General features: G+C 37.5%; 6 protein-coding genes across 6 annotated transcripts; 5 read left to right on the top strand and 1 right to left on the bottom strand.

Annotated features, from left to right (window-relative positions):
• The first annotated feature begins 6,265 nt into the window (after positions 1-6,265).
• Positions 6,266-7,180, top strand: LOC131197816 (olfactory receptor 14A16-like). Its single transcript, XM_058182328.1, has one exon. It carries the CDS (start codon positions 6,266-6,268, stop codon positions 7,178-7,180), a length of 915 nt encoding a protein of 304 aa, XP_058038311.1.
• Positions 7,181-24,460: 17,280 nt separating this feature from the next.
• Positions 24,461-25,375, top strand: LOC131198402 (olfactory receptor 14A16-like). The gene has a single exon (XM_058182999.1). The coding sequence runs from the start codon at positions 24,461-24,463 to the stop codon at positions 25,373-25,375; it is 915 nt and encodes a 304-aa protein (XP_058038982.1).
• A 9,801-nt stretch (positions 25,376-35,176) lies between these two features.
• LOC131198152 (olfactory receptor 14A2-like) lies at positions 35,177-36,094 on the top strand. Its single transcript, XM_058182656.1, has one exon. It carries the CDS (start codon positions 35,177-35,179, stop codon positions 36,092-36,094), a length of 918 nt encoding a protein of 305 aa, XP_058038639.1.
• Positions 36,095-39,514: 3,420 nt separating this feature from the next.
• On the top strand, positions 39,515-40,432 carry LOC131198151 (olfactory receptor 14A2-like). Its single transcript, XM_058182655.1, has one exon. The coding sequence runs from the start codon at positions 39,515-39,517 to the stop codon at positions 40,430-40,432; it is 918 nt and encodes a 305-aa protein (XP_058038638.1).
• A 3,876-nt stretch (positions 40,433-44,308) lies between these two features.
• Positions 44,309-45,229, top strand: LOC131198150 (olfactory receptor 14A2-like). The gene has a single exon (XM_058182654.1). The coding sequence runs from the start codon at positions 44,309-44,311 to the stop codon at positions 45,227-45,229; it is 921 nt and encodes a 306-aa protein (XP_058038637.1).
• An 8,288-nt stretch (positions 45,230-53,517) lies between these two features.
• Positions 53,518-54,990, bottom strand: LOC131198404 (olfactory receptor 14I1-like). The gene has a single exon (XM_058183000.1). The coding sequence runs from the start codon at positions 54,707-54,709 to the stop codon at positions 54,026-54,028; it is 684 nt and encodes a 227-aa protein (XP_058038983.1). The 5' UTR covers positions 54,710-54,990; the 3' UTR covers positions 53,518-54,025.
• Positions 54,991-72,089: the final 17,099 nt, after the last annotated feature.

Below are 72,089 nucleotides of genomic sequence, written 5' to 3'. Positions count from 1 at the left end.
TCATACAGTCATAAATAGAAAAAGATTGGTGATGAAAACAATGAGAAGATTAATAGTAGTGTAGATTTAACATAACATAATAACAGAGTTGGAAGGGACCTTGGAGGTCTTCTAGTCCAACCCCCTGCCGAAGCAGGAAACCCTACATCATTTCAGACAAATGGTTATCCAACATTTTCTTAAAAATTTCCAGTGTTGGAGCATTCACAACTTCTGCAGGCAAGTTGTTCCACTTATTGATTGTTCTAACTGTCAGGAAATTTCTCCTTAGTTCTAAGTTGCTTCTCTCCTTGATTAGTTTCCACCCATTGCTTCTTGTTCTACCCTCAGGTGCTTTGGAGAATAGTTTGACTCCCTCTTCTTTGTGGCAACCCCTGATATATTGGAACACTGCTATCATGTCTCCCCTAGTCCTTCTTTTCATTAAACTAGACATACCAAGTTCCTGCAACTGTTCTTCATATGTTTTAGCCTCCATATGTTTGAGACTCTTTCTAGAGTCTCAACATCTTTTTTACATCGTAGCGACCAAAACTGAATGCAATATTCCAAGTGTGGCCTTTTAGTAAATAGTTTGACAGTGTTGAGGGAATTCTTTGTTTAGCAGAGTGATGGCCTTCGGGAAAAAACTGTTCTTGTATCTAGTTGTTCTGGTGTGCAATGCTCTATAGCATCGTTTTGATGGTAGGAGTTGAAACAGTTTATGTCCAGGATGTGAGGGATCTGTAAATATTTTCACGGCCCTCTTCTTGATTCATGCAGTATACAGGTCCTCAATGGAAGGCAGATTGGTAGCAATTGTTTTTTCTGTAGTTCTAATGATCCTCTGAAGTCTGTGTCTTTCTTTTGGGTTTCAGAGAAGAGTGTGGGTTAACTTTTAAATCATTACCAGCCAGCAAATATTTGAAGTTCTTATTTCTATTGCCAATGTGAAGGACGGAACATTTGTTAGTGGAGATTTGGAGTTGCCAATTGTTTGACCTGATTATAAACCTCCACTGCCTTGTGGCTATATCTACTACTGGAAAAGACTTCAGGAGTCAACCTTGAGGCAAAATCCAGAGCCAGAGTCCCGGAAGCAGTTCGTAACTGTGTACAATCACATAGCTGGAACTAATCGTATTGGCTTTGTCATTCCATTGGACTATTTCAGCAACATGGAGAGGGGGGATCTGCTGCTTGGGTAACAGTCTATCCTTCATATTAATCTACCCAGGCTTTGTGCTCTGGAGAGGACACTCCAGCTTTGCATACAGCATTGAAACAACACGGGAAGTGGCAGCTATCAGTTATAAGTCTTTGCTTGATTGGTGTAGAGTGTGATTCCAGGGGCCACTTTCGTCGGTGGGAGAGGTCATTGTACCTTATTGGGCAGCTACCCCCTGCCTTAATCTGGGCAGCTCCCAGCCAGTAAGGTGCTGCCCTACCACAGTCTGTTAACCTGTTAACAGGGTGCGTGGGGTTTAGGGTCAAAGCTGACAAGCAGATCAATAACTTTGCACCATATAACAAACATAAGAAAAGTTTAGCCCTAAAGTTGGGCACCTGGAATGTTCGGACAATGACCCCCGGCCTTTCTGACGATTTACAAGAGATAGATGACGCACGTAAGACAGCTGCCATTGACATGGAGTTGAGCAGACTGCACATGGACATCATTGCCCTTCAAGAGACAAGGCTGTTAGACTCAGGATCTGTTAAGGAGAGAAACTTCTTGTTCTTATTTCTTATAAAGTCCAGCTGAAATGCTTACGGGATTTCCTCTTCGCTGCCAATGCTGCGGTCACTGCTCACTCTGCTGAAGAACTTCAACAACTTATGGACAGTTTAACAAGGCCTGCCAAGACTTTGGACTAACAATCAGCCTGAAAAAAGTCATGGGTCAGGATGTGGATTCACCTCCCCATATTAAAAATCTCTGCACAAGAACTGGAGGTCGTCCATTACTTGTGTACCTTGGCTCAACTGATACTCTCTCTTTAGATACTGAGTTGAATAAACATATTGGTAAAGCGGCCATCACATTTTCCATACTTACAAAGAGAGTATGGCTTAATAAGAAGCTGACGGAACATATAAAGATCCAGATCTATAGAGCCTGCATCCTGAGCACACTCTTGTATTGCAGTGAGTCTTGTACCCTTTATGCATGGCAGGAGAGAAAGTTGAACACCTTTCATATGCACTGTCTCCGACGTATTTTTGGCATCGCCTGGCAGGACAAAGTTCCAAATAGCACAGTCTTGGAACGTGCTGGGATTTCTAGCATGTATACGCTACTGAAACAGTGATGTCTACACTGGTTTGGGCATGTTGTGAAAATGGCTGACGGTCAGATTCCGAAAGATTTCCTCTATGGAGAATTAGTGCAGGGAAAGTGCCTCAGACGAAGACCACAGCTACGATATAAGGATATCTACAAGAGGGACCTAAAAGCCCTGGGAATGGACATTAACAACTGGAAAACCTTGACCTCCGATCGTTCAGCTTGGAGGCTAAAGACGCAGCATGGCCTTCTCCAATTCAAAGAGACATTTGTTCAGCAGGCTGAGGCAAAGAGGCAGTCCCAGAACCAGCAAAATCTGGGGGCTGGGCAAGGGACAGAATGTATCTGCCCTCAGTGTGGAAGGGATTGCCACTCTCAAATTGACTTTTTAGCCACACTAGATGCTGTTTCCAGAGCATGATAAAAAGGTAAAGGTTTTCCTCGCACATATATGCTAGTCGTTGCCGACTCTAGGGGGCAGTGCTCATCTCCATTTCAAAGCCAAAGAGCCAGCGCTGTCCGAAGACGTCTCCGTGGTCATGTGGCCGGCATGACTCAACACCAAGGGTGCATGAAACACTGTTACTTTCCCACCAAAGATGGTCCCTATTTTTTCTACTTGCATTTTTACGTGCTTTCGAAACTGCTAGGTTGGCAGAAGCTGGGACAAGTAACAGGAACTCACCCCATTACACGGCAGCACTAGGGATTCGAACCGCTGAGCTGCCAACCTTTCCATCGACAAGCTCAACGTCCTAGCCCCTGAGCCACCGTGTCCCTAGTATCCAGAGCACGATACCATAGTCTTTTGAGACTGAAGGATGCCAATAGAATAGCTTTGTTTTCTCCTAGGGCTCATGAATATTTACCAGGTTCCCTGGTCTGCAATATATTTCATTAATTTTAACAAAATATTGTGCTTATCAGAAGGAAGGATATCCTAAAAATAATTTCAAGAATCATCAATGTTTAATATGTATTAGACCTCATAAGGAATGAATGAAGGTGAGTATACTTGTTCCAGGGTAATATTACAGGGTCCAATCTGGGTCAGTCACCAGGACCACAGGTTTAGTCTTTCGAGCTTTCAAACTCTTGCTGGAGCCCATCCTCAGGAGCCCAAAAACTCAGAAGACTAAACCTGTGGTCCTGATGACTGACCCAAATTGGATCCTGCCTTTTTTAAAGAAATGTTTAGAAAATAAAAACAATGGGCAATGGGGGATACCCTGGAGAATCCCATGTGTTGAGACTATTAGCTGCTAATTGCTAATTATGTTAAACATCCAGATACTTGTTATAATATTTAGTTAATTCTGTTTGTATGGTCTAGAAGGAAGCAAAATAATTGCAAATGTACAAGTCCAATATATAAATATAAACTCAAAGTTACTCACCGATATATGTAGTTCATAGCTGAACAATTTGTGCATTATTTCTGCATTACCGGATAATAATTCTGTGAAGAAAAATAGTAAGTGATGGATATACAGATGTGCAAAAAGGCCATTTCCTGCTTTCTAAAGAGAATTGGCACTTCTTTACATATCCATGCATCTACATTACATTCACTTCAATACTTCTGACTCTGGGAAAAGGATTGGGGAAAAAATTATAACCCAGTATTTTGCTATAATAGAGAAACTCTTTAGGGTTGGGAGGAGAACAAAGATTTATCATAAAAGGTAGGTTTAAAGTATTATGAAAAAAATAATAATAGAAATCTGCTGCAGTAGAGGGGGTATATCTATAACCTTCCTAAATAATGAAGCAAGGTAATGCTTAATATAATGGTATGTCTTCCATATGCATATATTGGATATTTTAAAAAGAAGTATTTTGCAATTTGCACAAATTTAAAAACTTTGGTTGAATTGAATACTAATTGATGAATTAGCATCTATAAGATCATTTCTAGATCAATTTTCACTTTATGGAATAATGTTCATTTTCCCTTCTAGTTAAAAATTTGATTCATGTTGTTCAAATTCATTGCTATGGTACAATGTGTTCATTCTATACTAAAGGAAAAACAATGGAAAAAACAAATCCCTCACTGTTCTTTGTTATGTTTTTGGTGGGAATATTCAAATATGATTTGTTTTAAAATTTAGCTAATCAGTAAAATGTACCACCAATCTCACAGTTATCAGTCAGTGGAATGATCCATTTAGACACACTATTATGGTTGCATATTATTAATTATGCTAAAATAGTATAAGTAATAAACTGTGAGGAAAATAGGAGTGATAAATAAGAATATTTTTTAAAAGCATGTATAAATTAAAAAGCATGAAGGCTAGTGTTAAAGGGTTTCCCTATGAATTGTAAAGGAAGAAAAGAAGATAGTGGGTCTTCTACTACTACTTAGTCAGAGCTCTTTTGCTGGGTTTCCTTAATGCATCCCTTGGCTTTCTCAAACCATGGTTCTCTTGAAGCTGAAGACCAAGACCAGCTTGAAAGGTTTATTTGATTGATTCTGAAACCAGCTGATCAATTGAAGCCAGTGTGCTCTTCCAGACTATGACACCCAACTCAGCTTGTTTGCTTCAAGGAGTCAGGAAAACTATACATTCAAAGTCCAGGAAAGCAACAGAGTGGAGATTTGGGTTCAGTTTATGTAAAGTTCAACCATTTCCTAAGGCTGGCCCACAAATTCAACTCATTGGAGAGGTATAGGTGGTCTTTGTCAGTATCAAGGTCACACTGGTGTGGCTCTTTCAGTCTGAGGCAAAAAATCTGGATTCAGAGGCTCAATGAGATTTCTCTCAGAGAGAACAAAAAAATGAAGAAGAAGCTCAGGGCTGGCTACCCCTGAGTTCAGGTAAGAAGAAAGGAGGAAAGCAAAGCAGGGCAAAACATAGGAAGTCTCATGGGAAAGCATATGAGCCCCTTAAGAGGCTATGTTCCTTGTTTTGACTAACAAATCTTAGTTTGAAATTATTGGATCCCTTTTAATATTGATATTAATTTTCTTTCCTGTAGCTATTAGAATTATAGTACAAAAGGTAAAGGCAATCTATTTTTCTTCAGAATGGAATCTTTTCTGGAACTAGAAATGCCTAGCAGATTTCTTCTAAACCATAACGTTTTACTTCTGGATGAAAAAAAGAATTAATTCTTCCATTTTTAAAAAAATAACTTGACCATAAAATTAAGCAAACTTTGAGCCAAATTGGGATGCAATGTAAATAATGTGATAATGTAATGAGTGTCTTAAGTAAAGTTCTAATATTTCTTATATAAATGCTCAACCAATATTTGTTTGTTTTAAGCATTATAATCTTATTTTTCAAAATCTATTAGAACATGTGACAAAAAATTCTCCATCTCTTTGTGCTTGTGTCTGTGTTAAACACACTCAGATATTAGGCATTCTCTGCTCCCAAGCACCACATCTATGTCTTCATGGATTTATGTTGTGGTTCTATACCCTGTCTTTATATATTATATTTATTTAATTATTGCTATCCCTCCTTTAATATTTATAAGTAACTCAAAATTGAAAACATACCTAATACTCCTTTCTCCTACTCTTCTTATTTCCATAGCAACACTTAACTTGCGTTCCATTTTTTTTACCAACAACTAAGACTTATAAAAATGTAAAGAAAATGACCAATATAAAGTCATCCAGGTTTCCTCCATAGCTAAAAATGGTCTTGGCAGACACTTTCAGATTCTAAAAAACATTTTAACCATAACAACAATATAAAGAATTGGGATGGAAAAAGTTAAGAAAAAGAAAAGTGTTTTTTTGGTTGATAATTTCATCAATGTTTAATTGAAATATATGGAGAGTGCCCTGACAGGACATTGGCATTCTTTTAACATGATATGGTTTGTTTAATTGTTGTCACTTTACTTTTAAAGTTTTCTTTTCTGTTCCCAGTACATATGAAGCTGTAAATTCATTGTTTTAATTTAATGGTTTTTTTCATGTCTGATTCCTTACTTATGTGACTTTCATCTCAGTCCTAATTTAAGAGAATGAAGAGAATGGAGAATCAGACAATTGTGTCTTCCTTTTTGCTCCTGGAATTCTCCAAAGATCATCATCTGCAGCTTCTACATTTCTTCTTATTCTTTATATTATACCTGGCAACTACAACAACAAATCTTTTCATCATCTTTGTAGTAATTGTTGACCATCAACTACACACACCAATGTACTTCTTTCTAGTGAATTTGGCTGTTCAGGATATGGGTATCGTTTCTGTCATTGTTCCCAAATCCATGATAAATTCTCTCATGGACACCAGACACATCTCTTACTTTGGTTGCATTGCACAAGTCTTGATCTTTGTCTGTTTTGAAGCTTCTGATTTATCCCTCCTGACAGTCATGGCCTATGATCGGTATGTTGCCATTTGCCATCCACTGCACTATGAAATGATAATGAATTGGAAAGCCTGCACCAAAATTGTGATTCTGGTGTGGGTGACAAGTCTTCTCTATGCAATGTTGCATACCAGTGGTACTTTTTCCACTCCATTCTGTTCTAATGTTGTCAAACAGTTTTTTTGTGAGATTCCGCAATTGCTAAAGTTATCATGTTCTGGATTTAGTCTAATTGAAGCTGTAGTTATATTTGTGAGTATCTCTGCAACATTAGGTTGTTTTATTTTTATTTTTGTCTCGTATACTCTGATCTTCAAGGCAGTGTTGAAAATCCCTTCTGTGAAAGGAAGACAGAAGACTTTTTCCACTTGTCTTCCCCATCTTATAGTCTTTTCCATTTTTTTGGTACCTGCATGCTTAGCCTATCTGAGACCATCTTCTAACACTGCAACTTATTTAGATTTTGCATTAACCGCCCTATATTCTTTACTTCCACCACTCTTCAATCCTATCATCTACAGCATAAGAAATAAGAAAATCAAGTCTGTGCTGTCTAAATTGTGGAGAGTCTGACATTTTATTTTGAATATTTTTTTTCTAATATTGTTTTTCTTTACATCATATGTTCTGTGTTTTCCCCCCTCATTTTTTGAGACTAAGATAGAAGTAGAGTTTGCCATTCTTGACTAATGATGGTAATTGAGAAGATATAAGCCTACAATCCCGCAACTCTAATTACTGCCTTGTTTTTCAGGATGCTGTGTGTTGCTTTAGCAGCATCCTGAATTCCACATGTTGAAAACTACACTCCCAGGCTTTAGCATCAGGATCAGATATAATGATAAGCTTATACCCTAAAAATCTTTCTATTATTCTCTTCCAATTTGAAACCCTAGTTTCTGTTCAATACAGATGGTCTTTCATTAGAGAATTAAAAAAACAAAGTAGAGATTATCTTTATTGAAATCACCATCCATTTTTTTCCCCAATGCATTCATTGCAAAATATGGTCCTGGAGCTGATTTTGTACATCACACTAAGCCACTGTTCCATCAGTTATTGAGTAAGCTACAATTTACTTACATCCTAGACAATAATAAGGCATAAATCATGATTTAAATACTATATATTAACTAGCTTCACACAATGTATAAGTCAAAGCCAAGGAAACAATATGATTTAGCAAATTGTTTCAATAAGCCTTCTCTTTGTAAATAAGCCTTTCTCTTTGTAAAGAAATCCTAGGCACTATTATTCAATGTTTAAAAGAAATTGTTTTAACTAATGTTATACTAATGTAATGTTTCAAAAATTCACATTGTTTCAGAGGGAAAAATCTTTTCCAAGGAGAAAAAAGTCATAAAAAAGGGCCTCTGGTGGCTCAACAGGCTAATGCAGCCTGTTATTAACAGCAACTGCTTGCAATATTGCAGATTCAAGCCCCACCAGGCCCAAGGTTGACTCAGCCTTCCATCCTTTATAAGGTAGGTAAAATGAGGACCCAGATTGTTGGGGGGCAATAAGCTGACTTTGTATATAGTATACAAAATGGATGAAGACTATTGCCTGACATAGTGTAAGCCGCCCTGAGTCTTTGGAGAAGGGCGGGATATAAATGCAAATAAAATAAAATAAAATAAAATAAATAAATATTATTGCCATATTTATTGAGAAATACTTAGTTGGCATGTTGCATTCTGAACATGCTTTATGCCAATTTGTGATCGAGAGGCTTTGATAGGAAATGAAATCTGGATATTGTGGAGTATGTAAAAGAATGATATATTTTTTTTACAGTGGGTTATTACAGATAGTCCTTGATTTATAACAGTTCATTTAGTAATAGTTACAGGTTACAACGGCACTGAAAAAGTGACTTATGACTATTTTTCACACTTATGTCCATTGCAGCACCTCCATGGTGATCAAAATTCAGGCACTTGACAAATGACTCATATTTATGATAGTTGCAATGTCATCTGATTACCTTTGTGACCGTCTGAGAAGCAAAGTCAATGGGAAAACCAGATTCACTTGAGAAGTGTGTTGTTAACTTAACAACTGCAGTGATTCACTTAATAACTGTGGAAGGAAAGGTCATAAAATGAGGCACAATTCGCTTAATAACTATTTCACTTAGCAGCAGAGATTTTGGGCTCAGTTGTGATCATAAATTGAGGGCTACTTGGATTCTATTTTTTAGATGAACACTATTTCCAAAATTTGGAAATCTCTATATCTCCTAATAAAATAACCTTAGCATCAAGGAGGCTTCAGTGCTATGTAGTTTATTTGTAAACAAATGCCATGTTCCTTGTTTATAGTTAGTTTTATTTTAAGGGTTTTTTAATAGCCTTCTTTGGCTTTTAAAGGAAATTATGGCTTATATTCCAAAAATTATGGAATTTTTTTTGCCTACATCATGAATAATAATAAATGTCTCCCCTTTAATTTTTTTGTTTTTGTTTTGTTTTGTTTTTCAAAAGAAAAGTAGAACAAATAATATTGTTCATCATAAGCAGAAATCAACTGTACTGCATCCTAAGATGGTGGAGAAAATTTGTCTGCAATATAAAAGCTCTTTTGATTGCAGTTCCAAATTTATGGAAAACACAGATTCTCTTTTTTTTTATTGAAAAAGTTTTACAACAATTAAATTTTTCCCCTCCCCTTCCCCCTCCCGCCTCCCCCTCCTTCCCCCCTCCCTTCAACCCCCTCCCCCCGACTTCCCGGAGCAAACACAAGGTATAGTTCAATAAACAAACAGTCATACATTAAATTTTTAAAATCTAACACAATTATAATCCTTCTCTCTCACATAACCTGACTTCTTCCATTAAAATCAAAAACAACGTCCTTCATTCAAAGGCAATGCAGCTGCGCGGGTAATAGTGGGAGCAACTCATTGCTCCCATGTAACACCACTCCTGCGCAGTCTGCACTGGCTTCCTGTGGTCTTCCGGGTGCGCTTTAAGATTTTGGTCACCACCTTTAAAGCGCTCCATGGCTTAGGACCCGGGTACTTACGAGACCGTCTGCTGTTACCGTTCGCCTCCCACCGACCCGTACGCTCTCATAGAGAGGGCCTTCTCAGGGTGCCGTCCGCCAAACAATGTCGGCTGGCGGCTCCCAGGGGCAGGGCCTTCTCTGTGGGAGCTCCCACGCTCTGGAATGAGCTTCCCCCTGGTTTACGTCAAGTACCTGATCTTCGGACCTTTCGCCGTGAGCTGAAAACGCACTTATTTATTCAAGCGGGACTGGCCTAGAATTTTATTGGGTTAAAATTTTATTGGGTTATTTATATTTTAATATTTTAATTCATTTTAAATCTGGCCATTTTATAATATGCTTGTTTTAATTTCTTTTAATATTGATATTGTGATTTTTTACTTGGCTGTACACCGCCCTGAGTCCTTCGGGAGAAGGGCGGTATAAAAATTGAATAAAATAAATAAATAAATAAATAAATCTGAAATTTCTTAATCTGATATCTATTTTGAATATAATCAATCCAATTCTTCCATTCATTTAGATATTTTTCTTGAGTACTGTCTTTCAAGAAGGCTGAGATTTTAGCCATCTCAGCCAAATTGGAAACTTTTAATATCCATTCTTCTATTGTGGATAATTCTTTTTTCTTCCAATAGTGTCCAATCAACAGTCTTGCTGCTGTTATTAAGTTCAAAATCAATTTAGTCTCAATCACTGTACAATCTGTTGTTATTCCCAAAAGGAAAAATTGTGGTAGGAACTTTATCTTCTTCTTCAGAACATTCTGCATAATCCACCAAATTCTTATCCAGAAAGACTTAATTTTCTTACAAGTCCACCATACATGAAAATATGTAGCATCATCACAATTACATCTCCAATATTTCGCTTGCATATCTGGATACATACATAATAATTTCTTAGGATCTAAATGCCATCTATAAAACATCTTATAAAAATTTTCCCTTAAATTCTGCGCTTGCGTAAATTTAACATTTCTAACCCAATTTTTTCCTATGTTTCCAACATTATTGGTTCCTGAATATTCTGTGTCCATTTTGTCATACAATCCTTTATTAAATCTCTTTCAGAATCTATTTCTATCAACACATTATACAATCTCTTTATATGCCCCTGGGTTTGATTTCTAATTTGTTTAACCAAATTTTCTTCATTTTGAATAACACCAATTTTCTGATCTTCTTTCCATCTAGCCTTTAGCTGTCCATATTGAAAACAAGTATAATTCCTCCCTTCTTCTTTGGAAAACACAGATTCTCATGCTAGAAAGAGTTCAAGTGAAACTTAGAAATTTGTTGAGCATTCATTGATATGTTATTTCTCCTATACAATCTTGTCCCACAAAAAATATTATACAAATTTGTATCAAGAAATTTAGAGGTATGTACTTTGCACCATGATCTACATCTAGAAACATGGAACTCCTTTGCCCTGTTTAGAAACATTTTCAGTGAACAAAAAAGAAGGTGGCCATTGTATGTATTTTTCTTATTGCAAGTTCTTGTCCACATTATTTAAAATGAGAGGCAATACTAAATTCATTCAAACACACTCAAAACCGTAGAAATGGTGGTAGACTTTAGGAGAAACCCTTCCATACTTCCACCTCTCACAATACTAGACAACACAGTATCAACAGTAGAAACCTTCAAATTTCTAGATTCTATCATATCGCAAGATCTAAAATGGACAGCCAACATCAAAAACATCATTAAAAAAGGATAGCAAAGAATGTTCTTTCTGCGCCAACTCAGTAAGCTCAAACTGCCCAAGGAGCTGCTGATTCAGTTCTACAGAGGAATTATTGAGTCTGTCATTTGCACCTCTATAACTGTCTGGTTCGGTTCTGCAACCCAACAAGAAAAACACACACTTCAGAGGATAATTAGAACTGCAGAAAAAATAATTGCTACCAACCTGCCTTCCATTGAGGACCTGTATACTGCACAAATCAAGAAGAGGGCCGTGAAAATATTTACAGACCCCTCACATCCTGGACATAAACTGTTTCAACTCCTACCCTCAAAACGACGCTATAGAGCACTGCACACCAGAACAACTAGACACAAGAACAGTTTTTTCCCGAAGGCCATCGCTCTGCTAAACAAATAATTCCATCAACACTGTCAAACTATTTACTGAATCTGCACTACTATTAATCTTCTCATAGTTCCCATCACCAATCTCTTTCCGTTTATGACTGTATGACTATAACTTGTTGCTGGCAATCTTTATGATTTATATTGATATATTGACCATCAATTGTGTTGTAAATGTTGTACCTTGATGAACGTATCTTTTCTTTTATGTACACTGAGAGCATATGCACCAAGACAAATTTCTTGTGTGTCCAATCACACTTGGCCAATAAAAATTCTATTCTATTCTATTCTATTCTAAATAAATTTCCCTTGTTTTTACAAAGAAAAAAATCATAAAAATACCTGTTTTGATGAAACTCAAGAACTATATGCTAATGAAATGCCAAGATTTCATGTAGGAATTCCATCATGGAAAACAATGGCAGCTCCAAAGCAGGGATTGATTGACATCTTTGATGTTCAAGAACAAGACACAGAAACCAGAAGAAGAGGGGAGTGCAGTTTGAGCCAGTAGCCCATCTATTAATCAAGCACAATAAGATTGTGCCACCTAAAGGGTTATACTGTCAGACAAAGCAGATGAAACACTAATTCCTTTCACATGACAACACATGGAATGACCATAGACACATGCACAAGCATACTTCTGCACATACACACATATACAGAAATACACAGAGGAACAATATATGTGGCTATAAACTGGTAGGAAAAAAATGATTAAATCTCTTTTCAAAATCCCCAATAGGGGATGATGTCTATTGGATGCAGATGTTCTTCTATATTAAATGAGATGCAGAAATGGACATCAAATGCCATAAACATGGATGTCATCAAAGAACATTTCCAGAAGAATGAAATTGAGAATGAAATCTTTCCAGATGTCGTGAACAGACAACTTTTGAATATATTTTATAATGGTTCAGATAATCCTTGCTTTCATAAGTATTTTACAATGGTACAGGCAGTCCTCACTTAACAACTGCCTCACTTGAGCAACAGTTACAAGGTTGGGGGAAAATGGCTTTGCAACCAATCTTTGTATTTACAATTGTTGCAGCATCAAAGAGTCATATGATTACCATTCGTTTGCTAAACAAATGGCTTCCAACAAGCAGCATTAATGGTGGACAAGGAAATGGAATTGCAAGCAATGATCATATGATATATCATTTAATAGTGATTCAATTAATGACAGAAATGAAAATGAGGTTATAATTCAGCATGGTCATGTGATGCCTCAAGGACTGCAGTCTTTATTAAGAGAGTTGCCAATCCCAATTGTGGTCAATAGCAAAGACCACCTGTATATGCAATGTGAAAATGAATTTATAATCAAGTATTCAGTGGGACTTGGTTTTTTTTCAACCTGAAGCATGAATTATTGGTAGATTTAACTTTGTCTTATCTTAGAGCTCATTAATATTTGCCAGATTCCCTGGTCTGCAGTATATGACTTCATTATTTTAATAAAATTTGTGTTTATCAGATGGAAAGATATCCTAATTAATTTCAAGAATCTTCAATATTAGTCCTCATAAACAATTTTTTAGCAAAATAATAATACTAGTGGGCAATAGGGGATACCCTGGAGAATCCTACCAGTTGAGACTATAGCTGCTAATTGCTAATTATGATAAACATCCAAACACTTGTTATAACATTTTGTTAATTTTGTTTGCATGGCCTAGAGGGAAACAAACTGACTGCAACTATAAAATCAACTTATTATTGAGTTTGCAAAATATGACCTCAAAATTACTCACTGGTACATCTTTTTCATAGCTGAACAATTTGTGTAGAATTTCTGCATTACCAGGTAATTATTCTGTGAAGAAAAATAGTAAGTGATGAGTTATGGATTGTACTGCAAATTTTGTCCTGCTTTCTAAGGAAAAATTGGCACTTTTTTTACATTGATTCTGTTTAGACCCACTTCTATATTTTTGACATTGGGGAAAGGGTTTGAAAAAATGAAATTAAACCTTAGTGCTTTACTATAATAGAAAAATTTAGGGTTGCAAAGACAACAAAAATTTGTTTTCAGAAATTTACACACTGAAAGATAGTTTAAAAATATTGTGAACAAAATAATGTGAATCTATAGAAGTACAGGGAGTGGTCTATAACCTTCCTAAATAATGAAAGAAGCTCATACTTCACATAATGGTATATTTTCTGTAAGTAGATACTGTATATTAAAAAAGAGGGGTATTTTATAATTTACACAAATTTAAATATGAAGGGTTTATGAAAGGCAAACATTGTGAAAGGCAAACATTTTGTTATTCATCATGTATGCATTTTGGAATGTGGGTAGCGCTCTTATCTTGGATGGCAAACCTCATTTAAGCAGCGTTCCCAGCATATACAAGAATACAGGATGAAACAAAGTTATAGCCCTGAAACACTGTTGCATTTGCTTTCTAGCATGAACACGTATTCTCACGAAAAGCCAATGATGTAATTACTAACCAATTATTATGCCTTGGAGACCAATTAACCAATAATGAAGTAACACGTATGTTAGGTGAGACATGAGAAACTGAGAAACTATATAAACTTTGTCTGATGCTCAATAAAGTATTGTTGATTCTAATGCTGTTGATTCTGGACATTGTTTGTTGTAAAGTCTTCTCAATCATCTTCAGCCTCCTGGCCCATGCAACATTAATACTGTTTAAACTTAATACTAATTGCCAAATTAGCCTCTATAAGATCATTTCTAGATCCATCTGCACTTTATGGAATAACATTTGTTTTCCATTCCAGTTTAAAATTTGATTCATGTTGTTCAAATTCATTGCTATCTGTTCATTCTATACTGGAGTAAAAACAATGGAAAAAAACCAAAATTCTTCTTTGTTATTCTTTATTATTTGATGGGAACATTCAAATATGATTTGCTTTAAAATTTAGCTAATAATAAATTACCTCCAATCCTACATTTTTCAGTCAAAGGAATGATCCATTTAAACACGCCATTATGGTTGCACATTACTGAATTATAATAAAATAGTATAAGTAATCTGTGAGAAAAATAGGAGTAATAATTAAGAATATTTTTAAAGGCATGCACGTACACCAAATTAGAAAGCTTGAAGGCTAGTGTTAGAGGGTTTCCCTATGAATTGGAAAAGAAGAAAGGAAGATAATGGGTCTTCTACTACTACTTAGTTAAAGCTCTTTTGCTGGGTTTCCTTAATGCGTTCCTTGGCTTTCTCAAACCATGGTTCTCTTGAAGCTGAAGACCAAGACCAGTCTGAAAGGTTTGATTGATTTTGAATCCAGTGGGTCAGTTGAAGCCAGTGTGCTCTTCCAGGCTATAACACCCAACTCAACTTGTTTGCTTCAAGGAGTCAGGAAAACTGTACATACAAAGTCCAGGAAAGCAACACAGTGAAGGTTTGGGCTCAGTTTATATAAAACCCACCTATCTCCTTAGGCTGGCCCACAAGTCCAACTCATTGGAGGAGCATAGGTGGCCTTTGTTAGTATCAGAATTTTTTATCATGGGGAAAAAAATCAAATAGAATACCCTGTAGATTTCCTGTGAGAACAACTGTTGAGAAAAATTAAATGGTATCAGAGTTAGGGCTGAATTAGATTTTGGAACTGATATTTGGATTCAATGCCTAGCACAAAGTGTTTTCTCCAGGTTACAAAGCTTTATTGGAAATGAACATCCTATACACATATTTGAAGAAAAAACAAACAAGAAGAAAACCTTCTGCACACAAAATCTAATCGTACTTTCTATAATTTTGTAAACAACAAACTTAAAGACTCGAGATCCATCCCACCCCTAAAAGGATCTAACAGTAAAGAATGCAATGATCAAGCAGTTAAAGCCAACCTCTTTAACACATTTTTCAGCTCAGTCTTTGTTAACAGCAATGGCTCATGCCCAACATTTCCTAGTCATACCAATAATGACTACAACGATCTAACACAAATAGATTTCACAGAAGATAATGTTGAAAAGGCACTACATAGACTGAAAGCATCTCTATCTATTGGACCTGATGGACTATGTGCATACTTCTTAAAAAGGCTTTCTACTGTTATAGCAGAACCCCTAAGCATAATCTTTGAAAAATCTTTCAGGGCCAGCTCTCTTCCCAATCTATGGTCATTAGCCACGGTCATCCCTATCTTCAAAAAGGGAGACCCCAGCCTACTTGAAAATTACAGACCAATCTCTTTATGCTACATGACCTGCAAAGTAATTGTAATGTATTTTGAATTATTGGAGGGAATTTTGGGCAGGGAAAAAGCACGCTTCTGATTTGTTGGTGCCTCAGCCCAAATGCTATATAAAGAGGACTGTTCTGCTATTTGTTTGCTGGGTTCTCGCAATAAACTTAAGAGCTGTTGTCACCAATGACTGTCTCCTGCCTCCTCATTGCCCGATTTAACATTGGCGACGAAAGTGGGATTGGGTTGGCAGTGGTACCGGAAAATAGCTGATTTGGAAATTAGCTTAGAACCCAGCTAGTTATAGGGCGGCCATGTAGAGACAGAGCAAAATAACTACATGCCGCTAGTGCCATTTGACCCAGTAAAAGAGAAGTGGGGGTCATACATGGCTCGTTTTGAGTGTTTCCTCAAGGCCAACGTGTTGCAAGGGGTATCGGATAATTATAAGCGAGTGTACTTCTTGAGCCATTGTGGACCAGAAGTATTTGACACCGCCAAATCATTATCAGAGCCGACACCCATCCAGGTGGTGCCCTGGCCAGTGCTACAGAAGTCCCTCAGAGAACATTATGCCCCGGTGCCATCAAAGTTGGTGCAGAGATATGAACTCCGACAGAGAGTCCAACGCGAAGGTGAATCGATCAGCGTCTACATAGCTGCACTAAGAAAAGCAGCTACTCACTGCAAATATAAGGACCTCGAGGACTCTCTTTTAGAACAGCTCATTTGCGGAGTAAGGGACATTCGGTTGCAGAGGCGGCTCCTCGCTAAAACTAACCTGACACTCAATATTGCCCTGGATGAAGCCAGAACACATGAACTTTCCACTAGAGCTGCTGAAACACTACAGAGACCAACGTTGTCAGGTACACCCACTAAAGCAATACTAGTCCATAGTGAGGAAATCCAGTCCGAGTGTGACGGTGAAAGCGAGGAAGAAGTTTTCCAAACAGGGAAACCAGAAAAAAGTGACAATGATGAGTGTGTGAGTTGCGGATGTCATCACCAGAGACAAAATTGTCGGTTCAAAGAAGCCATATGCTGTAGATGTTAAAGAAAAGGGCATCTAGCACATGTGTGCAGAGCTTCCCAGCCCTGCCACCAAAAGTCCAGAGCAGAGTTTAAACCAACTTATCAGCAGAACCCAACATCTGTGAAACAGTCAATCATTGGTCCAACCAAAAAGGGCATGAAGTCCAACCACACCATAGTAGGAGTTGGCCAAGCCTCAACGAAACCAGAAAAAAAGATATTTACAAGAGCCTGCATAGAAGAGGTGCCGTGTAAAATGGAAGATGATACCAGATCATCGATCACTATCATGTCCACGATCACTAAAGACCTTCCAAGCATCGTGAAACGCCAATTGCAACCCCAGAGGCTGAGAGTCCAGGATTATCAGGGAAACCGAATCCCTGTCAGAGGCATCACCACAGTTTGAGTTACGTATGGACAATACAAGAAGTCGCTACTAATCACCATCGTAGATGGACACTTGCCTAGCTTACTAGGTCTCAATTGGTTCCGGGCCCTTGGAATGGGCATCACCGGAGTCTACAATGTTGGAGGCGACATAAGAGGGGAGCTGCTCCAGGAATTTGAAGACATTTTTCGGGACAGCCTGGGCAAGTATGTGGGGACCCCCATTTCATTCAATTTAGATCCAAAAATAGCTCTGATTTGGCTCAAGGCCAGGAAGGTCCCTTTTGCCCTGAAACCTAAAACTGATAAAAAGCTAGACAAGCTAGTGCAACAGGGTATCCTAATTCCGGTCGACCACACAAAGTGGGAGACACCTATAGTCACACCAGTCAAACCAGACGGATCTGTCCGTATCTGTGCCAATTATAAGGCAACACTGAATAAGGCATTGCAGAAAAGTTCATACCCTATCCCCATAGTCCAACATTTGCTTCATTCGCTGGGACCAGGACAAATTTTTGCAAAATTGGATTTGGCCCAGGCATACCAGCAGCTGCCTGTAGATAACACCACAGCTGAGGCACAGACAATAGTAACATACAGGGGTGTGTTTAAGTGCACCAGACTCCAATTTGGGGTCAGCATAGCCCCTGGTTTGTTCCAAAATCTCACGGAACGGTTATTACAGGATCTACCAGGGGTAGTGCCCTATTTTGATGACATGTTGGTGTCAGCTAGTGACCTGGAGGAACTACAGGAGAAACTGTGAAAAGTACTGATTATTTTCAGAGCTGCTGGACTTAAAGTCAAGCTCAACAAATACCAAATCGGCATGCCCTCAATCGAATTTTTAGGATACCGGATAGATAAGGCTGGTATCCATCCAACAGAGAGCAAGGTACAGGCAATTCGGAAGGCACCCCCTCCAACAAACAAAGTGGAGCTACAAGCCTTTATAGGGCTATTGAACTTTTATGCGGTCTTTTTAAAGGATAAGGCAACTGTGGCCGAACCACTGCATAGATTATTTGCCAAAAACACTCCCTGGGTTTGGGGTAAGGCTGAATCTGCAGCTTTTGAAGCTGTCAAGAAATTGCTATCTAACGACAGCCTATTAATCCAGTATAATGGAACATTGCCTTTGGTTCTAGTGTGTGCTGCATCGCCCTATGGGGTGGGAGCCGTTCTCAGCCACAAACTACCTAATGGGACTGAAGCCCCCATTGTTTATTTCTACGCACTTTATCCGGAGCTGAGAGAAACTATAGCCAATTAGATGGAGAAGCCCTGGCTATAGTCTCGGGAGTAAAAAAATTCCATGAATATTTGTTTGGGAGACATTTTGACATTGTTACTGACCATCGGCCACTCTTGGGTTTGTTGGCGGGGGACCGCCCAACACCGGTTGTCCTGTCCCCCAGATTGACTCGCTGGACCATATTTCTGTCAGCATATTCATACCATTTGACCCACCGGCCAGGCAAGGACTTGGGACACACGGATGCTTTAAGCTGGTGCCCATTACCGGACATGATTCAAGACCCGACTCCAGGAACCCCAATCCTGTTAATTGACTCTTTGGACATTGGCCCTTTCACTTCCACCGAAGTTGCCAGGGCATCAGTTAAAGACATTATTATTTGCACTGTAATCGGTTGGCTGCAGAAGGGGTGGCCCATTGAAATGGGTGAAGAATTTAAACAGTTTGAAACCAAGCGTTTTGAATTGTCTGTGCAAGGGGGATGTTTATTGTGGGGGATAGAGTTGTTATTCCTTTAAGTTTGCAGGAAAATGTATTGGGACTATTGCATGTGGGACATCCGGGTATTGTGCGTATGAAAAGTCTGGCAAGGAGTTATGTGTGATGGCCCCAGATGGACAAGGACATTAGTGACTGGGTAGGCAGATGCCAACCTTGCCAGGACTCTAGACCGCTACTCCCAACAACCCTGGTGAGGGAATGGGAGAAGCCCCAAGGACCGTGGTCCAGAATTCACATAGATTTTGCTGGCCCTTTTCACGGGCAAAAATTCTTAATAGTGGTAGATGCATATTCCAAATGGTTGGAAATAATATTGATGAAAACCACGACTGCTCAGGCAGTCATCAGTGTTGCGGCAACTATTTGTAATGCATGGTCTGCCTGACACATTAGTCTTGGATAATGGCCCACAGTTTACTGCCACTCAATTTGAAGAGTACTTGGCCGAAATGGGCATCCATCATGCTCTCTCAGTGCCTTTCCACCCAGCTAGTAATGGCCTTGCAGAACATTTTGTCAGAAGTGCCAAGAAGGCACTGTCCAGGATTAGCCCAGGAGACTGGCAAGCCAAGATTGACACATTCCTGGCCGTCCAGCATGGGACACCTTGTACGGCCACCGGCTGCAGCCCAGCTGAGTTGTTAATGGAAAGGAGACTTCAATGCCCACTAGATAGGTTAAATCCCACTTACTCCCCTGATGGGTATCTGACACTAGGGGATAAGATGAGGGTTTTTAAAATAGGGGCTCCAGTCTTCATCAGAAATTACAGTGACAGCCCCCTGTGGGTGCAGGAACAATATTAGAGGTAACAGGTCCCAAATCATATGTTATTGATATAGGTGATGGGAGGGTCTGGAAAAGGCACATCAACCAAATACAAAAAAGGTTAGAAGCCAAAACATAAATACAAGAACCAGGCCCTGACTACCCACTGTTCACATCAACAGCTGACTCAAGCCCGAAGTGGCCGGAGGACTTATCTGGGAGTTGTGAAGTCCAGCGATGCTCCACTGTCCAACCAGAAGTCAGCCGGGAAGAAACCGCCCTTAATCCTGGCCCGGAAGGCCAATTGGAGAACTGGGAGGAACAGAGAGTCCCTCTGACCAGCTCCCCACCAGGGAATGAATTGCGCAGGTCAGCCAGACACAGGGAACGCCCTGGCTACCTGCTTGATTATGTTTGTAAATAATATGTAAATACTGAACTAAGTGTGTTCTGGGAGGGGAGGAGTGTAATGTATTTTGAATTATTGGAGGGAATTTTGGGTGGGAAAAAGCACGTTTCTGATTGGCTGGTGCCTCAGCCCAAATGCTATATAAAGAGGACTGTTTTGCTATTTCTTTGCTGGGTTCTCGCAATAAACTTAAGAGCTGTTGTCCTCAACGACTGTCTCCTCCCTCCTCATTGCCCGGACTTAACAGTAATGGAATCAATCATCAACCAATCCATTACCCTCCACCTAGAAACAAACAACCTACTCTCTAATAAACAATTTGGTTTCAGAAAAAAATTATCCTGTAATCTCTAACTTCTTCACTGCAAAAACATATGGATTACCAATCTTGATCAGGACAAAGCAACAGATGCAATTTACATAGACTTCTGTAAAGTCTTTGATTCAGTGATACATGACAACTACTTCCAAAACTAAAATCCAAAGCATCTCCTGATCCCTCCATAATTGGATAACTGTGTTCCTGTCAAACAGGCAAGAAGTGGTCAAAATAGGCAGCACCCTGTCAAATCCTGCACCTGTTAATAGCGGTATCCCCCAAGGCAGTGTTCTAGGACCAACACTCTTCATATTATATATAAATAATCTTTGTGATCATATTATAAGTAATTGTGTTCTCTTCGCCAATGATGTTAAACTATTTCACACTACCAACAATGCTGCTACCCTTCAAAAAGACCTTGACTTTGTGTTGGAATGGTAAAAAAATTGGCAATTCCAAATCTCAGCCAACAAATGCTCTGTCTTACACATTGGAAAAAAGAACCAGAACACAAAATACAAGCTAGGTGGACATGACCTTGTAGATTACCCTCACTCTGTCAAGGACCTTGGAATACTCATATCAAATGATCTAAGTGCCAAAACCCACTGTAACAACATCGCCAAAAAGGCATGAAGAGTTGTAAAACCTAATCTTGCGTAGCTTCTTCTTCGGGAAGATTGCACTACTAACCAGAGCATACAAAACATTTGCTAGACCAATTCTTGATTACAGCTCATCTGTCTGGAACCCACATTGCATATGGGACATTAATACAATTGAGCGCGTCCAGAAATATTTCACGAGAAGGGTCCTCCACTCCTCTGCTCGCAAGAAAATACCTTATCCCACCAGGCTTGAAATTCTGGGTTTAGCAAATTTAGAACTACGCCGCCTTCAGTATGATCTGAGCATAGTTCATAAAATCATCTGTAACAATGTCATTCCTGTCAATGCCTACTTCAGCATCAACCACAACAATACACAAGCATACAATAGATTCAAACATAAAGTGAACTGCTCCAATCTCAATTGCAGAAAATATGACTTCAGTAACAGAGTTGTTAATGCCTGAAATGCACTACCAGACTCTGTGGTCTCATCTCAAAATCCCCAAAACTTTTAACCTAAGACTGTCTACTGTTGACCTCATCCCATTCCTAAGAGGTCTGTAAGGGATGTACATAAGAGCACCAGCGGGCCTACTGTCCCTGTCCTAATGTTCCCTTTTGTCATATTCTTTTTATGTATTCAATTCATACTTATACTTATATATTTTATTTAATATGTATTTGATAAAAAATAAAAAATAAATATTTGTTCCTCACTCAACAGTCTTCGCAGCTCAAATTTGAGCAAGCCTCTACTGATAGATTTGGCATTCCAAACTTTGTTGGATTTTGTGGCATTTGGTCCTTGCCAGGTTTCCTGTGCTATTGTGCTATATAATTTCAGAAGGAGAGAGAAACAGGAAGACAGGGAGGGAGAAGAAGGAAGGAAGGAAGGAAGGAAGGAAGGAAGGAAGGGAGGAAGGAAGGAAGGAAGGAAGGAAGGAAGGAAGGAGGGAGGGAGGGAGGGAAATGTGATGCTAGAAAGCAATTTCTAGGATCACCAATATTTAATATATTAAACTTCATAAGCATTTTTAGAAAATGAAAATGGTAGACAATGGGGAAAACCCCAGAGAATGTGAAGGGGAGGTGTAGCATAAAGTAAACTTACATGTCTGATAGCTAGATATTAGCACAAAAGTGCAATATCCCTGCATGACTCAAAATGGTGTGGGCCCAAATCTACTTTATGGTGCAACCCCACTTTGAATAATATGTAACATCCTAGCATTCAGTGATAACAGAAATACTAACATTCAAGATTTGGGGTATTTAATTAAGTAAAATAATAAGCACAATTCTTGCCAAAGAACATGGTTGCATGACTCAAAATGTTGTGGGGCCAATGCCTACTTTATGGTACAACCCCATTTTGAATACTATGTAGTATCCTAGCATTCAGTGATAACAGAAATACTAGCTTCCAAATTGGGGGTATTCAATTAAATGAAAGAATTCATTTAACCAGAATTCTTGCCAAAATAATTTATTTACATTATTCATAACTAAGTAATGGAACTCATAGCTATCACAAACTTAGACAGCTTTAATTTGGAGCATGCAATTGTTTCAAAGCTGGATGTAAAATAGAATCCCAAGTGATGAGATCTATTAGGAGAGTCTTCTCACATAATCAGTTTGAACATGGAAAACAATTGCCACTAATTGCTAATTACAAAAATATAGAAGCTCATTATAACTTTTTGCATGTTTTTGTTGTACAGTCTAGAGGGAAACAAAATTATTGCTAGCAAGAAAGCCAATTTATTATTAATTAAATTTGCAAAATATAAACTCAAATTTATTCATACATCTTTTTCAAAACTGAACAAGAATTCAATTCCATCCGTGCATTATAAAACAATAATTCTGTGAAGAAAAATAGTAAGTGATCAGCATACTGATTATTTCAAAAAAATGGTCTTTTCCTGGTTTCCAGGGCAAATTGGCACTTATTTACCTGTGCATTATTTGACTTTATATTACAATCACTTTTATACTTTTAGCATTTGAGTAGAAGATTTGATAAAATAAAATTGTAATCTAGTACTTTGCTCTAACTCAAAAATGTTTAGGGTCAGTAGAACAAATGATTGGGAATATAGCATATATAATTTTTTTTTAAAAAAAACAATAATCTGTAATTTCCATAAGAAAAAATAAAGAGACCTAGGAAATAACTTGTTTAATTTACTGAAAGAAAGGCATGAAGATTGGAGAGCTGTATGTTCAGTTCTGTAGAAGATTGGACTGGAGTTTAGAGAATCAGTGGAACAGAGATTGCGGAACAAGAGGCACAAGGGGCTCAAAGAGAGATAAAAGTACAGAGTTCAAAGGGTGGCAACAGAATAACAAAATAATAGAATAAATAGAATAATAGAAATAATAGAATTGGAAGGGACCTTGGAGGTCTTCTATTCCAACACCGTGAAACACCATTGCAGAGAAATGGTTGTCCAATCTGTTCTTAAAAGCCTCCAGTAATGGAGTACCCACAACTTCTGAAAGCAAGCAGAACTGAGGGCAGTTTAAACAAGTTACTCAGCTAATGTTGAGGCAGAAAGAGAAGCATATTAATTCTTTCTACTAAAAACAAAATTGTAAAAATGGAAGGTTCTTGCTATAGCAAAGAGAGAGAGAGAGAAATGTACTATTTTACAGCTTTCACATATACATGCAAACAAAGTGTATGTGAGGGGGTCATTGGCCCATATACTACTTTACTTGGAAGAGTGTGCATAAATATAATGAGGGAGTTGGTGGAGGAACATCTTTTCATTCCTTTATAAACAGAATTCTGAAATTTGTGGACCATTATTAGGAAGTTTCCCAACAATAGAAAGAGAAAGCAGGGCAGGGCAGGGCAGGGCAGGGCAGGGAAGGCAAGGCAAGGCAAGGCAAGGCAAATAGTGGCTTCCTATCAATAACAGATTTGTTTTTAGTGTTATTTTTCTTTCACAAAGCTACTACAATTGCTGTACACAAGTTTCACCAAAGGGGCTATTGAAGGAAAACCATTTTTCTTCAGAATGGGATCTCTACTGGAACCAGAAATACCTGTTAGACTTCTTATAAGGCATAAGGGTTTTGATTCTCAATGAAAAAGAGTACTAATCTTCCCAAACAATTTTCTGAGATTCTTGGCATGATCGCTGTTCAAATATAGATTCACTATTTTTATCTAATGGGACTGCACCCTTCAGATACCTTTCAGATGTGCCATTCACCGTGGTCATAACATTAACATGGAAAATCAAACCACTGTGTCTTACTTCTTGCTCCTGGAATTCTCAAAAAATCATCACCTTCAGCTTCTACGTGTCTTCTTATTCTTCATATTATACCTGGTAACTGCAACAGCAAATATTTTCATCATCTCTGCAGTAGCTTTGGACCATCGATTGCACAGCCCTATGTACTTCTTCTTAGTGAATTTGGCAGTGCAGGACCTGGGCATTGTTACAGTCATTATCCCCAAATCCATAATAAATTCTCTTATGGATACCAGACACATCTCTTACTTTGGTTGCTATGCCCAAATCTTGATCTTTACCTGCTTTGAAGCTTCTGATTTATCCCTATTGACAGTCATGGCATATGACCGGTATGTTGCCATTTGCCATCCCCTGCACTATGAGATGGTGATGAATTGGAAAGCCTGCATCAAAATAGTGATTCTGGTATGGGTCACAAGTCTTCTCTATGCAATGTTGCATACCAGTGGCACCTTTTCCACCTCTTTCTGTTCTAATGTTGTCAACCAATTTTTCTGTGAAATTCCACAATTACTAATATTATCATGCTCTGGATTCAATCTAATTGAAGTTGGAGTAATAGTTGCAAGTGCAATTGCATCATTAGGATGTTTTATTTTGATCACTGTATCTTATGCCATGATCTTTAAGGCAGTGTTGAGAATCCCTTCTTTGAAAGGAAGACAGAAGACTTTTTCCACTTGTCTTCCCCACCTTATAGTCCTTTCCATATTTTTGGTACCTGTATGTTTGGCATATCTGAGACCTCCCTCTAACACCCCAACTTACTTAGATTTCATTCTAACTGCCCTATATTCTTTACTTCCACCCCTGTTCAATCCTATCATCTATAGTATAAGAAATAACAATATAAAATCTGCCTTATCTAAGTTATGGAATTCCTGATATTTTCTTTTAATAATATTTTCTGTCCTATTTTTCCTTGCATTGCATTTTTTTTGTCTTTTACCTTTGTTTTTCTGAAAAAAGGAAAAAAAATTGAAAATGAGACACAACTGAGGAAGAAGTAGTGCCCTGCTACTGAACCAGAGTAGCATACAAAGTGAGAGGAAATCATAACATACAAACTGATATCTCTAGTTTTAGCTTTGTGTTTGCAAGATGCTATGAATTGGTTTAGCAGCATCCTAAGAACAACAAATTGAAAATCACTATTGGAGGCTTTAATATCAAAATCAGATATAGCAGCGATATGATAGATGCAAAATTTTCCTAGTTAAATTTCATTTGGATAATTATGCTTCAACTCTTATTTTTGCTAAATAAACTCAATCTTTCTATAGAGGAAAAAAAAGATACTACCTTTCGGCAAGTGACTTAAAAATCTTGTGCAAATTTTTGTGCAAAAAAGAATTATTTTCCCCATGCATTCTCAGGGTTATTAAGAGCAGAAAAAGGAATTAATTGGGAGATAACTTATTTGTGTTAATTTTTTGTATCACACTAAGCCACTGTTCACTTAACTAGCAATTGAATAAGCCACAATTTTCAGAGATCTCAGATCATGCTAGGACATAAAACAAATTATTCAAACAGTATTTTAAGTACAGTAGATTCTCTCAATTTATATACAAAGCCAAATAAACCATTTGACTTAGCAAGTGGTTTAAATAAGACTATAATTCTGACAGACAAATGGTATTCCTCTTTGAAAACATCAGATAAAAACAAATTGGGAGTTTCAACTTTCTTTAAGAAGAAATCAATGGATGATGCTTCTCAGATAAAACCTTTTCAAAAACTTCCCATCTGCAAAAAAAATTTTGGGCCAAAATCAGAAAATGGCTGGAAGAAATAATAGACCAACACATAGACTGGAAACCAGAAACCTTTTGCTGGGAATACTCAATAGGAAATATAGTAAAGAAATAAGGTATCTAATTTTATACATAATAACAGCCGCAAGAATATCTTATGCACGGAACTGGAAAAATGAGAACATACCATCAGAGGAGGAAGTGATAAGGAAAATTCTGCACTACGCTGAAATGGATAAATTAACAAAGGAGACAAAAGAAAAGGAAGATACAGAATATTATATAGTGTGGAATAAATTGTATAATTAAATAGAAATTAGAAATGGTAAATGACAAAAAAAGGGAAAAGGTCTCACACAAAAAAGGTAGTGCATGAAAGAAAATGAATTGTAATAATGATAGATATGGAATATATACAGAAATAAGGGATAATGGGACAAAAAGATAAGTATAATTAAAGAAAACGAGAGAGGAAAAATGTAAATAATAGAGTAATGCCAATACAAAGCTGATGTAAAGAAGGAATATATGCTTTATGTTAGTGTTTGTTATGTCTTGGTTTTTTTAAATAAAAAGTATTTTAAAAAACATTTTCAAAACTTCAAACAGAACTACAGCAATGTTTCAATAAGAAATAATGTGGGTTACAAAAAAAAAGTTGTTTTAAGTCACTTATTTGAATATACAAGGTAAGACGGTCATGGGCTTCAGTCAAAAACAGAAAGAAAACAAATGTAAAACAGCAAATAAAAACCACATTAAAAATCCGATTATAAATCAGATGGGATTAAGAGGTGATGTATTATATAAACTGCAAAACAAAAGCTAGCCACATTAGGAGAAATACGATTGCATTGATTGGATAACAAAAATTGTAAATAAAATAGCATAGAAATCTACTTAAATGTGGTGTTATTAATTGCAATGGGTTATCTTTTTAATAGAAGCAATAAAAAGGAGCATGTTTTAGTTTCAGAGTCTCTGTCATCACAGAGGCAAAGTCTGTGTTCAACTGCAATACCTTTTAGATTTTCTGGAAAAAAATCTTTAGGAGGACAATGAATGAAACCAGAGTTATGGATTCCTGAATTTAGAGCTAATATCTGGCTTTGATGTTGGGTCAAAGTTGAAAAAGGGCCAATGAGTATCCAAAAACACATCTTTGGGTATGCAGCAAAATCAATTGGGTTTCCAAATCCTTGGCATACTGTTTAAGACCTCTATGATCCCACCACCAGAAGAAATTTAAGTTTTAAAAAAAGCACAGCATTTCCATTTCTCATATAATATTCCATAGCAAAATGAAACTTACTCATCATTTAAAATTAAGCCCAGGAAAAGTAATGAGGAAAAATAATTTTAATCAATAAGCGAAGGTATACCTGTATGTCCAAATATGGAATTATATTTTCATCATACTATTCCTTATGATGTCATCCCACATTTGAAATACATTTTGCTAGGTACCAAAATTGTGCAATAAGTCAAACTTTTTACTATGGTTTACTTCTAAGAGGCCTGCCTCTTCTTAGATTCATGTGAAGCATTATACTGTGTTTTTTTTTCTAAACTAGTAGAAGTTGGACAATGTATGAAAGAGTGTAACCACTATATTTAAAAAAAAACTATTGTGTTAGCTGATTTGGAATAATATTTTATTGCATTTTTAATATATATTATAATATTGTTCAGCAACCAGAGTTACATTGCTGAAGTGGGCAGACATAAAATGTAATACTTTTGTGCTAGACTATTTTCCTTAACACCTTCCTGTATTTAATGAATTTAATGTATCTGTCCACAGAGTTGATATGTTTGGTGAACATACACATTAAGGAAGACAGAAACCTTAACATTTATAGAAAACCCACCCACACAGATCAATATTTACATTTTTATTCCCACCACCTATTGGAGCACAAAATGGGAGTCATCAGAACCCTACACCATTGAGCTGAAGGCCTGCCTACTAGCAATGATAGAAAGAAAAAGAACGAAAACATATCAACGAAACCTTCAGAATATGTGGCTATCCCAAGTGGGCCTTCATCAAATCTCAAAAGAGATCCTACAGGAGCTCCTTCATAACAGATAATGAAGAAAACAATAAATGAAGCAACATTATCATTCCATATATTTCAGGCATATCTGAAAAGCTCAGGAGGATCTTCAGCAAACATAACATATGTGCACACTTCAAACTCAAGAATACACTAGGGCAGAAGCTTGTCCACCGCAAAGTTAAAACACCCAGACATAAACTTAGCAACATGATATGTACAGTACAATATGAGCCATGTGCAGATCTGTACATTGGGGAAACAAAACAACCACTTCATAAGTGGATGGGACAATATAGGAGAACACACACATCAGGACTAGATTCAGCAGTCCATCTGCATTTAAAAGACACAGGCCACTTGTTTGAAAACAGCAAAGTCCACATTTTGGACAGAGAAGACCCCTGGTTTGAAAGAGGGGTCAATGAAGCTATCTATGTCAACAGAGGGGGAGGGATACGACATCATTTATATCCAATCTACAACACAAATTTATTTAGATACATCATCTTGCCATGAACAGGTGGAAAGCCAGTACTAAAAGGGTATCACCCCACAATAAGTAAGTGTTTCTCAATTTTCCAAAACAATATGTCACATTGTACAACTGGAATGAAAGCTGGTTGCTTGGCGACTTCACTCCTCCTCTTCTGGTCAACCAGCCATTGGTATATATCCGACTCAATGGCTAACTATGTTGTTTTGGCTGAAGATTCCATCCACTTCTGTTCTCTGTCCTTTAGCTCCTGTGTCAAATTGAATTCATGTGAGAATGCACCAGGTTATAAACAATCCCACAACCAAATCAGATTCAGGCTTGACAGAGAATTGGTTTCAGAAATTTAGACTATAAAAGATAAGTTAAAATGAATCAGAATAATGTGAATCTATTGCAGGGACAGCGTACTAAAAAGCAGAGACATCACCAACAAAAGTGTGTATTGTCAAGGCTATGGTTTTCCCAGTTGCAATATATGGCTGTGAAACTGGACCATAAGAAAGGCTGAGAGACAAAGAAAGGCCAGAGGCCTTTGAACTCTGGTGCTGGAGAAGATTCCTGCGAGTCCCTTGGACTGCAAGGCAAACAAACAAGTCAGTCCTAGAGGAGATCAACCCTGACTGCTCTTTAGAAGGCCAGATCCTGAAGATGAAACTGAAATACTTTGGCCACCTAATGAGAAGAAAGGACTCACTGGAGAAGAGCCTAATGCTAGAAAAGATTGAAGGCAAAAGAAGAACGGGACAACAGAGAATGAGGTGGCTGGATGGAGTCACTGAAGCAGTAGGCATGAGCATAAATGGACTCCAGAGGATGGTAGAGGATAGGAAGGCCTGGAGATGTGTTGTCCATGGGGTCGTGATGGGTCAGACACGACTTCACAACTAACAACAATTGCAGGGAAGAGGGTGGTATAAATACTTCCTAAATAATAAAAAAGTGCATACCTAACATGATGGCATATCCTCCACAGAGGATATTAAAAATAGAGGTATTTTACAGCTTGCTCACATTTAGCCTGTACTGTGTGAGCTGATCATTAATTGCTGAATTAGCATGCCTAACTTCATTTCTAGGTACAATTGCTATATGATATTTTTTTTAAGAAACTGGTTAAATCTCTGATTCACATTTAAACATGGTGTTGAAATTTTAATACTTCATTGTTATGGTAGGGTGTGATTACATTGTAGTAAAAAGGGTGGGGGGAAATCTTCCTTTAATATTATTTTGTGGGAATATTCAGTTACGTTTTCAAGTTAATTTAAAAAGTGAGTTTACTCTATTCAGTTAGAGAAGTATATAAGAAAGTATATGGAAAGAAATCAAGAAAGTATACCGCCAAATTAACACTATTAAATCAGCGAAGTGATCCATTTAAAGACAACATCATGATGGCACTTTATTGTATTAATTATACTGAAACGTATATGTAATAAACTGTGAGAAAAGTGTGGTGATAACTAAGAATTACAAAAACGTATCATAGAATGGAAGAGGTGATTGAGATTACAGAATAGAATTCCTTGGACAGATCCAAATTAAAGAACTTTGGACAGAATGGTTGCCGATACTCTTCTTGAAAACATCCAGTGAGGACAAATAATAATTTCCTGCATTATTGGATCCTCAAGAAGCTATTTTTTCTTTTAAAAAATTGTTCTAATATTTAATCTGAAGAAATGTTGACAGAGAATTTTAACTCCTGCTACTTTTATGACAACAAAGTAACTACTAGTGTAGATCGTGAGTGGATATCTTTAGTCACATAGATCAAAGTATAGTGCACTAAACAAAAGCAACATAAAGATGAAAGACCAAATAGATATTTAAATTAACAGATTAATAGATAATTTTATTAAAATTTAATTTAGATAAGAAAAGTTATGATTTTGAAGCTGTAAAATTGAATTTGAAATTGTATTGTGTGATAAGGATGAACATGTTATTGCTAAGGTTTATAAAATGTTAAAGTTGAATCTGGAAAATGAATGTTAAACACTATGATTCAAAAACTTTGGTTACAATATAATTCTGGAACAATGGGAAAGTATGTGGATGAAACGGTTGAAATTTACATTGAATTATAACCTAAAAGAGGATTTTTACAAAAAGATCCATTGTTGATAAATGCCTGACAAATTATTACAGATGTATAAAGATGTCTTTATGCAGATGTCTTATTATCCTATGAAGTGGACCTATGAGAAAGTAAAAAAATATTGGGGTCAGATTCATGTCCTAATTCAGAAAATCATTAGAAAAAATATACAATCAAAACCAGAAACTTTTCTTTTTATGGCTATTGAATGAAAAAAAAACTGAACTTCCTTAATGTGTTTTTTTGGTGCAGTGAGAACTTTACATGTACAAAAATAAAAGGATATATCAATTCCTACAATGGAAGAATGGGTGGAAAAATTGTGAAATTGACACAGATGGCCAAATTAACTGTCTTAATCAAGGAAATGAATCTATCCAGCTTTGTTTCTACTTGGAAATTGCTTTCAGACCTTGGCTTGAAACAGAAAAAAAACAACAACCTTGATTTGGGGTTTTGATAATCAGATTAGTTTTATTTATTTATTTATTTATTTTTCAAATTTTTATACCGCCCTTCTCCGAAGACTCAGGGTGATGTACAGCAAATAAAACACCAATAATCCAAAAATTTTTAAAATACAATATCCAGTTTAAAAATCTAATTTGATTGCTGTATGTTAAAAATATTAAGTAAGAAAATTACAAAATAGAATAAAACCCCTGTTAAAAGCCCACTAAAAACCCACAGTATTAAAATGAATCAGGCCAGCCCCACTTGGTGAAAAAAGAAGGTCTTGAGCTCGCGCTTAAAGGTCCGAAGATCAGGGAGAAGACAGAGTCCCACCGGCAGATCGTTCCACAAGGCCGGAGCCCCCACAGAGAACCCTCTTCCCCTGGGGGCCGCCAGCCGACATTGGTTGGCTGATGGCACCCTAAGGAGGCCCTCCCTGTGAGAGCGGACTGGATGCACCGGATGATGGGAGGTAACTGGCGGCAGCAGGCGGTCCCGTAAGTATCCCGGTCCCATGCCATGGAGCGCTTTAAAGGTGATAACCAGCACCTTGAAGCGCACCCGGAAGATCACTGGCAACCAGTGCAGCCTGCGCAGGAGAGGTGTTACATGGGAGCTACGAGGTGCTCCCTCAATCCCCCGCGCGACTGCATTCTGTACCAGTTGGAGCCTCCGGGTGCTCTTCAAGGGGAGCCCCATGTAGAGAGCATTGCAGTAATCCAGCCGGGAAGTAACGAGGGCGTGAGTGACTGTGCATAACGAGTCCCGATCCAGGAAAGGGCGCAATTGGCGAATCAGGCGAACCTGATGAAAAGCTCCCCTGGCGACGGCCATCAGATGGTCTTCTAAAGACAGCCATGCGTCCAGGAGAACGCCTAAATTGCGCACCGATTCCCTGGGGGCTAACAATTTGCCCCCCACAGTCAGCAATGGGGTTAGCTGACTGTGCCAGGACACTGGTATCCACAGCCACTCCATCTTGGATGGGTTGAGTCATAGTCTGTTTGTCCCCATCCAGACCCGAATGGCCTCAAGACACCAAGCCATCACATCGACGGCTTCATTGGGATGGTTTGGGGTGGAAATGTACAGCTGAGTATCATCAGCGTACAGCTGACAACTCACCCCGAAGCCACGAATGATCTCCCCCAGCGGCTTCATATAGATGTTGAACAGGAGAGGCGAGAGAATCGACCCCTGCGGCACCCCACAAGTGAGTTGCCTAGCGGTCGATCTCTGTCCCCCTGTCAACACCGTCTGCGAACGGTCAGAGAGGTAGGAGGAGAACCACCGCAAAAAGGTGCCTCCCACCCCCAAGCCCCCCAACTGTCGCAGCAAGATACCATGGTCGATGGTATCAAATGCCGCTGACAAATCCAACAGGACAAGAACAGAGGAACAGCCTCTGTCCCGTGCCCTCCAGAGATCATCAACCAACGTGACCAAAGCCGTTTCCGTGCTGTACCCAGGCCTGAAGCCAGACTGGCACGGGTCTAGATAAACAGTTTCATCCAGGTACCAGGGAAGCTGCCATACCACCACACTCTCAACAACCTTTGCTAAAAAGCGGAGGTTGGAGATGGGACAATAATTAGCCAAAATAGCCGGGTCCAGGGAAGGCTTCTTAAGGAGGGGCCTCACCACCGCCTCTTTCAAGGCAGCTGGGAAGACTCCCTCCATCAAAGAAGCACTAGTAATTCCCTGGAGCCAACCTCGTGTAACCTCCTGAGTGGCCAGTACCATCCAGGAGGGACACGGGTCCAGTAAACATGTGGTGGCATTCAACCTCCCCAGTATCCTGTCCATGTCTTCAGGAGTCACAGAGTTGAACTCAGCCCAAACAATGTTCTCAAGACATGCCTCCGTCATCCCGCCTGGATCCACCCAATCAGTGTCCATCCCGTCCCGGATCTGAGCGATTTTATCGTGCAGATACCTTCCAAATTCTTCAGCACGTCCTGTAAGGGGTCCTCCCATTTGTTGTTATAGAAATGACTAGCAATTATTAATTATATGAAAGCAAATAATAAAAAGTTTAGACTGAAATTTTACTTTCTAATATACTACACTGAAAAAAATTGGAAATCTGTGCTTTCTTTTCTTTCTATCTTCCCCTCAAATCATTTCCCCTTCTTCCTTCATCATTTTCTTTTTCTTTATTGCCTTTGTTTCCATTTGTACTTTGTACTAAGATACATTTCAGTAAAGTTTTTTATTGGAAAAAAATATTAGAGTTGATTAGGAGAAGAAACTTTTTTTATTTTCATTTGTTATTTGTACTTTAATAATAATAACAACAGAGTTGGAAGGGACCTTGGAGGCCTTCTAGTCCAACCCCCTGCCCAGGCAGGAGACCTTACACCATTTCGGACAAATGGACAAAATCCAACATTTTCTTAAGTATTTCCAGTGTGGGTGCATTCACAACTTCTGCAAGCAAGTTGTTCCTCTCATTAATTGTTTTAACTGTCAGGAAATTTCTTCTAAGTTGCTTTTCTCCTTGATTAGTTTCCACCTATTGCTTCTTGTTCTACCCTCAAGTGCTTTGGAGAATTGTTTGACTCCCTCTTCTTTGTGGCAACCCCTGAGGTATTGGAACACTGCTATCATGTCTCCCCTAGTCTTTCTTTTTATTAAATTAGACGTACCAAGTTCCTGTAACCGTTCTTCATATGTTTTAGTCTCCAGTCATCTTTGTTGCTCTTCTCTGCACTCTTTTTAGAATCTCAACAACTTTTTTACATCGTGGTTTTACATAGTACTCCGTGAGTATAGACATAAAAGTCAAAGTTCTTTTGTGATTTTTATATTATACATTATTGAACAGTCTCATCCATTCCAGAACTGTAAAATAAAATTCTAATTAATAAATACTGAAATTATATGTTCATTAATATATGAGAAGAATAGTGTAAGGCAAAAATAATAAGCAGTTTATTTATGGGGAAATAAACTTTATGGGGAACATAGCATAGGTAATATTTACAGCAGTTACAGCAATCAGCAATGCAGATAGAAAAAGTCATGGGATTATATAGTATCATGGAACAAATCCCTTTTAATATTATTTTTATTTCCTGTAGCTATTAAAATTATAGCATACTGTGTTTCACTGAAAGACTTTTGGAGACACTTGGGTTGAATTAAGGTCAACTTAATCACAGCCAGCAAAACTCTTCTTTAGTCTGCCCATTGCTTAACTGAAAAAAAAAATAAGATTCAGTGCTAAAAGTTAAATAATAGATTAAAAATTCATTTTTTTCCCACTCCCAGGATAGACCCCATATTTATTATCTTATTTTTCAACCAAACATCTCCTAGAGAACCTGACAAAATGTTTAATGTTCTCCTCCTCTCTGTGTGTGTGTGTATTTCTATCCTTTCTTTTCTTGGAATATCAAAGCACTCGATACACTATCACCTCTTCCAATAAAAATTCCAATCTGCTACAAACCAAATTGATGTAATTTTTTTTAGTGCTAAATGTGTATGTTGCAAATTGTTCGAAGTTCTAGGCAAATATTTTACCCCTAACAAGGAAAAGAAGTTGAATGTACAAAGGGGGGAAAGAAGAAAAAGATTTCTGGTTAGTATTTTTATCAGTGATGAACTAAAATATGTGGATGCTATTGTGTTTGGATATTGGCATCCATTCAATGGTGTAGTCCTCTTTTAATTGTCATATATTTACTATTATTTTTCTTATTGTTTCCAGTATGGATGAAGCTGTAGCTTCACTATTTTAATTTAATGGTATTCTCACCTTTGATTTCTTACAGATGTGGCATTCATTTTAAGATTAATTTAAATATCGAAATGGAGAATCAAACTATAGTGTCTTATTTTCTGCTCCTGGAATTCTCCAAAGATCGGCATTTGCAGCTTTTGCATTTCTTCTTATTCTTCATATTATACCTGGCAACTACAGCAACAAATCTTCTCATTATCTCTGCAATAGCTTTTGACCATCGACTGCACACCCCTATGTACTTCTTTCTAGTGAATTTGGCTGTGCAGGACCTGGGCATTGTTTCAGTCACTGTCCCCAAATCCATGATAAATTCTCTCATGGATACCAGATACATCTCTTATTTTGGCTGCTTTGCACAAGTATTGATCTTTGCCTCCTTGGAAACCTCTGATTACTTTCTCCTGACAGTCATGGCATATGATCGGTATGTTGCCATTTGCCAACCATTGCACTATGAGATGGTGATGAATTGGAAAGCCTGCACCAAAATAGTGATTCTGATGTGGGTTATAAGTCTTATCTATGGTATGTTGCATACCGCTGGCACCTTTTCAACCCCTTTCTGTTCCAGTGTTATCAACCAGTTTTTTTGTGAAATTCCACATTTGCTAAAGCTTTCCTGCTTTGGTTTCAATTTAATTGAAATTGGATTTCTTGTTGCTAGTGTCATTGTAACAATAGGTTGCTTTGTTTTTATCACTGTTTCATACACAATGATTTTCAAGGCAGTTTTGAAAATCCCTTCTGTGAAAGGAAGGCAGAAGACCTTTTCCACATGTCTTCCCCACCTTACGGTCTTTTCAATGTTTTGGGTAACAGTTTGCTTGGCGTATCTGAAACCTCCCTCTAACACCCAATCTTACTTAGATTTCATACAAACTGCCCTTTATTCTTTACTTCCACCTCTGTTTAACCCAATCATCTATAGCATCAGAAATAAAAATATCAAATCTGCGGTGTCTAAATTATGGACTTTCCTTTGACAATATTTTCTGTTCTATTTTTCCCCACACTGAATCCTTTAAAGAAGCAGCCTTCCAGTAAGCAGAAAATCAAAGTAGAAATTGTCATGGATTCCCAGTGTCAAATGTCTTTAGGATAAAAAAACAAGGAATTCAGCTTGGAGGTTGAATTAGTGGACTGTATTTCAAACATTCCTACATAACCCCTTGTTCATTTAACACTGAGATAATACCATAATCTATGAAATAGCTTTATACAAGTATATTAAGTGATCTTTCATCACTCAGTTTTACTGGCTTCCTGGATCATATGTTGTTCTGAAGCAAGGAATTGATGGCTTGATCATTGTTAGAAGAATTACATAACTTTAACCATGGTTTAAATTTTTTCTCAAATTATTGAAAGTAGAAAAATGCAGATGTTCCTATCAGACTTCTTGCAGTATATAAATCTTGATTTTACAAACAATAAACTCCACGTTCTCAATTTTTTTGTGATTGAAGGTCACAGTCATGAAGTGGGAAACATGTCTTCTGCAATACACAGAAATCTAATTCTACACAGCTATCTGTATTCCAAGGATATAGGAGACAGGGGAAGGGATAAGGCCTTACCATAGCTGTTGGGTGTTTGTTTGGCTATTGTATTTTTCAGAGTATAAGACTCACTTTTTTCCCTCCTAAAAGAGGCTGAAAATTTGGGTGCGTCTTATACTCTGAATGTAGCTTTTTTGAAGCTTTTTTTCACTTAAGGAGTGCTAGCGAGTGAAGTGATCTCCGCTTCTCTGCTTTGCCTGCTTCCTCCAACTCTCAGCTGTGAAGTGGGTTTTTTTTCAGCCCTAACGAGGCAGTAGTGAGTGAAGCAATCTCCGTGGTTTGCCTGCTTTGGTCATTGCTTCTCTCTCCAAAGATCAGTTGTGCTTTAGAAGCTGTTTTTATCCCCAAGCAGGTGATAAAAATCAGCAAACTAATGTGTTGAAGCTGACCAGACTAAGGACGTTAGCCAGATGAATACCTGTTAGGCAGATTTTTTTTCCTATTTTCCTCCTCAAAAATTAAGCTGCATCTTATACGCCAAAAAATACGGTATTTTTAATTTAGTATGCCAGAGGATAAACAATGGTTTGGGAAAGAAGTAAGCAAGTTCAGAGGATGGAAGGCCCTGGTAGATTATATTTAAATTGCTGAGTACTGAATATTAGCCAAGATCTCCATATTGTTTACGATCTATTCTGAATGTGAGAAGTGATTTGGATGAGGTGGCAGATGAAGCACGATGTGGTAGTGTATTGGGTCAGAGGCAGGCAGAAAAGAATGGTGCTGATGAGCAATGGAAGGAATTGTGGAAGTCAATGACCAGTCAATTCATAGAGAATATGAGCCTAATGCCATCATCCACAATGCTCAGTCACCAAGCCTTAAGTGGCCTAAGCACAGCCCTTTGTGTTTAATGCCATGTCACTCTCTAAGGTTTATCTCATTTAAGACTGGATTCTGACTGAGAGTGCCAATAAAGCATACATTGTCAAGATATGCCATTACACAAAGAGTGACTTTTGATTGATTGATTGATTGATTGTATGCCATCAAGTCATTTTCAGCTCCTAATGACCACATAGATTCTTTCCAAGATAATCTATCCCTAACTTGTTCTTTCATACCTTCCAACTCACTGCCTCTCTAACTAGAGTTCTTCCAACTAACTGCTAACTCTCCTTCCTTTTCCTTTTACTGTTCCCAGCATGATAGCCTTCTCCAGACAGCTGGGTCTTCACATACTGTGTTCAAAGTAAAATAATTTGAGCCTGGTCATTAGGAGAAGAAACTTTTTTTTTATTTTCATTTGTTATTTGTACTTTAATAATAATAACAACAACAGAGTTGGAAGGGACCTTGGAGGCCTTCTAGTCCAACCCCCTGCCCAGGCAGGAAACCTACACCATTTCGGACAAATGGACAAAATCCAACATTTTCTTAAGTATTTCCAGTGTTGGTGCATTCACAACTTCTGCAGGCAAGTTGTTCCACTCATTAATTGTTTTAACTGTCAGCAAATTTCTCCTTAGTTCTAAGTTGCTTCTCTCCTTGATTAGTTTCCACCCGTTACTTCTTGTTCTACCCTCAGGTGATTTGGAGAATAGTTTGACTCCCTCTTCTTTGTGGCAACCCCTGAGGTATTGGAACACTGCTATCATGTCTCCCCTAGTCCTTCTTTTTATTAAACTAGGCATACCGAGTTCCTGCAACCGTTCTTCATATGTTTTAGCCTCCAGCCCCCTAATCATCTTTGTTGCTCTTCTCTGCACTCTTTCTAGAGTCTGAACAACTTTTTTACATCGTGGTTTTACATAGTACTCCGTGAGTATAGACATAAAAGTCACTATAGTGTATTATGAATTTGTGTCTGCCTCAGCAACAATTCTTTTGTGATTTTTATATTATACATTATTGAACCGTCTCATCCATTCCAGAACTGTAAAATAAAATTCTAATTAATAAATACTGAAATTATATGTTCATTAATATAGGAGAAGAATAGTATAAGGCAAAAATAATAAGCAGTTTATTTATGGGGAAATAAACTTTATGGGGAACATAGCATAGGTAATATTTACAGCAGTTACAGCAATCAGCAATACAGATAGAAAAAAACATGGGATTATATAGTATTATGGAACAAATCCCTTTTAATATTATTTTTATTTCCTGTAGCTATTAAAATTATAGCATACTGTGTTTCACTGAAAGACTTTTGGAGACACTTGGGTTGGATTAAGATCAATTTAATCACAGCCAGCAAAACTCTTCTTTAGTCTGCCCATTGCTTAACTGGGGAAAAAAATTAAGATTCAGTGCTAAAAGTTAAATAATAGATTAAAAATTCAATTTTTTTCCACTCGCAGGATAGACCCCATATTTATTATCTTATTTTTCAACCAAACATCTCCTAGAGAACAAAATGTTTAATGTTCTCCTCCTCTCTGTGTGTGGGTGTATTTCTATCCTTTCTTTTCTTGGAATATCAAAGCACTCGATACACTATCACCTCTTCCAATAAAAATTCCAATCTGCTACAAACCAGATTGATGTAATTTTTTTTAGTGCTAAATGTGTATGTTGCAAATTGTTCGAAGTTCTAGGCAAATATTTTACCCCTAACAAGGAAAAGAAGTTGAATGTACAAAGGGGGAAAAGAAGAAAAAGATTTCTGGTTAGTATTTTTATCAGTGATGAACTAAAATATGTGGATGCTATTGTGTTTGGATATTGGCATCCATTCAATGGTGTAGTCCTCTTTTAATTGTCATATATTTACTATTATTTTTCTTATTGTTTCCAGTATGGATGAAGCTGTAGCTTCACTATTTTAATTTAATGGTATTCTCACCTTTGATTTCTTACAGATGTGGCATTCATTTTAAGATTAATTTAAATATCGAAATGGAGAATCAAACTATAGTGTCTTATTTTCTGCTCCTGGAATTCTCCAAAGATCGGCATTTGCAGCTTTTGCATTTCTTCTTATTCTTCATATTATACCTGGCAACTACAGCAACAAATCTTCTCATTATCTCTGCAATAGCTTTTGACCATCGACTGCACACCCCTATGTACTTCTTTCTAGTGAATTTGGCTGTGCAGGACCTGGGCATTGTTTCAGTCACTGTCCCCAAATCCATGATAAATTCTCTCATGGATACCAGATACATCTCTTATTTTGGCTGCTTTGCACAAGTATTGATCTTTGCCTCCTTGGAAACCTCTGATTACTTTCTCCTGACAGTCATGGCATATGATCGGTATGTTGCCATTTGCCAACCATTGCACTATGAGATGGTGATGAATTGGAAAGCCTGCACCAAAATAGTGATTCTGATGTGGGTTATAAGTCTTATCTATGGTATGTTGCATACCGCTGGCACCTTTTCAACCCCTTTCTGTTCCAGTGTTATCAACCAGTTTTTTTGTGAAATTCCACATTTGCTAAAGCTTTCCTGCTTTGGTTTCAATTTAATTGAAATTGGATTTCTTGTTGCTAGTGTCATTGTAACAATAGGTTGCTTTGTTTTTATCACTGTTTCATACACAATGATTTTCAAGGCAGTTTTGAAAATCCCTTCTGTGAAAGGAAGGCAGAAGACCTTTTCCACATGTCTTCCCCACCTTACGGTCTTTTCAATGTTTTGGGTAACAGTTTGCTTGGCGTATCTGAAACCTCCCTCTAACACCCAATCTTACTTAGATTTCATACAAACTGCCCTTTATTCTTTACTTCCACCTCTGTTTAATCCAATCATTTATAGCATCAGAAATAAAAATATCAAATCTGCGGTGTCTAAATTATGGACTTTCCTTTGACAATATTTTCTGTTCTATTTTCCCCACACTGAATCCTTTAAAGAAGCAGCCTTCCAGTAAGCAGAAAATCAAAGTAGAAATTGTTATGGATTCCCAGTGTCAAATGTCTTTAAGATAAAAAACAAGGAATTCAGCTTAGAGGTTGAATTAGTGGAGTGTATTTCAAACATTCCTACATAACCCCTTGTTCATTTAACACTGAGATAATACCATAATCTATGAAATAGCTTTATACAAGTATATTAAGTGATCTTTCATCACTCAGTTTTACTGGCTTCCTGGATCATATGTTGTTCTGAAGCAAGGAATTGATGGCTTGATCATTGTTAGAAGAATTACATAACTTTAACCATGGTTTAAATTTTTTCTCAAATTATTGAAAGTAGAAAAATGCAGATGTTCCTATCAGACTTCTTGCAGTATATAAATCTTGATTTTACAAACAATAAACTCCACGTTCTCAATTTTTTTGTGATTGAAGGTCACAGTCATGAAGTGGGAAATAGACATTCTTGTAACCTGCACATGTCTTCTGCAATACACAGAAATCTAATTCTACACAGCTATCTGTATTCCAAGGATATAAGAGACAGGGGAAGGGATAAGGCCTTACCATAGCTGTTGGGTGTTTGTTTGGCAATTTTATTAAATAGGTTCATACATTCCAGAAGACAAAATAAAAACAAAAATCTGGCTATAAAATAGTATTCCAGATTTTAAAATCTGTTATAGAATATACATCATGAAATGCTTCTCGCTTAATCCTCATTAGAGCAGGGAAAACAATAGTTGCTAATTGCTAATTATGTTAAAAAAAATCTGGCTATAAAATAGTATTCCAGATTTTAAAATCTGTTATAGAATATACATCATGAAATGCTTCTCGCTTAATCCTCATTAGAGCAGGGAAAACAATAGTTGCTAATTGCTAATTATGTTAAAAAAAATCAAGCAGCTCATAATATTTGTTAATGTTGATTCTATGGTCTAGAGGGAAGCTATAGAGTCATATAAATATAAAGCCAGCTTATTATTAAGCTTGTCATATATAAAGTCAAATGGTCTCACTGGTGATACCTCTTTTTCATGACTGAACAAGGGTAGCATTTATCAAATACAGGACCCATATTAAAGATTCTACAGAGAGACAATAATTCTGTCAAGAAAAAATGTAAGTGATTTCGGTATTGATTATTTTACAGGAAAGCTTTTACTGGCATCAGAGGGAAATTGGTAGTTATATCCATGACTTGATTCTGTATTAGATGCATTTCTGTTGTTGTTTTTCAATTTGGCAGGATTTAATAAAATGAAATTAGAACTTGATGGTTTGCTATAGTAGAAAACGTTTTAGGGCTAGGAGAGTAATAGAGAATTGTCTTCAGAAATGTAGACTATAAAAGCTAGGTTAAAATTATTATGAATCAGAATCAGCATCGTTTCTGAATACATCTGCATACATGAGGTTTTTTTAAAAAAAATTGGTTAAATGGTTGATTAACTTTTAACTAGAGTGCTGAAATTTTAATACTTTCTTATTCTTGTAGAGTACACTTACATTATAGCAAAAAAAAAGTTGGACAAAAATCCCTCTTCAGTATTATTTGAAGGGAACTTTCAACTATGTTTTTTAGCTTAGCTTAAAAAGTCAGTGTTATCTTCCTTTATTAAATTAGAGAAGTATATAGTATGTATGAAAAAATCAAGCAGCTCATAATATTTGTTAATGTTGATTCTATGGTCTAGAGGGAAGCTATAGAGTCATATAAATATAAAGCCAGCTTATTATTAAGCTTGTCATATATAAAGTCAAATGGTCTCACTGGTGATACCTCTTTTTCATGACTGAACAAGGGTAGCATTTATCAAATACAGGACCCATATTAAAGATTCTACAGAGAGACAATAATTCTGTCAAGAAAAAATGTAAGTGATTTCGGTATTGATTATTTTACAGGAAAGCTTTTACTGGCATCAGAGGGAAATTGGTAGTTATATCCATGACTTGATTCTGTATTAGATGCATTTCTGTTGTTGTTTTTCAATTTGGCAGGATTTAATAAAATGAAATTAGAACTTGATGGTTTGCTATAGTAGAAAACGTTTTAGGGCTAGGAGAGTAATAGAGAATTGTCTTCAGAAATGTAGACTATAAAAGCTAGGTTAAAATTATTATGAATCAGAATCAGCATCGTTTCTGAATACATCTGCATACATGAGGTTTTTTTAAAAAAAATTGGTTAAATGGTTGATTAACTTTTAACTAGGGTGCTGAAATTTTAATACTTTCTTATTCTTGTAGAGTACACTTACATTATAGCAAAAAAAAAGTTGGACAAAAATCCCTCTTCAGTATTATTTGAAGGGAACTTTCAACTATGTTTTTTAGCTTAGCTTAAAAAGTCAGTGTTATCTTCCTTTATTAAATTAGAGAAGTATATAGTATGTATGAAAAAAAATCAAAAAAATATGTCTCCAGCCCAACACTTATCAATGGGTGGAATGATTCATTTAAAGACATCAATATAGTAGCATGTAAGTGTGTTAACTACACTAAGTAATAAATTGAAAAAAAGTATGGTGGTGACTAAGAATCACATAGAATGGAAGAGGTGATTGAGACTACAATCTTTTTTTGGTTTCTTTTTTTGCTTTTTTTCTCTTTTTCTCCTTCCTCTTCCTTTACCATTTTTTGTGTGTCTTAATTTTCATTTGTATCTTATATTAAGGTAATCCTAAATAAAGTCTTTTATTGGGGAAAAAGACTAGAGATGATTGGCAGAAGGAACATATTAATATAGCTTCATTATTTCTCATTTGTCCTGATAAAATGTAATTTAACTATATCCTTTTCTACAATACCCAGTGAATATGGAGATGAGAATTTTAATCTTGTATTATGTACTGGTGTCTGCTGAGCAATTTTATTAAATAGGTTCATACATTCCAGAAGTACAAAATAAAACTTTAATTAATATATAAAATAAATACTATAAATCCAAATATTATCAACAGTTGAAAATTTAGGGGAAATATCACATTGATTAGAGTTACAGCAACCAGCAATGCAAATGGAAACACTTGAGAGAGGACCTGACTTGGAATAAGTCCCTTTTTAAATTATTTTATATCCTGTAACTACTAGAATTACAGTAAACCATGTTTGACTGAAAGGACAGTGGAAGGCATCTGAGCTGTATTGTGGCCGACTGGTAACCTAAACCCCACCCAACAATGTTTTTCTTTGGTCTATCCATTCCTTATCTGGAAAAAAAAATTAGTGGTGAAAGTGAAATAATACATTAAAAATTCAATTTTCTTCTAGGCCATCTCCCAGGTTAAACCTCAAATCTTTTATCTTATTTTAGGGTTTTTATTGTAGGGTTTCCTGCCTGGGCAGGGAGTTGGACTAGAAGACCTCCAAGGTCCCTTCCAACTCTGATATTATTATTATTATTATTATTATTATTATTATTATTATTATTATTATTATTATTATTATTCAGTCTCCTCTCTCTCTCTCTCTCTCTCTCTCTCTCTCTCTCTCTCTTTTCTCAGTGCTAAAGATATATGTGGCATATTCTCCACAGTGGTAGGCAAACATTTTAACCAGAACAGGAAAAAATTGAAATGAAGGAAGGGGGAAAATAAAAGGATTTCTGGTTAGTTCTTTCATCAATGATTAATTGCAATATAGAATTAATCTGACTGGACATTTGCATTCTTTTAATGTTATAGTTCTCTTTTAACTGACACATTTTTATTACATTTTCCCTTCTGTTCCAGTATGTATCAAGCTGTAGCTGTTTCAATTTAATGCTATTCTCACTTCTGATTTCCTACAGATGTGGCATTCATCTTAGCAACAGCTTAAAGATGGAGAATCAAACAATTGTCTCTTACTTTTTGCTCCTGGAATTCTCCAAAGATCGGCATCTGCAGCTTTTACATTTCTACCTATTCTTCATATTATATCTGGCAATTACAGTAGCAAATCTTCTCATCATCTCTGCAGTAGCTTTTGACCATCGACTACACAGCCCCATGTACTTGTTTCTGGTGAATTTGGCAGTACAGGATGTGGGTATTGTTTCAGCCATTGTCCCCAAATCCATGATAAATTCTCTCATGAACACCAGATACATCTCTTACTTTGATTGCTTTGCACAAGTATTGATCTTTAACTGCTTTGAAGCTTCTGATTACTTCCTCCTGACAGTCATGGCATATGATCGGTATGTTGCCATTTGCAAACCGTTGCACTATGAGTTGGTGATGAATTGGAAAGCCAGCATCAAAATAATGATTCTGGTGTGGGTAATAAGTTTTCTCTACGGTATGTGGCACACCATCGGTACCTTTTACATCCCTTTTTGTTCCAATGTTGTCAACCAGTTTTTCTGTGAAATTCCATATTTGCTAAAACTGTCCTGCTTTGGGTTCAATTTAGTTGAAGTTGGATTCATTGTGGCCAGTATAATCACTTTAGGATTAGGTTGCTTTATTTTTATCATTGTCTCCTACACTATGATATTCAAGGCAGTTTTGAAAATCCCTTCTGTGAAAGGAAGGCAGAAGACCTTTTCCACATGTCTTCCCCACCTTACAGTCATTTCAATGTTTTGGGTAACAGTGAGCTTGGCGTATCTGAAACCTCCCTCTAACACCCAATCTTACTTAGATTTCACACAAACTGGCCTTTACTGTTTACTTCCACCTCTGTTTAACCCAATTATCTACAGCATCAGAAATAAAAATATCAAATCTGCGGTGTCTAAATTATGGACTTTCTTCTGACAATATTTTCTGTTCTATTTTTCCCCACACTGATCATTGTTAGAGGAATTGCATAACTGTATCCATGTTTTAAACTTTGTCTCAAATTATTGAAAGTAGAAAAATGCAGATGCAGTATATAAATCTTGATTCTACAAACAAGTTCAAGCATAGGAACATGATGCAGATTGATGGAGAAAAAGCTAGTGGAGAACATCAATGAATATGAGAGTTACATGATAGAAATGAATTCTTAATCAGCATCCAGAGATTATTGTTCTTATTCCAAAACAGGAGTGAATTAAAAAAAAGTAAAAAGAGAAAAACCATTATTTTTCTCACTAACAAACTATCCTTCAACTCTCCCCAGCTACCATTTATGCAATGCAATGATTACATGCTGCAGATTTGGTGGGATTCAAATATGGCTTCCAATTTCAGCATTTGCTAACTAGTCCCATAAGGACCAACTTTAATGACTTCTATATGCAATGGACTGATTGCACAATCACAATTATAGTAGTGACAGATGCAATTCTCCCAGGCACTGCAAGGACATGATGTTTTCTTTCAACTTGAGGAAAATCCACTAGAGGTACAAAATATTACTGACAGTAGCGTTATTTCAGCAAATAGTGAAAAGTGGACATTTCTTTTTATGTAATTAAGGATTGGGACAATAATTGATGTTTTCAATTACTAGCTTTAGATTTTCATAATCCTATCAGAATATTATGTCATAATCCAGAATGGCTGACCCCAAGGGCTATTGTGTATACCCCCAATGCTCTTTAGAATTAACACATCACAACACTGATTTGCACTACCAAAGACACTTAAATTGAACTATGTGGGTGTACATTATAAGTTTGTTTGCAAATACTCTCATATTGTGAGTCCATCAGCTAAAAGCCACTCACTAGCTGAAAATAGAAATTTACTTATTACAGCAATAATATTAAATAGGATAGATCCGTCATGGTGAACTTATGGCACGCATGGCAGAGGTGGCACGCAGAGCCCTCTCTCTGGGCATGCGCACTGTCACCAGCTGCTCTTCTGGGTTCCCGCACATGCAAAGACTAGCTAGACAGTGCACATGTGCATATCAGAACCTGGAAGAGCAACTAGCCAGAATGCACATGGGCACTGGGCAGCTGCTCTTCCAGTTTCTGCCGCTCCCACGCATGCGAAGACCAGCTGCGAAGACCAGCTGACCAGTACAAATGTGCATGCCAGAACCTGCAAGAGCAGTGTCAGCATGCATGCATGCATTGGAACCCAGAAGAGGAGTTCGCTGGTGCACATATAAGGCAGCTGCTCTTCTGGGTTCTGGCACACGCCCATGCACACACATTCTGATTTCAGCACTCAGTGCAAAAAAGGTTCACCAACACTGGAATAGATTATAGAAAGAGAAGTAAAGTCATGCAACTTTAGAGAGAGGTTAAAATATATTTGCACTTTTAACTGCTCTGAAGAACATTGGAAATCATTTATTTATTCTTTTTTCTTTATTCCCAATTCTTCTTAAACATTTTGCTTTTTCTTTGCTTGCTAGCTTCTCCTTGCTTGCTACATGTTAATTTCTGTTTTTAATTTACTTATTTAAAACATTTAATTAAAAATATAACAAACAGACAACAACAACAATAATTGAGGCCCAACAGTGGCAAAAAGGAGAAACTGAACTGAAGAGGCTTCTATGATGAGAAGCAAAATGTCTTCAAAGAAAAATAAAGTCTGCTTGCCTTTTGAAAAAATATGTTTGGGACCTCCATGACCTGGATGCCTGAGAATCTCCATAGATATAAAATAATAGTTTTATTAGTGATACAACTTATTTCTCTCCCCTCCTCCCAGGCTTGTTATCCATTTTTCCATATAGGATTTGGTAAGAGCATGTAACAATGAAATGTGTGGATGTGAAATTGTTTCTGAAACTCTTAGCTATATTGTGCTATTTGTTAGGGAACTAACAATTTTTTGTTTCAGTATTCTCTTGTCATTTAGTGTAGATTATTCATATTACTTCACCTTTGAGAAGTTAATATTTCATTGAAAGATATATTGCAGTTTTCTCTGCATAAACTTCCAACTATTGACCAAGGCTCTATCTCACGCAATCTAACGATGCCTGCTCCTAGCCACTTACAAGCCATGGGGGACAGAAAGTGGGAAGGTTTGGTTACATGTGTCTCAAAAAGTAGCAAAGAAAAATTGATGAACTCCATCATATAGGATAAAACAGTTTTCCTAATTAATTTTAGAATATCAAACAAAATTCACAATGGTTTATTTCCATTACTTTCACTTTTAAACCTCAAAGGTAACTATGTTTGGAAAATTTGCTACCAGACTTTTTCTGATTATGAATTAATTATATATGAGACGAAGCATGTATTTCCAGATTTATTGTAGCTGTAATCTAAAAATTATAAAGATCTCTGGATTATATCTCTAAATTTCAGCTTTAGTTCTGAGACTTAATTGAGGACTATGACAAATAGAGACTATCACCATTTTACGATTGCCATAATAAAATTAATCCAGATAATTCTGGCCAGATAATTCTTGAAACTGCCAGTGAGAAATCCTTCTTTGGATTAAATGGTCAATTGATATAAGAATTTGGACTGATCAATCAAAGGAGCTTGTTCTGTGTAAACCTGATATGATCACTATACATAACTCCTATGTATAGAATCTAATTTATAGAAATATAGATATAGAGAAATAATTGTTATAATACAAGAATGTAAGCAAAAATGAGAAAACTATAAATCAATGTCCCCATTCAGAAATTTGCTTTCTAAAATATACAAATAAAATGGAAATGTACAACTTCAGAAAATGGAAACTCTTATCATAATGAGAATCTTATCTATATTTTGATTATCCTTAGATCTGTGTCCAGTTGAATTATAACATGATGGAAAATTTAGTATAGGATTGAATGTAAGCTTACCCATTTGAGCCCCTGAAATGCTATCTAAATTTGACCTATTTGTGATGATTCAATCTACATGGAAACAAAACATTACCCATTGTAATCTCATGCTGATGCCTGGGGATAAGAGATATCCACTGACACAAATGTCAATTGCTCACTATTTCAGTTTGTGTGTTTGTCTTTGTAAGGATAAACATTATAATTAGATCTATGTCCAATAGAACCACCATGGAAAACTTGCATTGAGTCTTAGACTTGGCTTATTCATTTGGATCCCTGAAAAGGGATTCTTGTGATTCAGTCTTCATCGAAAAGTCTCCAGACTGAAACTCACAAGAGTTGGAAACAATAAAATATTGAACACTTTAATATAATATAACTTACAGGCAAAATAAGACACAATAAAATCAGATAACTATAATCAGTATACCTAAAGACACCAAATTGATGCCAATCAGACTTCCATGTGGAAGTTATTCTGCAGGAGGCCAGCTACCATCAATAAACATTACCCATAAACCTCCACCTTTCACATAGAGGGATTCTCAATAGTAACTATTAAGACAAGCATACTTAACAAATGATTGAACACCTATGTGGAGATATTGTTCTTTTCATACCTAGATACCTAAGAGCCAGCCATATATTTAAAACCACTATTTTGATTTTTATCCAGAAACCTATCCAAAATCAGCTCCTTACACTATAGCTAAAGGTAAAGGTTCCCCTCGCACATACGTGCTAGTGATTGCCGACTCTAGGGGGCGGTGCTCATCTCCGTTTCAAAGCCAAAGAGCCAGTGCTGTCCGAAGATGTCTCCGTGGTCATGTGACCAACATGACTAAATGCCAAAGGCGCACAGAACTGTTACCTTCCCACCAAAGGTGGTCCCTATTTTTTCTACTTGCATTTTTATGTGCTTTCGAAACTGCTAGGTTGGCAGAAGCTGGGACAAGCAATGGGAGCTCACAAGTAAGGCAGCACTAGGGATTTGAACCGCTGAGCTGCCAACCTTTCGATCGACAAGTTCAACATCCTAGCCCCTGAACCACCGCATCCCAGTAATAAATATAATCACTCTCATCTGCATTCTTTACCAATTGCACTTTCTGAGTAATTTTCGAAATTAAATCTAGATTTGCTATCTTTTGTAAACCCTTGAAGACTTGGTCCTACCCCTAGACATTCAATAGCCTGTGAGGTGGTCTTCCAAACTTGTCCAGATAGTTTGATTTTATTGTTGAATGGCTTCTTGTATAATTTTACTTATTGCCATATTTTTGATGTTTTAATACCATAAGCCATATGTTAAGCAGACAACTACTGAATATAAATTGACCAAATGAATGAATGGAATATTTTTCATTGGGTTCACAACCCCTAGTGATCACAGAAAAAGAAGTGCAGGACCTATTTCACAGACAAAAGCCAGGAAAAGCTCCAGGCCCAGACAAGGTAACTCCTTCTTGCTTAAAAGTCTGGCTGACCAATTGACCCCCCATCTTCACACATATTTTCAATAAATCACTAGAGATGTGCTATGTTCCTTCTTGCTTCAAACGCTCTACCATCATCCCAGTGCCGAAGAAGCCCACCATCAAGGAACTGAATGACTACAGATCAGTTGCTTTAACATCTGTAGTCATGAAAACCTTTGAAAGGCTAGTGCTTTCCTACTTGAAAACCATCACTGATTCGGTTAGACCCCTTGCAATTTGCAGATTGAGAAAATAGATCAACAGATGATGCTGTTAATATGGCTCTGCACTACATCCTACAACATCTTGAATCTCCAAAGACCTATGCAAGGGTTCTTTTTGTAGACTTTAGTTCAGCATTCAATACCATCATTCCAGACATCCTTCTAACTAAGCTAAACCAGCTACAGGTACCTGAACAGACTTGTAAGTGGATCACAAGCTTCCTAACAAACAGGAAGCAGCAGGTGAAGCTAAGCAAGATCACTTCAGATACCTGTACAATTAGCACAGGGGCCCTCCAAGGCTGTGTGCTCTCCCCACTTCTCTTCTCTCTGTATACCAATGACTGCATCTCCAACGATCCATCTGTTAAACTACTGAAGTTCACAGATGACACAACAGTGATTGATCTCATTCGAGACAATGACGAATCCGCATATAGACATGAGGTCGAACGACTAGCCTTGTGGTGTGACCGTAACAATCTGGAACTGAACACACTCAAAACTGTAGAAATGGTGGTAGACATTAGAGGAAACCCTTCCATCCACAATTGACCATTGATTGACCATCAATTGTGTTGTAAATGTTGTACCTTGATGAACGTATCTTTTCTTTTATGTACACTGAGAGCATATGCACCAAGACAAATTCCTTGTGTGTCCAATCACACTTGGCCAATAAAAAATTCTATTCTATTCTATATAGGGTAAATACAGCATTTGAGCAGCTGCTGTAACTTCATTTTTCAAGAATTCTTCAAAGATATGCCTATCTATAACACATTTCATTAATGTAACCTGATGACAACATGAATTGTCAGATCCTCCTATTCTGAATAAGATTTCAAGTTGCAAAAGCTGGAATAATTCTTTGCCCATGGCCACCATCTTTTCTTCTGACAATAGCTGTGAATATAAGTTGCATTCTTTCAGAGAAGCATAAAGGAAAATCATGCATTTAATATAATTTACAGACAAGATCCCAAATGACTCTGACTAGCTTACATTAAAAAAGAGCAATAAAAAATAAAAGAAAAAATGGATCATAATCATCCAGAAGGCAAACTCTCCAAAACAATAATGTCTGATGTCAGCAGCCAGGCAGAAACAATTCGAAACAGGCAAGTAGACAGGCCCTATGCATGAAGGTCTTCATTGGTCATAATCCTGAATTGCATGTTGAATAAAACTAGAAGAAATTGCAGCTCAAATACAGTGACATCACATAGACAAAACGTGAGATGCCCATCTCTGACTTCACTGATATATTCAGGACCAGCAGTAGCTTTTGCAACTCCTTCAGGGGCAGCTTCATATATTTCATAGTGCAGTAGTCCAGTCATCAAGTGACTAGCACATGAGTGACTATTTGAGGGAATCTTGTGTTCTAGGAATAGACAAAAGTAGTGTATTATATGAATTGCTGCAAAGATCCTCTTGGCCATTGCTCCCATCTACTATTGAGTTATGAATTTAAGACAATTACCAGATTGTGCACCAGTCCTGAGTGGAGATGTGCAACCCCATCCAAAATTAAAGACAGAAAATCCTCAGTTCATAGGCACACAGTTTCAGCAAGATTGTGTAGGTGATGATGGTTAAGGATTTTATAACCATAAAATAGATTGCAATCTCTTGTTAATACCAGCTTCATTGCATTTCAATTGGTCAATTGAAACTCAATTGATATATTACTTCAGAATCAATAAGTAATGCCTTCTTTTTCTTTTCATGTTTTATTTATTTTTATTTATATACCATTCAATTTTCATCAAACAGTGTGTGTTCTGGGTACAATTATGCTTAGATAGTCATATTACACATCTTTGTTGTGATAATTCATCTCGATCATATTAATAATATAATAACATAATAATATAACATTAATACTTAACACCAAACATCATCTTCTTTAAAAACTCTCCACTTTACCATTTCTTCTTTTTATATCTCCTCTTTTCTAACTTCTGTTTCTGTTATCTAGCCATTGATAGCATATGTCCCATATGAAAAAATATTCAATTTCTTCTTTATCCTTAATTATAAGTATTAATCTGTCCATTTCTAATACTTTCTTCTAATACATTCTAATATTTTCTTAATTATATTTCCCTCAGATGTGATCTCAACATTTTTCCATAGTTATGCAAATGAAATTCTAGTTGCAGTTAGTATATGCAGGATCAAGTATGTACTCTTTTTATCATATTTTTCTGGTAGAATGCCCAACAAAAATATTTCTGGTTTGAAATATATATGTTGTTTTGTCATTTTTTCCAGCCACATGTGTATTTTCTTCCAGTATTTTCTTGCTTTTGGGCATGTCCACCACATATGATAATATGAAACAGAAGATTGATTACACTTCCAACATTTAGCAAATATGTTACTTCAGCATCAACCAGAAATGCGTTCTTCTAATGTTTGTATTCTGTTAGAGCTTGAGAAATACACAATAAATGGTAGGTGGAGAACAACATTAAATAACAAATAGATTGTTGTGCTACCTGCAATGCACTGACAACATTTATTCTTACATTTCATCTTGACATGTTCCCTATTTGCAGTTGGAGATCTCCATTTTTTTGTTCGATGAAGCAGTTATTAAGCAGCAAAATCAGAGTGATAAATGCAGAATTAAAAAAATCCCATTGCCTCACCCACAAATTCACAGGGGCAAATATTCCTTATCATCTATTACCCTGGCCTCAAAAAATTTTACATGGGAAAAAAACAGTTCACCTCTACACAAAAACCGACACCGGTAAAGATATTTCTCAGAGCATTCTGAGCCAGATTTTAAGATGACTGTATTTAAGAACGAAAATGGGAGCAAAATATAGATTTCATGACAAAATATTTTGGCAAAAGAAGACATAAGAATATTTTCTTTTGATTAAACAGATAGCCAAGTCTCTTATCCCAATATATAGTGTAATAAATAAATTAATGTTAAAATGTGGGTGTTAGATCTAATTTCTATTTTGCTAAAGATTACTACAAGTAATTGCAGCTTTTCAACCATTTGATATAAGTTTATGTGTGCGATTCTCTGAAGTGTCTCTATGCATCCAAATAAGTAAATTGTAGTTCACAAGAAATAAATGATAACAGGGAAGTTAGTTTTTAGGTTAAGAAAAATTGTCGTATTTTTGACAATTTTAAGCAGGTTTTACATTTTGATTTGTAATCCTTTGATTAAACAATTTCCATAAAGCAGCTTTGATATCCTTATTCTTCATGCTATAGATTACAGGGTTCATCATAGACGAGAGGTCAAACGACTAGCCTTGTGGTGCAACCAAAACAATCTGGAACTGAACACACTCAAAACCGTAGAAATGGTGGTAGACTTTAGGAAAAACCCTTCCATACTTCCACCTCTCACAATACTTGACAACATAGTATCAACAGTAGAAACCTTCAAATTTCTGGGTTCTATCATATCGCAAGATCTCAAATGGACAGCTAACATCAAAAACATCATTAAAAAAGGACAACAAAGAATGTTCTTTCTGCGCCAACTCAGTAAGCTCAAACTGCCCAAGGAGCTGCTGATCCAATTCTACAGAGGAATTATTGAGTCTGTCATTTGCACCTCTATAACTGTCTGGTTCGGTTCTGCAACCCAACAAGAAAAACACAGACTTCAGAGGTTAATTAGAACTGCAGAAAAAATAATTGCTACCAACTTGCCTTCCATTGAGGACCTGTATACTGCACGAATCAAGAAGAGGGCCGTGAAAATATTTGCAGATCCCTCGCATCCTGGACATAAACTGTTTCAACTCCTACCCTCAAAACAACGCTATAGAGCACTGCACACCAGAACAACTAGACACAAGAACATTTTTTTCCCGAAGGCCATCACTCTGCTAAACAAATAATTCCCTCAACACTGTCAGACTATTTACTGAATCTGCACTACTATTAATCGTTTCATAGTTCCCATCACCAATCTCTTTCCACTTATGACTGTATGACTATAACTTGTTGCTGGCAATCCTTATGATTTATATTGATATATTGATCATCAATTGTGTTGTAAATGTTGTACCTTGATGAACGTATCTTTTCTTTTATGTACACTGAGAGCATATGCACCAAGACAAATTCCTTGTGTGTCCAATCACACTTGGCCAATAAAAAATTCTATTCTATTCTATTCTATCATTGGAGGGATCACAGAATAGATCACTGCAAGGACTTCATCCCAATTGGAAGAAGATCCAGAATTTGGAATCAAATGGGAAAATGCTCCTGTACAACATAATAAGCTAACAACGAGGAGATGGGGAATGCAAGTAGAGAAGGCCTTTTGTCTACTGGCCATTGAGGACATGCTCAATACAGTCTTAAAGATTTTTACATAGGACATGATAATTAACATAAAACAAACACCACCAATTAAAGTACTTAAAAGAAGAACAGAGATTTCATGGAATTTGGAATTGAAGCAGGAAATCTTCATGAGGTGTGGGATTTCACAGAAGAACTGATGGATGACTGCAGAACAGAAAGGCAATGAAAAGAGAGTTCCTGTATGCATGGCAGCATTAAGAAAGCCTAGCATCCATGCGCTCCCTGCCATCCGGAAGCAGCTTCCCCATTTCATCACAGACATGTAATGTAAAGGATGGCAGATAGCCACATATCTGTCATAGGCCATAGCAGTGAGAAGGAAAAGGTCAGATGACAGGAAAAAAAGAAAGAAAAACATTTGTGCAGCACATTCAGAATAAGATATCTTTCTTATATTCACAAGGGCGCTGGCTATTGATCTGGGAATGATGACAGTGGTAGATCCAAGATCAACAATTGCTAAATTGACCAGAAAGAAATACATTGTGTCTGAAGATGGTTGTCCATTACTACCAGAATAATGAGAAGAAGATTTCCTATCAGTATAACCAGATACATCATGAGGAAGACCACAAAATGCAAAATCTGGAATTCCCGTTGCTCAGAAAATCCCATAAGCAAGAAATCCATGATGATGGTTCTGTTTGGCATTGTTGAAATTTTAACTGTCAGAGAAAATCATATCAATTTAATCAATATTCCAACTGAATATGATCCTATTTTACAAAACTGTACACTCCAACTAACTTATTTTAATTTTTTTAATTTTTTTAATTTCTTTTTGTCACAACAGTATGCACAAACAATTGTCATAAATAGAACAACATATTTTGAAGAAAATATATACATATATGTAAAAAATATGCATCAACTATATCAAATTGATATGATAAAGGGAACAATAGGACAGGAACGGTAGGCACTTTTGTGCTCTTATGCACGCCCCTTAGCTGTTATTTCTTAATTTTAATTTTGATATGGTCACTCCCATAACATAAAAGCTACATAACTTCAAGTTAGTTCTTCAGTAGTGATGTCCTTTATTAAGGAATCAATTCTGCAGGAAAAAAATATAATATAGTGTAATAGGTTATTAACCTTATTTAATCATATAATTCCAATCTTGCTTAAACCTGGAGTTCAGATATAAAATTGCTTTCTTGTAACATGCAGACTCATTACAAACTTAATTTGTTATAGTGCACTTTAAAATTTTAAACTGCACAACATCCTAAAGATACGAAACACCTCAGGATGGATTTCAAGCCTATTTAGATTCTTTCTGTATAATGGAGGGGCAATGAGGCTTGTTATTTTGGCATTTTACTGAAGATTTGATTTGGAAAACAGAAGTCTTAGAAGTTTTTCTTATGGTGATATGATCCCAGATATAATATGTTAACATGGTATCTCCTGTGTCATTAAAGGCCATATCTTGAACTGAAAAGAAAGTTCTTCATACCAATTTCCTTTTTAAGAAAAAAATTTCAAAATAAAGAATGTAGTGTGATTATGGTTCTTAAATGTTAGAGGAGCAGTGATTTTTTCATATCAGCAGGGAATATTGATTTTGTCAATCTTTGAAATTTTAGAGATAAGCCTTTCTTCCATTATTACAGAGATATTATCTGCAGCCATCAAGAGAAATTTCAATATTTATTGATTAGCACAAAACTAGCACTTCAGTTGTTTCATTGAAAATGTTACATTTCTCCTTTCAGACTTTAGCCTATTTTTATCAAAACTATGAATACAACAACAAACCTCCTTTGTTATAACTTATAAGAAGACAAGTTACCTGTTAAACCTTTCTTGAATAATCCTTACAAATTTTAAAATTTAAAAACTTACTTTGTCCTCATTGATGCTTTTAAATTGATAATGAAAAATTATACAAGGCAGTCTATGTCCCTTTTTTCTTTTGTTTGTTTATATTTCTTTCACAACCTCTCAAAGTCTTTTTGTGAAAGATTTATAGCACACCTCTAGCTCAAGCATAAATGCATGATGCAGATTGAGGGAGAAAAAAACTAGCATCGAACAGTAGTGAATATGAGAATTATATAATGGAAATGAATCCTTAATCCAGAGATTATTACTCTTATTCAAAAACAGATTTAATCTTTTTAAAAAACAAAGAATAAAGTAAAATTTCTTCACTGATATATATTTAAACTCTTATTCTACAGTTACTATTCTTGTAATCCAGCAGTTACATGCTGCAAATTTGGTGAGATTTAGACATGGCTTCCTCTTCAACATTTGCTAACTAGTCCCATAGGGAACATGGCCACAACATTGAGGACTTCTATACACCAAGGAATGGTTGCACAATCACAACTCTAGTGGTGGAAGATTCCATTCTCCAGGGTATTGCAAGGACATAATGTTTACTTTCAACCAGAGGAAAGTATAGTAGAGGTACAAAATAGTTCTGAGAGTAACATTGCTTTAGGAAATAATAAATAGTGGAAGTTTCTTTCTTTTTTTAATTGATTGATATAATATCTGATGTTTTTCATCCCTGCCTTTTGTTTTCCAAAATATTATGTCATGAAATAAAACAACTGTACCTTAAGGATCACTTTACGTATCCAAACTATTCCTTACAATGAAGACTATTTCAAAACATTGATTTGCACTATTAATCTTCACCCATTAATCTTCACCCATCTTCACCCATATTTTCAATAAATCACTAGAGATGTGCTATGTTCCTTCTTGCTTCAAACGCTCTACCATTATCCCAGTGCCAAAGAAGCCCACCATCAAGGAACTGAATGACTACAGACCAGTTGTCATTAACATCTGTAGTCATGAAAGCCTTTGAAAGGCTAGTGCTTTCCTACTTGAAAGCCATCATGGATCCGCTGTTAGACCCCTTGCAATTTGCATATCGAGCAAATAGATCAACAGATGATGCTGTTAATATGGCTCTGCACTATTTATTTCTCCGTGGATATTCCTTTCTCCCCCCCCTCCAAACTCAGGACCCGTTTTGGGGAGTTTAGACTCTGGAGCAAGTCTCCCCCCCTCTTCGGATTTCTGGATCGTGGAGGGGGGCAGCTGGGCTACCTATTAGGAACGTTTTAAGATCACGCGTGGGCTTTGGGTTAGCTTTTGGCTAGTCCAGGTTACGATCAGCCCTATCCTGGTTTCCTCCCCCTTTTACCTGCATACCTTTTTTGGGGTGTATGGTGTTTATGGGGGAGGATGCTGGCACCGACTATTTTATCACCTGGAAAGAGGATTCCGCGAGAGAATGTCCATCGTTTTTACCATCTGTGGGTCTCATGTCATCGACCCAAATATGACTGCTTTACCATCTTCTGCGGTTGAGAGACATATTGCGCCATTTATGCCTGATTCGAGTTATGATCTATTCTTCGGTTGAACTCCATCATCTGCGAGGGTCCTCCGCCTCGCAGAAATGGCCCTCTACGTTATCGAGGGCCTATCTCAACGACGGGTTTTGGGACCCAGAGAGATGGCATGCGAAAAGAAAGAGCCTTTGGTTTTTTTTAGATAGGATGTTTTTAAGGGGTGGGAGGGTTAGGGCGGGTGTTGGGGGTAGCCCGCCGGGTGGGGAGCCAGTCCTTGCGCGTGCTCGTGGCGGTTCTTTAATGGGTTCGGAGGTTATGGGGGATTGCGTTCCTTTTGGTGAAGGTGGTTCCATTTGCACGGTAAGTGGGAGGGGCAGATATGGCGGAAGGGGGGACCGTATCGTTTTGGGGGGGCGCGCTCGATGTCTGCAGGCGATTGCGTGCCCCGATCCCCCTCCCCTCTCCCGTTCCCCGGATGGTCAAGACCCTCAGAGCCTGAGCCTTCGGCTTATGTTGTGCAACGCCTGGTCCGTGGCCAATAAGGCCCCCCTAATACATGATCTTATCCAGGGGGGCGCCGCGGATCTTATAGGCGTTACGGAGACCTGGCTGGGCACTGAAGGGGGCGTGCCCCTGGTCGAAATGTGCCCATCGGGTTTCCGTGCATTTCATCAGCCGAGGGCCCAGGGAAGGGGTGGGGGGGTGGCGGTTGTTATTAAAGAGAGTCTAGAGCCGAGGGAGACCACTGTACCTCAGATTGCCGGGTGTGAATCCCTCTTTGTGAGATGGGGTCATAGGTGTCAGATGGGCTTGCTGGTCACGTACCTGGCTCCTTGCTGCGTGACAGCTGCCCTGCCCGAGCTCCTGGAGGTGCTTGCCGAGGTGGCAGTAGAGACCCCCAGACTTTTAGTCATGGGGGACTTTAACTTGCCATCTGCCGGCTCGTCATCGACAGTGGCTCGGGAGTTCATGGCTTCCATGACGGCCTTGGACCTGACTCAAGTAGTGGATGGCCCCACTCACATCGGGGGAGGCACACTGGATCTTATTTTTATCTCTGGTCAGTGGTTGAAGGATCTGGATTTGAGAGATGTAGTTACAGAACCTTTGTCATGGTCAGATCACTCTCTCCTTCGCCTGGACTTTCTGACCGCTACTCAACACCGCAGGGAGACGGAACCACTACGTTGGTTCCGTCCCAGGCGCCTGATGGACCCGGAGAGGTTCCGGACGGAGCTTGGGCCACTTCCTGAGGGTCTGGCTCACGGCACGGCAGAGGAACTAGCCGCAGCCTGGGAACGGGCTGCGGGTGGGGGTTTAGACCGTGTCGGGCCTCTGGGGGCTCTGGCCCGGGGCAGATCTCCACCGCCCTTGGTTCTCCGAGGAGCTGAGGGGGATGAAACGCCGGAGAAGACGCCTAGAGAGCTCCTGGAGGTCTAGCCGTTCAGAGGCTGATCGGACACTAGTTAGGTCCTATACTAGGACCTACCTAGTGGCACTGAGGGAAGCGAGGCGTTGTTACGCCTCCTCCCTCATTGCGTCGGCAGATAACTGCCCAGCCGCCCTGTTTCGGGTGACCCGTTCCCTCCTTCACCAGGGGGAGCGGGATGACCCGTTGCAGGGACGTGCTGAGGAGTTTAACGGTTATCTATACGATAAAATCGTTCAGCTCCGGGACGGTTTGGACCAAAATTGCGGCGATTCAGATGGGGCGTCTGAGGGCGGTCTTGGTGATATTGTCTGGGATGAGTTTGACCCTGTGGCTCCCGAGGACATGGACAGGTTGTTGGGTAGGTTGAATGCCACCATGTGTTTACTGGACCCGTGCCCCTCCTGGCTGGTGCTGGCCACTCAGGAGGTGACACGAGGCTGGCTCCAGGCGATTACGAGTGCCTCCTTGTTGGAGGGAGTCTTTGAAAGAGGCGGTGGTGAGGCCCCTCCTCAAGAAGCCCTCCCTGGACCCGGCTGTTTTAGGTAATTATCGTCCGGTCTCCAACCTTCGCTTCGCGGCGAAGGTTGTAGAGAGTATGGTGGCATATCAGTTTCCCCTGCACCTGGATGAAACTGTCTATCTAGACCCGTTCCAGTCCGGTTTCCGGCCCGGCTACAGCACTGAGACGGCTTTGGTCGCGTTGGTGGATGATCTCTGGAGGGCCAGGGATAGGGGTTGTTCCTCTGCCCTGGTCCTATTAGACCTCTCAGCGGCTTTTGATACCATCGACCATGGTATCCTGCTGCGCCGGTTGGAGGGATTGGGAGTGGGAGGCACCGTTTATCGGTGGTTCTCCTCCTATCTCTCCGACCGGTCGCAGACGGTGTTGACAGGGGGGCAGAGGTCGGCCCCGAGGCGCCTCACTTGTGGGGTGCCGCAGGGGTCGATTCTCTCACCCCTTCTGTTCAACATCTATATGAAGCCGCTGGGTGAGATCATCAGTGGCTTCGGTGTGAGGTACCAGCTGTACGCTGATGACACCCAGCTGTACTTTTCCACACCGGGCCACCCCAATGAAGCTATCGAAGTGCTGTCCCGGTGTTTGGAAGCCGTACGGGTCTGGATGGGGAGAAACAGGCTCAAGCTCAATCCCTCCAAGACAGAGTGGCTGTGGATGCCGGCATCCCGGTACAGTCAGCTGAGTCCACGGCTGACTGTTGGGGGCGAGTCATTGGCCCCGATGGAGAGGGTGCGCAACCTGGGCGTCCTCCTGGATGCACGGCTGTCTTTTGAAGATCATTTGGCGGCCGTCTCCAGGAGAGCTTTCCACCAGGTTCGCCTGGTGCGCCAGTTGCGCCCCTTTCTAGACCGGGATGCCTTATGCACGGTCACTCACGCCCTCGTGACGTCTCGTCTGGATTACTGCAATGCTCTCTACATGGGGCTCCCCTTGAGGGGCATCCAGAGGCTTCAGTTAGTCCAGAATGCGGCTGCGCGGGTGATAGAGGGAGCCCCTCGTGGCTCCCGCGTGACACCTATCCTGCGCAGACTGCACTGGCTACCTGTGGCCTTCCGGGTGCGCTTCAAGGTTTTGGTGACAATCTTCAAAGCGCTCCATGGCATAGGGCCGGGCTATTTACGGGACCGCCTACTGCTACCGAATACCTCTCACCGACCCGTGCGCTCTCACAGAGAGGGACTCCTCAGGGTGCCGTCAGCTAGGCAGTGCCGTCTGGCGACACCCAGGGGAAGGGCCTTCTCTGTGGGGGCTTCCACCCTCTGGAACGAACTCCCTCCAGGACTTCGTCAACTTCCGGACCTCCGAACCTTCCGTCGCGAGCTTAAAACACACTTATTTATCTGCGCGGGACTGGATTAGATTTTAAATTTATGGTTTTAAATGGGTTTTATTATTTATATGGTTTTAACAATTCGGCTATGGAATAAGTTTTTTACTTGTTATTTTAGTTTGTATTTATATGTATTTTTAAGTGCCTGTGAACCGCCCTGAGTCCCTAGGGAGATAGGGCGGTATATAAATGTGAACAATAAATAAATAAATAAATAAATACATCCTACAACATCTTGAATCTCCAAAGACCTATACAAGGGTCCTCTTTGTAGACTTTAGTTCAGCATTCAATACCATCATTCCAGACACTCTTCTAACTAAACTAAACCAGCTACAGGTACCTGAACAGACTTGTAAGTGGATCACAAGCTTCCTGACAAACAGGAAGCAGCAGATAAAGCTAAACGGGATCACTTCAGATACCTGTACAATTAGCATAGGGCCCCCCCAAGGCTGTGTGCTCTCCCCACTTCTCTTCTCTGTGTATACCAATGACTGCATCTCCAATGATCCATCTGTTAAACTACTGAAGTTCGCAGATGACACAACAGTGATTGATCTCATTCGAGACAATGACGAATCTACATATAGACATGAGGTCGAACGACTAGCCTTGTGGTTCGACCGTAACAATCTGGAACTGAACACACTCAAAACTGTAGAAATGGTGGTACACTTTAGGAGAAACTCTTCCATACTTCCACCTCTCACAATACTTGACAACACAGTATCAATAGTAGAAACCTTTAAATTTCTAGGTTGTATCATATCGCAAGATCTAAAATGGACAGTTAACATCAAAAACATCATCAAAAAAGGACAACAAAGAGTGTTCTTTCTGTGCCAACTCAGGAAGCTCAAACTGCCCAAGGAGCTGCTGATCCAGTTCTACAGAGGAATTATTGAGTCTGTCATTTGCACCTCTATAACTGTCTGGTTTGGTTCTGCAACCCAACAAGAAAGACACAGACTTCAGAGAATAATTAGAACTGCAGAAAAAATAATTGATATCAACCTGCCTTCCACTGAAGACCTGTATACTGCACGAATCAAGAAGAGGGCTATGAAAATATTTACAGATTCCTCACATCCTGGACATAAACTGTTTCAACTCCTACCATCAAAACGACGCTATAGAGCATTGCACATCAGAACAACTAGACACAAGAACAGTTTTTTCCCAAAGGCCATCACTCTGCTAAACAAATAATTCCCTCAACAATGTCAAACTATTTACTAAATCTACACTGCTATTAATCTTCTCATCATTTTCATCACCAATCTCTTTCCACTTATGACTGTATGACTGTAACTTTTTGTTGCTATCATTAAGGGTTAAATTGCAACCTATGACTATATTTTGTGTTGTAAATGTTGTACCTTTGATGAAGGTATTTTTTTCTTTTTCTTTTCTTTTATGTACACTGAGAGCATATGCACCAAAACAAATTCCTTATGTGCCAATCACACTTGGCCAATAAAATTCTATTCTATTCTATTCTAAAGACAATTTGAATAAAGCTCTATGTTGTGCGAATAGGTTTAGTTGCAGGAAGAATCCATCCGTGAAATAAAGAACACAAATAAAATATCCTGACCTGTAGACACCCACAGGAGTATAAATGGCACATGTGACAATACATGTGTCAGATGAACAAGAAAAGAAAGAGCTTCCATCAACACATCACAAAATATGTTTTGTTATTTTTGCATCATGGCAGTTAGCTACATTATATGCATTTTCTTGTCTTAATTAATACTTGCTAACTTCAGTCACTACTATTCTAGTATACAGCATATTCTCTAACTCATTGAGCAAATAGGTTTTGGTGGTTCATATCAACTGTACCTAAATTTAGTAACCTGACAATGAAAGGGAAGAGAAAAACAAATTCAAACATAACAAGAAAGCAAAATTTAACAAATAAAATAAGGAATGTGTTCTTAGTTGCATGAAGAACAGCGAATTGACTAGTTTAAAACTGGAGCACTCTGCAAGTCAGCCATAAACTGAAAGTTAAACATTGAGTAATATTTACTCACTCCAGCAAAGGTAGCAGCAATAATTAGGCAGGATACATTATAGACACTACAGATTATAGAAACTAACTGTAGAGAGAAAAGTTAAAATACATTTGTACTTTAACATGCTCTGCAGAATATTGAAAATCACTTTATACTGTATTCCTTTACATTTTTCTTAAACTTTTTTCTTGCACATTTCGCTTTTTTCTTTGCTTTTTTTCTTTTCCATTTTTCCTGCTTACTACTTATTAGTTTGTGTTATGTTTTTATCTACTTGCTTAAATAAAACTTGCTTGTTTTAATAAAAATAATTTAAGAAAGAAAAATGACTGCAAAAATTATTGAGGCACAACAGTGGCAGAAAGGAAAACAAAGGATGGCTTTATCATGATACAACTTATTTTCTTCACCCTGATGCTTAATAGAAATTTTCCTGATAGGATTTGTTAAGAGTGTATGAGAATGAAAAATGAAAATCCTTAAAAGAAAACTATCATGGTTCCAAGTAAGACTCCCAACTACTTCAAGACTCTGAAGCAGTTGCTTTCTCAAAGATCATGTTTATTGGCTATATCATATCAGCACATTCAAATGTAAAGTAAACTCTGAATAATTCCTGCATTTTAGCATAATTAATTGATAGATAATGACTACCTCCCTTGTGTCACAGGTCACATTAGCCAACCAAGAAGGTGATGAGCTTCTTAGCACTCCCTCCTGCTGTTTCTAGGGCACGCTGGTTCTCAAGAGTCTTATAATTTTTATGTCTTGCAGTCTGTAGTAAAGCATTCTACATGAATGAGTCCCCGTCGCCCCTTACAAGTGTGGCAACTAAGAAACTAAGCAGAGAAAACTATGGCTTCAGTTAGAGTTGTTTCTAGAGTTGACAAAAAAATTATTATGTTGTGCTATTTCTTAGAGGACTTCTTGTGCCATATCCATCATCGAATGTCAGCGATCCTATTTTTATCAACAGCAGCACAAAACTGCTGCTGAGTTTTGTCCAAACCAGTCCCTTAGATTTTGTTAGAGGACTACCAAAGTTATATTTGTGTATTCTCTTGTCATTTAGTGCAGGTAAATCACACTACTTCCCTCTTGAGTGGTTAATATCTCATTGAATGATGTATTAGGGTTTTCTTCACATAAACTCCGAACCATTGACCAAGGCTGTATCACAAGAAATCTAACGAAGCCAATTAATAGCCATTAACAAGGAATGGGGGTCAGAAAGCGGGAAGGTTTAGTTATATATATCTTAAAGAGTATTAAAGAAAAGGAGATGAAGTATATATCAGATAAAACAGTTTTTCTTGTTAATTTTAGGGAGAAAAGGAACATGAATTAAATCAATCAATTATTTCCATTAGTTTTGGTTTTATGGCTTGAAGCTAACAATGGTCAGAATACCTGCTACCAAACTCCTTCTGGTTATGGATTAACTGCAGATGAGACAAAGCATGTTCTTTTCTGATTTATTGAAACATTATAAGTTATAGTGTTATAATGATCTCTGGATTATACCTCCAAATTTCGTCTTTAGTTCTGAGAGCTAATGGAGAACTTCCACAAACAGAGATGTCTACCATTATTCCACAATTGCCATAATAACATGAATCCTTTCTTTGTTAATGATAACTCATCAGCATGTTGGCCAGATATTTTTTGAAACAGCCTTTGAGAAAACCTTCTTTGGATCAGATGGCCAATTGATGTATTTGGACTGATCACAATAGCAATAGTACTTAGACTTATATACCACTTCACCGTACTTTACAGCCTTATCTAAGCCTTATCTAACTGAGACCTCATTTTATCTACTCAGAAGGATGTAAGGCTGAGTCCAGAGTTGAGTTTCAGCAAGTTCTGACCAGTTCTGGAGAGCCGGTAGTGGAAATTTTGAGTAGTTCGGAGAACCGGTAGTAAAAATTCTGACTGGCCCCACCCCCATCTATTCTCTGCCTCCCAAGTCCCAGCTGATCAGGAGGAAATAGGGATTTTGCAGTAACCTTCCCCTGGATTGGGGAGCGAATGGAGATTTTACAATATCTTTCCCCTGCCGTGCCCACCAAACCATGCCCACCAAGCCACACCATGCCCACCAAGATATGCCCTCAGAACCTAGTAAAAAATTTTGAAACCCACCACTGGCTGAGTTAACCCTGAGTCAGTGAGACTCGAACTGCCAAACTGCTGGCAATCAGCAGAAGTAGTCTGCATTGCTCATTCTAACCATTGTATCACCATGGCTCTTCATTGATTGATCAAAGGAGATTGTCCTGTTGAGGCATGATATAATCGTTACCCAACTCGTACGTCTAAAAACTAAATTAAAGTCACTCGTGGAAATAATTGTTATACTACAAGAATGTAAGGGAAAATGAGAAAACTATTAAAATAATATCACTATTCAGATTTTTTTTCTAAAATATAGGAACTAAATGGAAATGCAAAACTTCAGAAAATGGAAACTTAAAATAATCAGAATCTTACCAACATTTTGATTATTCTTTGATGTATGTCTGGAAGAATCACAACATTATTCAACAACATCACATTCAGTCTTAAAACTGACTTATTCATTTGGGCCTCTGAAGTGCTATCTAAACTTGACTTGTCTTTACATTTTATAGTGGTTCAGTCTACACGGAAACAAAACATTACCCATTGTGATGTCACGCTCATGCTATCTGCCTGAGGATGAGAGATATCTACTTATACAAATGTCAGTTACCTGGATAGAAAATAAAGAAATGGTATTCTCAGGTTGATGCTACATAAAAGAAGAGAAAAATCCAGTAACATATTGCTTATGATTAAACTGCAGATTTATAATGCTTGATTGATGGGGGGAAAATGAAGGAATTGACTAATAAGCCTGCCTTAAAATCAGGATCAAAAGCTATGCCTCTTAAATAGACTAAATGTTTACATAGCCCCAATTTTTTGAATAAAAATAATCTTCACAGATTTTCAGGGAGTGACTCATATTCTTTAATATGATTTATGCACTGAACAGAACTCAATAGCCTAAATCTATCATTTTATCATCGTGTGGATATATAATGGGCCAAAGCACAGTTATGAATTAAAAAATATTTTGAATTTAACAAGGGATATTCCAAGAGATAGCCAGTTTATTTATTTGTCAAAGAAAAAAAATATCCAAACTGACATTCACAGGAGTTGGCAATAATAAAATATTAAATCTTCTAACATAAGCAAAAGAAGAAATAATAAAATGAAATAAATACAATCAGTGTACCGTAAGACACCAAGTTGATGCCAATCAGACCTCCATACAGAAGTTATTCTGCAAGAGGCTAGCTACCACCAAGAACCATTACCTATAACCCTCCACCTTTCACATAGAGGGATTCTCAACATTACCAATCAGGACAAGTATACTAAACAAATGGTTGAATGCCTATGCAGAGATGTTGTTCTTTACATACCTAGATACCTAGCAGCCATCTATATAGGACCTTAACATTTAAAACTGCTATTTTGGTATGTATCCAGTAACCTATACAAAATCAGCTCACCACTTTTTAGGCATATGGCTATAATCACTCTTATCTGCCTTCTTTACAACTGTACTTTCTGAATAATCTTCAAAGTTAAATCTAGATTTGCTATATTTTATAAACCCTTGAGACTTGGTCCTACCCCTAGACATTCAGTATCCTGTAAGGAAAGGGAAGGGAAGGAAAGGAAAGGAAAGGAAAGGAAAGGAAAGGAAAGGAAAGGAAAGGAAAGGAAAGGAAAGGAAAGGAAAGGAAAGGAAAGGAAAGGAAAGGAAAGGAAAGGAAAGGAAAGGAAAGAATCATAAGCATCCAGCTCAACTGTCTTAAGTCTTGCTGAAGATCTGGGACAATAGTCACATTTTCAATAATTTTCTGAATACACTAGAAGTCTTTAGAATTCTGTGGGGAAATTATTCCAGAAGGCAGGAGTAACATAAAAGGCTCAGTTCTTTGGTCCCAATAGATGACATTATTGCATCAAAGGGACCTGAAGTGCTCTCATTTTGTTTAATGCCAGCAGTTAGGCAGAAATAATTGGAAAAAGGCAATCCTATAAGTGGACATGCCTATGAATAAAGGTCTTCATTGGTGATAATCATGAGCATGAATTGCATGTTGAATAAAACTAGTAGCCATTTAAGCTCAAATACAGTGACAACACATAGAATGTGACATGCCTATCACTAACTGCATTGACATAGCTTATGAGTCGTCTTCAAGAGCAGCTTCATATATTGAATACTGCTGTAGTCCAGTCATCATAGGACTAGCACACGAGTGGCTATCTGGGGGAATCTCTTGTTCTAGGAATAGATAAAAGTAGTGCATTAGATAAATGTTAACCATTGCTTCCACCTATGATTGAACAGCAGCTAGGAGTTTAAGATGACTAGCAGGTTTTCCACCAGTGTTGAGTAGGGAAGTGCAATCCCATCCAAGACTAAACATAGAAAGTCTTCAGAGAAAAGGTTCCAAATATCCATAGGCACAGTTTCAGCAAGTTTGTGTAGGTGATGATGGTTAAGGGTTTTCTGTCTGTAACATACATTGCAATCTTTAATGAATACCAATATCAATGAGTTTCAATTGCTCACTATTTCAGTGTATGTGTCTTTGTTTATGTGCAGATTGATTCTACAGAGGGATATGTTACTTCAGCATCAATAGATAACACCTTCTTCTAATGTGTGTATTTTGTTGGAGCTTGAGAAATAGGCACAATAAATGCTAGGTGGAGAACAACAATAAACAACAGATGGATTATTGTACTACCTGCAATGCATTTGCAATGTTTATTCTTACATCTAAACTTGACATGTTCCCCCTTTGTAGTGGGAGAACTCCATTTGCTTGCAGACAGATATGTTGGATGAAGCAGTTATTAACCAATAAAAACAGAGTGGACCACTGTGATAAATGCAGAATTCTAAAAAAACCCATTGCCTCACCCACAACTTCACAGAGGCAAGTATTTGTTATCATCTATTACCCTGGCCTCAAAAAATTTTACATGGGAAAAAACAGTCCAGCTCTACACAAAAACTGACACCGGTAAAGATATTTCTCAGAGCATTCTGAGCCTGATTTCAAGATGACTATACTTAAGAGAAAAAAAAAGAGCAAAATATAGATTTCATGACCAAATATTTGGACAAGAGAAGACTTAAAAATATTTTCCATTGATTAAACAGACAGCCAAATTTCTTATCTCAATATATAGTTTAATAAATATATTCATGTTAAAATGTGGGTATTACATCTGATTTCTATTTTGCTAAAAGTTACTACAAGTAATTATAGCTTTTCAATCATTTCCTATTATTGTATGTGTGTGATTCTCTGACCTGTCTCTATGTATCCAAATAAGTAAACTGTAGTTCACAAGGCTTAAATGTTAACAGAGATGTTAGTCTTTAGGTTAACAAAATTTATGGGATTTTTGAATTCTTAAGCAGGTTTTGTATTTTGATTTGCAATCCTTTAATTAAACAACTTCCATAAAGCAGCTTTGATATCCTTATTCCTCATGCTATAGATTACAGGGTTCATCACTGGAGGGATCACAGAGTAGATAACTGCAAGGACTGCATCCCAATTGTAAGAAGAGCTAGAATTTGATATGAAATGAGAAATTATGCCTGTGCCAAGGAATAAACAGACAACAAGAAGATGGGGAATGCAGGTAGAGAAGGCTTTTTGTCTACTGGCCACTGACGACATGCTCAATACAGTCTTAAAGATTTTTACATAGGACATGATAATTAACATAAAACAAACAATAGCAAGCAAAGTACTAAGAAGAAGAACCCAGATTTCACTAAATTTGGGATCGAAGCAGGAAATCTTCATGAGGTGTGGGATTTCACAGAAGAACTGATGGATGATTGTGGAGCAGAAAGGCAGTGAAAAAAGGGTTCCTACATGCATGGCAGCATTAAGAAAGCCTAGCATCCATGAGCCCCCTGCCATCTGGAAGCAGCTTTCCCATTTCATCACAGAAATATAATGCAAAGGATGACAGATAGCCATATATCTGTCATAGGCCATAGCAGTGAGAAGGTAAACATTTGATGACAGGAAGAAAACAAAGAAAAACATTTGTGCAGCACATTCAGAATATGATATCTTTCTTGTATTCATGATGGCACTGGCAATTGATCTGGGAATGGTGACAGAGGTGGATCCTAAATCAACCATCGCTAAATTGACCAAAAAAAAGTACATTGGTGTCTGAAGATAGTTGTTCACTACTACCAGAATGATGAGGAGAAGATTTCCTATCAGGATAGCCAGATACATCATGAGGAAGACCACAAAGTGCAAAATCTGGAACTCCTGTTGCTCAGAAAATCCCATAAGCAAGGAATCCATGATGAAAGTTATGTTTGGTGTCATTTTGTTACTATTTTAACTGTCAGAGAAAGAAGCATCAATATAACAAATCTTGCCTTTGAATACGATTACATTTTACAAAACTATACACTCCAATTCTCTTATTTTCATTTTGATATAGTCACTGCAATACATAGAAAGCTAGATTTATAAGTTCCATGATAATTATTCAGCACTAACTTCCTTTACTAAGCAACCATTCTTATAGGAGAACAATATACTATAGCACAGGATTTTATCCTTTTAACTAATCTGAGAATTCCAATCTGGTTTACATATAGAATTCAGAAACAATTATGATTTACTGTGATTTCCAAAAGCATTACAAAAATCAAAGCAATTGAGTGATATCCAAGGATGTGAATAAATCATGCTTGATTCTAAGCCTAATTAAAGTCTTTATTTAGAATGACTCCTCCATTGGGTTCACTCTCAGATGGTCTTTTCCACTCTATTTGTTTTACAGGTGGATTTGAAGTGGAAACTTTTTTTCCCCCAAAAAAGTCAAAATCTCTCTCACCTCGATGTCACACGTTGTCTCTTTTCTTCCTCTTCCAAACAACAAGTTGGATAGATTGCTGATTAGCACAAAGTAGGCACTGCAGCTGTTTTGTGAAAAAAAAATTCAAGAATTTAGTTTATTTTTGCCAAAAACTTAAAAATGAAAAGCTCAAAACAAATGAAGAAGATACCAGGTTTGTAGGCGATCTTTTCTCAGATTTTTTTCAAGCTTCACAATGTAGCTTTCCAGGATGGTGGATGGATGGAAATAGAGATAAAGAAAAATAGGAACATACTAATGGAAATTACAACTGAATATATAGAAATACTGTATTTGGTGACAAGAATTAAAGTTTTCACACAGCTATTGGTAAATAAACATTATTGCTTGACATAGTGTAAGCTGCCCTGAGTCTTCGGAGAAGGGCGGGATATAAATGCAAATAATAATAATAAATAAAAATTATATAGAAACAGGATGAAGATTAGAAAAAGGAAAAACTGAGTAAAATCAAATGTTCTCACAATCAATTATCACTTTCCTTGATCTCAGTTGCTGATTCTCTGAAAGCTGGGAACAAATATTTTACACTCAAAGGTGGGTCTGTTATCTTTCATCATCTATGAGCAATATTAGAATAATACAAAATGATATGATGTAGTATAATACAAATGAGATATAAAATAAATGAGATTCCATAAGATGCTCAGTTTTATTGGGTTAGCTTTTAACTTTATTCTTAATTAAATTGCTGATTGAAGTACTAAGTCATAGAATAGTTTTAGCTTTGATCTTACTCCTGGTCCTAATCTACTTGATTTAAACTAATAATTTATTAATGTATTTATAGTTATGGCTAGTCCCCATTGAATATTATTCTATTTTGGAAAACTGTATACTTCAATTAACTTATTCCCATTTTATATGGTCACTCCTGTAACATAGAAAGCTATATAACTTCAAATTAGTTCTTCAGTAGTGATGTCCTTTATTAAGAAACCAATTCTGCAGGGGAAAATATAATATAGTGCAATAGGTTATAAACTTTATTTAATCATGTAATTCCAATCTTGTTTAAACCTGGAGTTTTGATATAAAATTACTTTCTTGTAACATGCAGAGTCATTCTAATTATCCTTCAGAGGATAATTAGAACTGCAGAAAAAACAATTGCTACCAATCTGCCTTCCATTGAGGACCTGTATACTGCACGAATCAAGAAGAGGGCCGTGAAAATATTAACAGATCCCTCATATCCTGGACATAAACTGTTTCAACTCCTAACCTCAAAACGATGCTATAGAGCACTGCACATCAGAACAACTAGACACAAGAACAGTTTTTTCCCCGAATGCCATCACTCTGCTAAACAAATAATTCCTTCAACACTGTCAAACTATTTACTAAATCTGCACTACTATTAATCTTCTCATTGTTCCCATCACCCATCTCCTTCCACTTATGACTGTAACTTTGTTGCTTGTATCCTTACGATTTATACTGATATTGTTTCCTGATTGCTTATTTGTAACCTGTGACTATCATTAAGTGTTGTATCATTAAGTGTTAAATTTGTACCCTATGACTATCACTAACTGTTGTTAAGTGTTGTACCTTGATGAAGGTATCATTTATTTTATGAGAGCATATGTACCAAGACAAATTCCTTGTGTGTCCACTCACACTTGGCCAATAACATTCTATTCTATTCTATTCTATTCTATTCTATTCTATTCTATTCTATTCTATTCTATTCTATTCTATTCTATTCTAGCGGTCCGTGAGATTTAAAATTATGGATTTAGTAGTCCCTGAGGTCCAAAAGGTTGGGAACCCTCTGATATACAGCCATGAGATATATTCAAAGATGTAAATTATCAAGAGAAAGTTCAATATCTGTTGATTAGCACAAAACTAGCACTTCAGTTGTTTCATTGAAAATGTTACATTTCTCCCTTCAGGCTTTATCCTATTTTTTATAAAAACTATGAATACAACAACAAAACCCTTTTGATATAACATTAAAAAACAGGTTACCAGTTGAACTTTTCTTGAATAATTTTATGAATTTTAAAATTTAAAGACTTACTTTTCCCCATTGATCCTTTTAAATTGATAATGAAAACAATCATACAAAGTTAGTCTATGCCCCTTTTTTCTTTTGTTTTTTTATATTTCTTTCACAACCACTCAAAGTCTTTTTGTGAAAGATTTATAGCACACCTCTAGCTCAAGCATAAGTGCATGATGCAGATTGATAGAGAAAAAGCTAGTATCGAACCCCAGTGAATATGAGAATTAGATAAGGGAA

This window comes from Ahaetulla prasina, chromosome 4 (genome assembly GCF_028640845.1).
Source record: "Ahaetulla prasina isolate Xishuangbanna chromosome 4, ASM2864084v1, whole genome shotgun sequence".
Lineage (NCBI taxonomy): Eukaryota > Metazoa > Chordata > Lepidosauria > Squamata > Colubridae > Ahaetulla > Ahaetulla prasina.
Note: the sequence above shows the minus strand (reverse complement) of the source record. Positions and strands in the feature narration are given on the sequence as shown.

What these genes read in the sequence shown, in the direction of transcription:
- LOC131197816 (XM_058182328.1), top strand. Translation starts at nt 6,266, where the DNA reads ATGGAGAATCAGACAATTGTGTCTTCCTTTTTGCTCCTGGAATTCTCC.
- LOC131198402 (XM_058182999.1), top strand. Translation starts at nt 24,461, where the DNA reads ATGGAAAATCAAACCACTGTGTCTTACTTCTTGCTCCTGGAATTCTCA.
- LOC131198152 (XM_058182656.1), top strand. Translation starts at nt 35,177, where the DNA reads ATGGAGAATCAAACTATAGTGTCTTATTTTCTGCTCCTGGAATTCTCC.
- LOC131198151 (XM_058182655.1), top strand. Translation starts at nt 39,515, where the DNA reads ATGGAGAATCAAACTATAGTGTCTTATTTTCTGCTCCTGGAATTCTCC.
- LOC131198150 (XM_058182654.1), top strand. Translation starts at nt 44,309, where the DNA reads ATGGAGAATCAAACAATTGTCTCTTACTTTTTGCTCCTGGAATTCTCC.
- LOC131198404 (XM_058183000.1), bottom strand. Translation starts at nt 54,709, where the DNA reads ATGTATTTCTTTCTGGTCAATTTAGCAATTGTTGATCTTGGATCTACC.